We start from the raw sequence: 72089 nt of genomic DNA on the forward strand, positions 1-72089 counted from the left end.
GAAACTAATACAATATTGTGTGACTCTACTTCAATTTCAAAAACCCACAATACCATTCATAGTCTCACTCTAAAAATGCAATACTTACTATACATATAACAAAATATGTACAATACCTATAGGAGAAAAACTCCAAAATACTGATGAAATACATAAAAAATATATAGAGAAATATTCCATATAAATGGACAGAAAGACTTAATAGTGTCTTGATTTCAGTACTTCCCAGCCTGATGTATAGATTCAATGCAACACAAAATTCCAGCCAATTATTTTATGGCTATTGATAAGCTAACTATAAAGCTTATATGGAACAGCAAGAGATCCATAATAGCCAATATTAAAAAAGAACAAATTTGTGGGACTAAAACTATCCAATTCAAGACTTACTTTAATGCTACTATAGTAATCAAGACAGTGTGGTATTGGCAAAAGAATACACAAATAGATCAATGCAACAGAAGAGAAAGCCAAGAAATAGTCCCACATGAACGTAATTAACTGATCTTTGACCAAGGGGCAAAGGAAATACAATTTAAAAAAGTACTCTCTTCAGCAAATGGTGCTGGAACAACTGGACATCCACATGCAAAAGAAAATCAATCTAGACACAGACCTTATATCCTTACAAAAATAATTCAAAGTGGATCGAAGATATAAATTTACAAATGTAAAGCTATAAAATTCTTAGAAGGTAGCATAGGAGAAATCCCAGATGACAATTATTGACTTTTTAGATATAACACCAAAGGCAAGATCCAAGACAGAATTGATGAACTAGATTCCATTAAAGTTAAACATCTCCATGATGAGAAAGCACTGTCAAGAGAATGAAAATAAAAACCACAGGCTAGAAAAATGTGTTTACAAAAGACACATCTGATAAAGGACTATTGTCCAAAAGACATGAAAAATAAGAACACAAATAACGCAATTAAAAAAATGGGCCAAAGCTGTCATCATCAAGACAGCATGGTACTGGCACAAAAACAGACATATAGATCAATGGAACAGAATAGAGAGCCCAGAAATAGACCCTCAAATCTATGGTCATCTAATCTTCGACAAAGCAGGAAAGAATGTCCAATGGAAAAAAGACAGCCTTTTCAATAAATGGTGCTGGGAAAATTGGACAGCCACATGCAGAAAAATGAAATTGGACCATTTCCTTACACCACACACAAAAATAGACTCAAAATGGATGAAGGACCTCAATGTACGAAAGGAATCCATCAAAATCCTTGAGGAGAACACGGGCAGCAACCTCTTCGACCTCTGCCGCAGCAACATATTCCTAGGAACAACGCAAAAGGCAAGGGAAGCAAGGGAAAAAATGAACTACTGGGATTTCATCAAGATCAAAAGCTTTTGCACAGCAAAGGAAACAGTTAACAAAATCAAAAGACAACTGACAGACTGGGAGAAGATATTTGCAAACGACATATCAGATAAAGGACTAGTGTCCAGAATCTATAAAGAACTTAGCAAACTCAACACCCAAAGAACAAATAATCCAATCAAGAAATGGGCAGAAGACATGAACAGACATTTCTGCAAAGAAGACATCCAGATGGCCAACAGACACATGAAAAAGTGCTCCATATCACTCGGCATCAGGGAAATACAAATCAAAACCACAATGAGATATCACCTCACACCAGTCAGAATGGCTAAAATCAACAAGTCAGGAAATGACAGATGCTGGCGAGGATGCGGAGAAAGGGGAACCCTCCTACACTGTTGGTGGGAATGCAAGCTGGTGCAGCCACTCTGGAAAACAGCATGGAGGTTCCTCAAAATGTTGAAAATAGAACTGCCCTATGACCCAGCAATTGCACTATTGGGTATTTACCCTCAAGATACAAATGTAGTGATCCAAAGGGACACATGCACCCGAATGTTTATAGCAGCAATGTCCACAATAGCCAAACTATGGAAAGAACCTAGATGTCCATCAACAGATGAATGGATAAAGAAGAAGTGGTATATATACACAATGGAATACTATGCAGCCATCAAAAGAAATGAAATCTTGCCATTTGCAACAACATGGATGGAACTAGAGCGTATCATGCTTAGCGAAATAAGTCAAGCAGAGAAAGACAACTATCATATGATCTCCCTGATATGAGGAAGTGGTGATGCAACATGGAGGCTTAAGTGGGTAGAAGAAGAATAAATGAAACAAGATGGGATTGGGAGGGAGACAAACCATAAGTGACTCTTAATCTCACAAAACAAACTGAGGGTTGCCGGGGGGAGGGGGTTTGGGAGAAGGGGGTGGGATTATGGACATTGGGGAGGGTATGTGATTTGGTGTGTGCTGTGAAGTGTGTAAACCTGGTGATTCACAGACCTGTACCCCTGGGGATAAAAATATATGTTTATAAAAAATAAAAATTAAAAAAAAAAAAAAGGAAAAAAAAATGGGCCAAATACTTGAATGGACAATTAGCTAAATAAGATAACAAGTGACAAAAAAGCAAATAAAAAGATGTTTTATATCTTATATTATCAGGGAAATACAAATTAAAACAAGATATCACTACATGCCTATTAGATTGGCCAAAATCCAAAACATGAACAATACCAAATACTGATGAGGATGTGGAACAACAGGAATTCTCACTCATTGCTAGTGGGCATGAGAAATGTATAACCACTTTGAAAGACAGTTTGGCAGATTCTAACAAAAGTCAATATATATTATCCATATGATCTAGCAATCATCCTTATTCACATTTATATTTACCCAAAAGAGTTGGAAACTTATGTCCATATAAAAACCTGTGCATGGTTATTTATAGAAACTTTCTCCATAATTGCCAGTACTTGCTAACCACCAAGATTTCTTTCTTTAGATGAATGAATAAATAAAGGGGTATACTCAGATAATGGACTATAATTCAGTCCTAAGAAGAAATTAGCTATCAAGTTATGAAAAACAATGGAGGAAATTTAAATGCATATTACTACATGAAACGACCAATCTGAAAAAGCTGAAAAAGCTGCATACCACATATATGATACTAACTCCATAACATTCTGACAAATGCAAAACTATCAAGACACTAAAGACATCAGTGTTTGTCAGAGGCTAGGTGGGAGGGAGAGATGAATAAGTGGAACACAGAATATTTTTAGAATGGTGAAAACATGCTGAATGATACCATAAAGGTTGAGACATATCATTATATATTTGTCCAACCCTTCTGAACATACAACACACAGAGTGAACCCTAAGGTAAACTATGGATGTCGGGTGATTATCATGTCTCAAAGTGGGTTTATCCTTGACAAAAAGAAAGTACCATTCCAGTTTGTGATGTTGTAAGGAAGCAGGATGTGTATGTGTGGGGGTGGTGGCCATATTGAAAATCGCTGTACTTTAATCTCAATTTATAGTAAGCCTCTAATTGTATTAAAAAATAGTCTTTCTTAAAAAAGATCAGTGGTTGCCAGAGGTGAGCAGAGAGAGAGACATGAAAAAGCAGAGGACAGAATTTTTAGGGAAGTGAAATTACTCTGGATGGTGAATACATGCCATTATATATTTTAAAAGACATATAATGTGCAATATCATATATGTACCCTAATGTAAAATATGAACTTTGGATGGAAATACCATGTCGTTAATGGTTCATGAGTTCTGACAAATGTATCACTCTGGTGTCGGATGTTGAGAATTAGGAGGTTTTGCATATGTGGGTTGAGAGGACATGAAAAATCCACATGCCTTCCATCCAGTTTTGTTGTGAACTTGAAGCTGCTTTTAAAAAATAGTCTATTTTGAAATTTAATAGTAAAAATAATGCCCTGTGTGTGTGTGTGTGTGTGTGTGTTTGTGTGTGTTTTGTGAGTTTTTCTAGTGCATTATCAAACTTGCACAGGTAGTGGGAATTCTGATTCTATGGTCTGATGGTCATATGTGAGAGAGCTTGAGAACATCCAAACTTTAAGCTGCTGTCTGAAATAGTCTGTCTTATGAGGGGGTATACCCCCTAACATGTGAAGTTTGGCCTAACTCCAAGTAGTTGATTTCAAATGTAATCACAGATTGAAATACATAAAATAGAAGGCAATGAAAATTGAGCATGATCCTCAAATCACTTCTGAAAGTTTGTCTTTATTTTAGATACTCCTAAAATTTTATCTTACTGACCTTCTCTTTCAAAGGGTCATTTGGATTCTCCAGAGTGACATGATGAGGGTCTTACCCTTCAATTTTTAAGACTCTCAATGAATAATTTGCCTTCATTGTCTACATTCATTCACCCTACATTCATTCATTTATCTGCAGACCAGCCTCCACATTCCAGCAACCGTGAATTTTACAAAACAGAAAAACTCTTTACATTATTCCATGGGGGGAAAAGGCCTTTAATAGCTTCTCAATGCTCTAGAGATAAATATCCTGACTTAAGACGGTTTCTTGTTCTCTTATCATAGAGTTCTTGGATTTTTCCTTCAACCTCCTTCCTACCAAGTCACAAATATCTCCCTACACACAAGCCACTGCAGCCTTCTTTCAGATGCACAAATATGACATGAACTTGCTCCTCATGACTATCTTCCTAAATTCCGTATATCTTTGGAGTCAGCCATCAGGAGGAGAGAGCCACACTGCCAACATGATGAGGCCAATATGAAATATGGGAAAGAAGAGATGACAGGTACTTTAGAAGTAAAAGAGACAGTCCCTAGTGACAGACTGTTTCTGAGGGGCAATTCACCTCAAACAATGATAAAAATGGAGCCAACGGCTATGAAATGAGAGAGTTTGAGTTCAGCTTTCCCATAATTAATGTACTGGGTAAATGCCTAATTCTCTCACATTTTTCTTTATTCAGTTTAGTGAGAAAAAATGATTGAATATTAGAACAACAACAAAAAATTCCTTCCTTGGTATAAAGGCATTATTCACCTAACATTTTCCCTGACACCTTCTCCAGTAATCTGAATATATTAATTAGGCTTCACTATAGACTAGAAAAATAAAGACATATTTGAGTTATTATAATCACATGACATTATTTTAAGAATTATAATTATTTAAAAAATACCAACAAAAACCTATAGATTATGCCTGAATAGCTGTTTGAGAAATACCACCTTGTAGTGATTTCTTATTTTTGATCCAAGTCTGGTTGCTGAATGAAAGATTTGTCATTTCACATATGAAGTCAACTAGAAATTTTTCCTAATATTTTTTCTACTAAACACTTAACTATAAACAAAGTAGCAAACATGGATGTTACAAAGCTTAAAAAATGCAGTGGAAATAATCTGTTTTCTAGTGTTAGAATCTTCGAGAATGGAAAATTAGGACCTTGTCAGTCTTCTGCTGTTATTATTTTAAAAAACAAGGCTTCCATATGTCTTCTGCTCTTCAGTCCTTTCCCTTCAAAGGGAAGGGCAAGGGGTCTCATTTCCCCAAAGTCCCTCCTGCCTAACCTAAAGATGTTGCTACAAAAATTAGGCTAAATAAGTAGACTTAAAAATTAATTACGTCAGGGCACCTGGGTGGCTCAGTGAGTTAAAGCCTCTGCCTTCGGCTCAGGTCATGATCCCAGGGTCGTGGGATAGAGCACCGCATTGGGTTCTCTGCTCAGCAGGGAGCCTGCCTCCCCCTCTCTCTGTGCCTGCCTCTCTGCCTACTTGTGATTTCTGTCTGTCAAATAAATAAATTAAATCTTAAAAAAAATAATTATGTATTGGGGTACCTGAGTGGTGTTGGTTGAGTGTCCTGCTTTTGGATTTGGCTCAGGTCATGACCTCCAGGTCATGAGATTGAGCAATGTAGACTCTGCTCAGTTCTGTCTGTTTGAGGTTGTCTTTCCTCCTGCCTCTGCCCTTCCTGCTCATGCTTCCTCTCTCTTTCTCTCTCTCTCTCTCAAATAAATAAATAAACCTTTAAAAATTACATATTAAGGTAAAATATAAAGGAAATCAAATTACATAAATTATTTATTTCCAGAGAATAATATATTTTTTCTCATATGGTCTCTTGACTCTGGATTATACAATAAAATGGGTGAAAAGAGTTCTTTCAATTCTTTAAATGCTGTCTTAAGCCATAGTTTATTTTTTAATTAATTTAATGTAAAGATGATTATATATAGGAAATGAAATTGCATCTACATTTTTTTCATAGATGGTTTATACATGTATCTTTTTTTTAAACTCTGGATTATGAAATTATATCAGTGAAAAAGTGATTCAATTTTTTAAAACTCTTTGAGCCTTACATATATGCATATATTTTTAATTCCTTGTTCTGAGGAATCAAAGATACAACCCCCAAACTCTATGAAAGGCAACGTATTTTAAGAAGATCTTTTAGCTATTTATACTACTCAATGAAAAACAAAAACAAAGCTTAATCAAATTATACACTCTAACAGAGTACACATGTAGTGAAGGTCATAAGAACATCTATTTGAAGGGCAGGCTAAACCTAATGTATCCTTGAAGTGTATTTGCCTCTTTTGAGGGTAAAAATTTTGAAAGATCTCAGATACATTAGAGAAAAAAGGTTTTATCTTTTATTAAAAATCAATATTACTTATTTCACAAATATATGTAGGCTGGGGCCATTTAGATACCTGCCAGTATCCTCCAAACTCATAATACAAAAGTTTAAATCTCTCTAGAGGGCGGGGCAGGGAGTAGGAGATAAACATTACCTGCTGAATCCCCTTCAATTCTCAGACAATATACTGACTGTGTACCTGGCAGTGTACCCAATAATGGTGTATGAAGCAATAAATACCATGGGTTCATGAACTGAAATTAGCTGAAGAGTTTTGAAAAGTTAATGTGATTTACTCATACTATGATTTAGAAGGGAAGTCGGTCCAAAATGTGTTAAGTATTGACTGCAAAAGCAATTCCACATTGTGGGAGCTGTGCCAGATTGTAGAAGAGGATAAAAGTCTGGCCTCCACTGCATTCTCCAACCTGTAATTTCTAAAGTTACAAGAAAAAAAATTGACTTTGAAAGTATTTCAGAAAGCCCATATGGAGAAAAGTACACTATGGAAAAGGCTGACTTATCAGTGAGATTTCGTATGTGATATGTTTGATGCTAAATATAGAAATAGCATCTTTGCTGTAATTAAGGACTTGGGAAACATCTAGCAGATTTCTGTATAGTTTAATAATATAATAAATAAAGGTTTAGATATTCTTTGTGCTGCTCAAAATTTCTTCAGGAGAAATATATTAGGGTTTGGATCTTTGCAATGCAATGATGATTATGAAGAATACCTGTGCCCAAGACAAATGCCTGACAGGGATTTTATTTTCCATTTTGTATTTTACTATTAATGTTAGGATAAACCGGGCATTTCCTCATTAAGCAGAAATTATTCTGCCCAAATGCTGAAGGGTGCTATAACTAGGCTCTTCATGCCACAAAAGCTTTAAGAAATAAATAGCTATTAAGTGTCACTTATTCCTCTTTTCAGGTATTGCTTGGTAACAGTAAAAATCAAGTTCCTTTCACTTAGTCCCTTCATAATCCAATTATAGCTTCAAAGTTTATGCTATGTGTACTAACAAGAAAATTCACAGAAGAGACAGGTAATTTTCAAGTTAATAACTTAATATAGAAATAAATTATTTGAAACTTGACTTTTATTTCCTACAAAATTATTGGCATTTTGATACATTAAAGACATACAAAATACAAAATTGTTTTTGGTGGCAGCCATTTTATATCACTTGATAACTTGTTCTGAAGATCCTGCCATGTCTTGAAGAAGTAAACACTTTCTGCTTTTACAAGAGGTAAATTGAAATTTTGGATGCAGTCTAAAACCAGATCATGGTTCAATTGAATCACCATGTGGCCCTGAACAGTCATTCAGACTTCCCTATTTCCCAAAATTTTATTGTGGTGATGTATGATGATTAATTAAAGGAGGTTATTTCTCAAAATAAATCCTGACACTTCCTCCTGCTGATCCCAATGCTTTTGGAAACCCTAGCCTTATAACTAAATTAGAGTGTCAAAATGTGCTGATGACCTTTGCATTGAAGAGAACTATATGGAAATTAATGGGAATGGGGTATTTATACTGTAACTATCTTATTAACCCAAGCATGTACTATAGCCAACAATAATGTATTGCAAGCATTTTATTATCACAAGGAGTAGAAGATTTGCTTAGTTAAGCAGCTAATGCACAAATATTTGCCTATGCTTATCTTTAATATAGTCTAAAAGAATTAAAAAATAAAATAAATCAAGATAATAGAAATATACCATTTCTGTGGATTCAAAGTGCAGAAGGAGCATGGCCAATTTTAACACACTATACACACACCTATGCATTAATACACACACGCACACACACACACCCACACACATACACACTGGATGTAAATTATTGTCTCTTATATCCCTTCCCCTTTTCCTCAGTTTCACTTTTTTGATTGGACTCTACCAATTCCATAGTTTAAAAAAAAAAAAAACTGCAAGCATTTAGTGTTGAAAATTAATGCTATTAATAAAATGGTTGATACAACTAGATTTTAATTTCAATTAGAGTATCTAATTTTATACTATAAAACAGCTAATTGTTTTTAAAGTATGCATAAAGACTCTAAGGAAAGGAAGGTTTGGAAGATGTGGAAAGGAAAGAATTAAAAAGTGACAGAGCAAATAAAAAAGGGAAAGAGAAACTTTAAGAGGAAGGACCTGTGCGGGCAGTAAATGTGCTTTGGCAGAGGAAGGAGGCACAACTGGCACATGTGCAAGCAGAAGACACACACTTAGAGGAATTCCAAGTAGAAAAGTTGTGTATATATAAAGAGACAGCTGTCTCCTGGAAAAATGTATGTCTCCTTGGTAACCCCCAATTGCTCCAGTTGCTCCATTCCTCAAAACCTGAAAATCATCTGCTTGATATCTAATTCCATCTAATTAAGCACAATGTGGATTTGTTCCCTACCACACTGCCTGATAGAGTAGGGGGCATATTTGGTTTTCTCTGGTTGGTCCTAAAACGGAAGGGTGAAAAATTAAGCAAACCAATAATTATGCCCTAAGTCCTCTAGTGCATAATTCCAAAAACCAGTTGCTGCAGATTGAGGGTCAAAGTTTAATTTGTATATATGCTTTGGTTATTGTCAGTTTGGTCCTTTGGTCTCTCGATAGCTGCTCAGATTACTGCTTCTTTCTTCAAACAATCTCCCTTTGAACAAGATGCTGAGATATAACTGACCTGTGAATAAATAACTATGCAGTAACTGTCCATATCTAAATTGTATCAAGTAAGATATAAGTGGCTTGGGGACAACAATGACCATGTTCATAAATTGCTTATCTAGATTTATAGTTAAACATCAAAGTTGTAAACAAAACCTTTTTCTTTAGAATGCAAATGCTCAAGAATGCAGGTTACTTTTTTTTTTTTTCCCCAGTGAACCTCGGTTTCCATATCTCTAAGAAAAAGTACTTGAAAGCCCCTGTCCAGCTCTCACACACTATGCTTATGTGAAGTGTCAAACTTTCAGACACTTTGGAATTTTAAGGATGCCAGTTAATGTAGACTTCCAGTAGGTATTCCTTTGGCATTCAGGTTTCTGTTTGCCTTGTGAGTAATAGACTCCATTTGAATGAGCTTGCCCCGTTCAACAATATCCAATGACTGCAATTCTTTAAAAAGAATTACTTAATTGTTTCTAATTAATCTCTGTTCTAGCTCCTCTCTCCCCATACACAAAAGTGCCTAAAATATTTATTTTTTCTTAAGTTGGTCCTAAATTTAAATATGACATGAGGAAAGGTAATTAATCATAAAAAATAAAACCTTTAAAAAGCTATTAAGGTGAAAGAAGAAAGCTAACTTCAGTTAACAGATAATCAGTTCTCCTTATTAAATATTCAAAAGTTCCATTCTGTATGGATGGTACTGAAACCTCAATTTAAAAATACTGAATCCTGGGACCTCTCTTAAAGTCCATCAGGGAAATCCAAACACTGTCTCCATCAAGAAAAACCACAATTAGTGAATTATTAACTATCAATGAAAGTATTCAATATGAAAAATAGCATTATGCCTACTTATCTCTTAAATACATACATAAGGAAAAATTATGAGAATAGGCCGATGCAGAAAAATAGCTCTAAAGAAAAACATTAAGGTAGTAGAAATAATAAAGATGGGGGAGGATTAAAATCTTGCCTTTTTGGATTTCATATTGTCAGAAAATAATGATCTTAGTTTCAAAGTATATCAAAGTACATCCTTAAGGGTGAAACTCCTATAAGGAAACAACATTTGATACTTTGAAATATAAAAGATTCACTTATAAAATGTATAAGTATAAAGATTTTAGATCTTCACATAAGATGTAATTATTTTAACAAATTTCTAATATCTAGAAAACTAAGAGTAATATGACTTGTGATTTTAATATATAGAAGCTATCAGAATTTATATTTTTCAATTTTTCCTTTTGGTCTGTTCCCTTCAGTGCATGTTCATAGTATGCAGTGTTCTTGTTTTAATGGATTTTATAAAATAGTATTGCTTGCTTGTATAATATCTTATCCTGAATTTTTTAGTTGAAGCTATATTTTTGGCATTTAGCCTTGTCAATTTTTCAGCATCATTATTTTTAATAATTGAATAATGGTCTATTTTAAACTTTAAGTTTCCAATTTTATGCTCATAAAAAAGAAGTCAATGCATTTCCTTATATGGATAATTCATTAAATCAATCATGCTTATTTCTACATTTTATATTTTACAAAATTATTAGAGTGTATGAATTTTATCGAGGCTTTTGGGTCATTTTTTCATGTTAAGATTCACAAAATTTGGATCAATCAGGTTTACTTAAAAAAAGTTACAAAATAATAGTAAACATGGCATATGATCATTTATAAAAATAATTGACAATTTGATAGGTGACAATATCCCATTTATTTTTTAAAGGGATAACTGCCAAAAAAAAAAAAAAACACAAAAATAAATAAACTAAAAAAAAAGGGTAACTGCTAAAACACATTTCACTAGTCACTAATATGTTCTTGAAGATTTTACTTCTAAAATGCTATAGTGGCTATACATTATTGCTCTGACTATTGAGATAAATAAAAACAATTGTGTAGTACTGTTCCAAGTTTGCAGTAGCATTAATTGCTTATATTCCAGCAATAATATTATTTCAAACCAGGTATATAATAATACTCAATTGTACCATTCTGAAAATGGTTGGGGTTTCTCAAGAAGAATTTAATGGCTTCAAATTTAGAAGCTTTGAATTCTGTCTCCATTTTTAGATGCTTTCTCTGAGTTCATTCACAGAGTAACTTTGATTAGTTTTTATATTTACTGGTATTTTTATATTTACTGGGATTTTACAATATACAGCATGAACTTGGCAAGATCTATCTCACTTGAGTTCCGCTTCCACAGTTAGATGAGGTAGAATAATTATTACAATTCTCTCATAAAATTTCTTTATAGCAAATTGACAGAATTTGGAGCCCATTACAACATTAATGTCCTTTGATGCTGAATGGCTAATATTTTACCTACTACTTTCTTTTGTGTAAAATTAATGATATTGAAGGCTGTAATGTTAAAATGAAACAGAAAGATGAATGGGACCTAGAACCCATTCATCTAGATCTGAATCATGCTTCCAATTTTGTCACTTACTCCATGACACCTCAATATGATAGAATTTTAGAGGTCTTTCCTCAATGTGAGTAATGTATCTTTCTTAATTCAAATTATAATAGTATCAAAAAGAATAACATACTTAGTAATTAATTTAACCAGGATGGTGAACATTTGTAAAATGAAAACTACAAAATGATGCTGAAAGAAATTAATAAATGAAAAGTCTTCCCATGTTCATTAGTTGGAAAACTCAGTATTGTTGTCAATACTATTCTAAGCAATCTACAGATTCATTGAAATTCCTATCAATATCCCAAGGATGTTTTTTGCAGAAATAGAAATATCCATTCTAAGATTTATTTGGAATCTCAAGAAACCCCATGTAGCCAAAACAATCTCGAAAAAGAGAACAATGGCTCTGGGGAAAACTGAAAATTCGCATACAAAAGAATAAAGTCGGACTCTTATCTGACACCATATACAAAAATGAGTTTAAAATATCACAGACCTAAACTTAAGAGTTAAACCTATAAAATTCTTAGAAGAAAACAGTGGAAAAGCTTTATGACATTGATCTCTACAATGATTTCTTGGATATAATGCCAAAAGCATAGGCAACAAAGAATAGACACATTGGATTTTATCAAAATTAAAAACTCTTATGCATCAAAGGATGCTATCAACAGAATAAAAAGACAACTAACAGAATAGGAGAAATATTTGCAAGTTGCCTATCTGATTAGGGATGATATCCAAATATACTAAAAACAAACTCCACAACGACCAAAAACCCAATTAAAAAATAACCAGAGATGAATAAACAGTTTTCCAAAGACACACAAATAGCAGCACATGAAAATGTGCTCAACATCACTGTCAGGGGAATGCAAATCCAAACCACAGTGAGACACTACTTCATAGTCATTAGGACAAACAATATTTTAAAAGGTAATAGTAAGTGTTAGTAATGATATAGAGATATTGCAACCCTTGTGCACTGGCAGTGGGAATATAAAACACTGTAGTAGTTACTATAGAAAAAGTAACACAGTTCCTCAAAAAATTAAAAATAGAATTACCATATGATCCAGCAATCTCACTTCTGGGTTTATACCTAAAATAACTGAAACCAGGGACATGAACAGATATCTTTACATCCATGTTTATAGCAGCATTATTCAGAATTGACAAAAGGTAGAAGCAACCCAAGCATGCACTGACATTTGTATGTGTAAACAAAATATGGTACACTCATAAAATGGAGGGTTATTCAACTTTGAAAAGGAATGCAATTCTGATACATGCTGCCATATGAATGATCTTCAAAGACATTATGCTAAGTGAAATTATCCTAAGACATTATGCCAGTCAAAAAAGACAAACACTGTATGATTCCATTCATATGAGGTAACTAGGACAGTCAAATTTATAAAGAAAACAGAATGGTGCATACCATGGGCTGGATGAATTAGAGAATAGGGATTTGCTTAATGGGTCCAGAGTTTGTTTTACAGATGAAAAAAGTTCTAAAGATAGATGGTAGTGATGAACACACACCAAGATGAATATATTTTATGTAAGTGTAAATGTACACTTAAAAATGATGAAAACTGTAAATTTTGTGTTATGTATATATTACCAATTTTTAAAAAAAAATCAAACAAAAATCATATGCTGCAAAAGAAGCATTTCAAATGGGACAGAGTTCAAGCTAGTGTAATACCGATGAGTGAATGTTTTGAAGCCCCTCAAGTACTTAGGCCATTAAAATAAAATTAAGGAAGGGGAAGAAAGAGCATTCCTTTCAAATAATCTCTCTGTTGGCTTTTTAGGAAAACAAGTAACTGCTAAATGGCTGAGTCATCAAAGTGATTACACATATTTACAACTTTGAAGCTTGCTTATAAAGTTTTCATTTGAAACCTTTACCTGACATTGTCAGCAGTGAGAACAATTATGGTTTCCAATAAAAAAAATCTCATGTTTTTTTGTATTTTGAAAATATACTAACAAAGTGGAGGAACTCAAGACTTGTAAATACAGACAATTCAAATTGTCACATTGGCATTTTGTTATTTTCTTAATAAATATAACTAAAGGAGTTACCTGCAAACTCATTTTTAAAATGCATTTTGGAAAACTAAAACAACCACAAAACTAAATGTGTTGAAAAAAAATTTTTTTTAATTTACAATGCATGTGTGTGAGTTTAGCCCCCTTGAGGTAAGGATATATAGGAGAGGGTATATAGATTTTTTTTTCCTTCTTAACAAATAAAGTTTTTTATCTTATTTTTTGGAAACAGTTGCTATGTAGAATAGTGTTGGATTCTTAGTTTCAAGTATTGGAAACATACTCTAACTTCAGTGGGAAAGGAAATTATTAAAAAAAGTGTGACTTAAGTCTTCAGAAAAATCAAAGAATCAAGTTTGGGAGTTACATAACTAAGAGAAATGCTACAATAATGCCAAATAACCCTTTAATTCTATCCTGACAGCTTGTACTCCTAGACACTGGGCTAATATTTCCACTACTATATTCACCTGCAATTGGATGTGTCTCCTGCTGCCATGCTCTCTGAGATGGGTTATATTAATTTCCAGTTGTTCACCTAATTTGTAATGTCTATCACGGGATGGGCATAACTGACTTGAGCCCTCAGAATAAACTAAGTCTTATAAACATGGAAGGCCAGGAGAGTAAAGAACTGGTATTATCAACTTTTATCATGAGAGATGTAGAAATGGAGGTCACATGTTAGACTGTGGAACAAAATGAAAAATATCAAGAGGGTTGAGCACTCAAAAATAAAAATGAGAGAGAGAGAGAGAGAGAGAAAAAGAAAGAAAGATTCAGGGGGATATTCAAAATTAAGGTTCTATTATTAGTTTGCTGTATGATATTTAACATCTGACCAAGATGGCCTTAATGTTCTCCTCAGCTTGACTAAACTTGAGACAGGTTTCCTCCTTATTTAAGTCCCTTAGAACATTAACTCTAGAAAACTTGAAAGTGTAAATTATTTCCCTCTCTGTTTGGATGTAAATCTTTTTCTGCCTCTTTCCGTTTCATATCTGAAGATTGTCATTCTCAAGGACATGGGAGCCATTCCTTTGAAATACAATCATCTAGAATATTAGGGCCTTTATCTCCTGCTCTTTGTAGAGGAAGCCTAACTTCAGTAAGTACCAATTAGCAAACACAGATGGGCTTAAACATATGACAACTTCCCCACTAATGTCCATTCTACTGTTTTCCATTAGCTCACCCAAGCTCTGCATCTTTTATGTTGATGGATTCCAACCTCTCTCCCTATTGCAGTAGTGTTGATCCTTATTGCATTATCTTTATTTTTTTAAGATTTTATTTGTCAGAGAGAGAGAGAGAGCACAAGCATGGAGAGCAGCAGGCAAAGGGAGAAGCGGGTTTCCTGCTGAGTCAGGAGCCCCATTTGGGACTTGATCTCAGGGTCCTGCGATCACAACCTGAGCCAAAGGCAGACGCCCAAACCAACTGAGCCACCGAGGCATCCCATTACTGCAGTAATCTTGAATAAAGTCTCCCATACCCATTTAATTCCATGTAGTGTAATGTTTCTCTGATGCAAATGATTAAAATATGTATAATCATATCAAAAAGGAGATACAGATATGATATATATGATAATTGTATAATACACACATACATATATTACATGGCATATCTCTTTATCTATGTCCTACTAAAATGTAATTTTCATAAGAGGATAAAATCATCACTCACATGCAGATATAAAAATGAATTCTGTGGAGGGCGCCTGGGTGGCTCGGTGGTTAAGCCGCTGCCTTCGGCTCAGGTCATGATCTCAGGGTCCTGGGATCAAGTCCTGCATCGGGCTCTCTGCTCAGCAGGGAGCCTGCTTCCTCCTCTCTCTCTGCCTGCCTCTCTGCCTACTTGTGATTTCTCTCTGTCAAATAAATAAATAAAAAATCTTTAAAAAAAAAAAAAGAATTCTGTGGAAAAACACATAAATAACATTTATTCTTGTTTTTTAAATAATGCTAAAAAGCTGAAGTAAAATGTAAGTAGCTATAAATAAACAAATCTATTATTTCCTTTTGTGTACAGAACAAGCCTCTTTTTCTGTTTGGCACCTCTGTCATTGCGCGTTCTAAATATTTTACATAGCTTTCTCCAAGATTGTGTTTTGATCAACCTCCTGGCAGGACTGGGACTTGCTCATTTCTGCTTCTAGTATATATGTTGCTCAGATTTTGTTGTTTTGTTTCATGGAATTCAATACAATGGAAGACTGGCATATTCCTCTAGGGAAATGAGCTCCTGAGTTGACCCACAAAATAGCATAATGTTCTTTGAGTTTTGCTTTCTTAGCCTTGCAGTGGAACAATCTGAAAGGGTATTTCAAAGTCCATGAAAAAATGTACAAAATAGTAAGAGAAATTATATTGTCAACAAAGCTATGGAGAATGTTTTACTTAGAGTGTGTGAATGGTATAGTTCTCAATGGAGGACTGTGATATTCATGTCCAACTTTGACCCAAGAGAATGTATGCAGTGCATTTCTAATTAGATTCTCTTGCATGGAAGTGATGAATCATAATTTTAATCCTTGATATATGGCATTTTATTATTCTGACCTTTCAGTAAAGGTACATGCTTGATTAGAAAACATTTGAAACACCCTTGCCATTGGAAGACAGAGTTGTAAATGGTAAAAGCAATGAAATAAGCCCCCAACTCAATATAGACTCTCCAAAGGTCAAGATGAAGCAGCCCGTCTATTTAACTGCACAAATATATGAGTCATTCATTGAAGTACAAGGCAGTTTCATGACAAAGATCATAAAACAAAAGCAATGGCCTTACATTGAGTTTATAGTCTGTATTAATAAAATAAAATTCCATGTATTTTAATATACGTATATGTAATATTCTAGAAACTATAATTCTGTAGGTGACATGACAGCAATTTTTATTCTATAAAGTTTGACAGATATTCCATTAGTTTAAGAAGGCTGCCAATGAATTAAAGAAGTTTCATCAGCAACAAAGGCATTCCTAATAACGTCTTAAAAACAAAACAAAAAAACTTTCCTTATTCAATTTTGTCACTGTTTTGCTTTTCTATGAGAATTAATGGAGTGTTTTCTGTTCTCTTGAATTATTAAGCTTCCTGATATACTTTTTTTAAGCCACTGTCTGTAAAGGCTACCTTCAGAACTGTTGCCTCAGCACAAATAAATGAGTTTGAAAAATCAAAACAAAACAAAAAACTATTGACTTAAACAGATATATTTGAAGGGGGAAAAGGAAATAATGTTATCATTAGGCTTTTTGTGTTTATTGTGTATACTTTTAAATCATATATTGTGACCTGACTAAAGTAATTCTAGTTACCTGAAGGGAACTTTTTAACTTTTTGAATTTTTTTTTTATTCATCCAATTTATAAAATGGGAAAAGCTAATAGCGTTTTTTAAAAGTATTAAGTATTTCAATAAAACAGTGGAGATACAAGTTCTTCAGTCCTAGAAATTGTTGTTTAATCTATTTAAGTAAGGCTTTGTTGAGTTTTAAAAATATAATTTTCCTTATATTAATTTGATATATACAAATAGACCAATTGCTTCAATTCTTATTCCCCATTTAATCATACTACTGAACAAAAGTTCTAAAAAGCCTTTTGCCATCATTCAAAAATATTTTTTTTTAATTTTTTATTTTTTATAAACATATATTTTTATCCCCAGGGGTACAGGTCTGTGAATCACCAGGTTTACACACTTCACAGCACTCACCAAAGCACAAATATTTTATATTTGAAGATCTATTACATCAATATTCCTCTACATATCCTATTTACTTCTTATGTAGAGCTAACTTCTCTCAATATTTAATTGTCCTCTTCTGGCTTTCATGGAATAAATTAACCTGACCTCATTATTTATACCTTTGACCTACATGTAGGGCAATGGGATTTATGTGTGATGTTCACTGGTACTGTTAAACAGGATGCTCATTTTCTAACATGAATGAGACATTCAGAACATTTTTTTTTCAAGTCTCATTGCTTTGCCATTCATGAGAATGAAGTATATTAATGTGATATAGGAATAAAGGGAAAATTAGCAGTATTTTTAATTATAATACAATACGATATCTTCTGGGGGAAAAACGTGAATTATGTACATTCCTCAAAGATAAAATAAAAGCACCAATATTATAGGATCTTTACAGGCTTCAAAACACTATAATAATATTGTTTCATAAAATTAAACAAGATTGCTGGGGTAATATAGTAAGACTATTGTGCCCATGTTAAACAACGACAACACAGAGAAAAATGAAGAAAAAGAAAAAAAGGAATAAATGACTAACATGTGTCTGAAAAGCAATTTAGTAACTGAAGCAATCATTTCACAATGGCACTAGCTGCAAAAGGTTCAGACTGTTTCTAATCTATACAAGTTAACATAAAGGAGACTGGAAGGAGAACCTGGAGTAGTAAGTGTTTAGGGTGGGGAAAGTGGTCTGTGTTGGAAGTAGATGACTCAAGATTGCTCCCACTCAGAGGAAGAAGAAACACTGTGATTCAGTTTGTAGCTATTAAAACAGCTAAGTTCATTTTAGTTTGTCTCCATATGTGAAAATCTTAACCCCTTCTTTGACACTTTACCCATTTCCAGCATATCATTTAGGAATCAAGTTTGCTTTTTTAATGAACCTGACCTTCTCATAAAACAAGTCAACAATTAGCAGAGGGAGTTTAGGCATCTTTGGCAAAGAAGGTTGAATTAATAACCACTTCATTGAAAACAAGACTAAAAAGACAAAATTTCTGACAGTATTTTAGAACAGGGAAGGGCTAGGGAGCAAGTGGAGGGACAGCCTGGTGTGAGGGCAAGATCCCAGCTATAGAAGGCTGACTAAGCACTGGGTACTTGGAAATATGGAATGAATAAATGGAATTAAATTTTTGATTCTCGGTACAATGGTTAAAGAATGTCTTTAAGTCTCTTGTGTATCCTGTAGAGGACAGCGAAAGTCTATTTATTCTTAAGAGATTTTCTTTTATTTAGGCATGTTAAAATTTATTAGTTGTCTTTTTTAAGGTAAGGTTTTCAGTTAATTCTTTTATATATTACTATGTTTGGCCGAACGTGTTTTACTGGTTGTCCCCAGAGCACAAAAGTAATCCCTATTCCACCCATAATTAATATGGATGTCCAAGCACATGATACCACACACATGCTAATGAGATACAAAAAGATCTCCTACTCATATATTGAGGTTTTCTGAGGAGCCGAGGGTAGCCACCCAAGCTGGTCTGAAATGGCTTGAGCCAGGAGTATGCTTCTGATTGCAGATGGGCAGGGGAGTAGGAGGAGGGGAGGATGTTTTTGTGGGCTCAGATTTCCATGGATTGAACTCTCTCATCAATGATAAGGGAGGCACCAAGCATGCAGTATCGTTTGTTCATCCAAATGTGGGCCAAGAAGGAAGTGAGGACAAGTAGTTAGCATTCAAAAACCAAAACTTGATCTGACTGCCCTTGTTACATGGGTGAATAAAAAAATACAATTTTATTTAGAGACAGCAACATCAGGAGTAAAGTAAAAGTCAAGCTATCCTCTACAATTTTCTGTTTTAGTTATGAGCCCTAATAAAAACTTTCTTCTATAAAATGATCCCTTTTCATGACCTATTTGAATTACACCTACTTATCCTTAATAATCACTGCTAATGACAAAAGTTTTCTATTCCAAAAACACCTATCTATTTTTTTTTCATTTATTTATTTTCAGCATAACAGTATCATTATTTTTTCACCACACCCAGTGCTCCATGCAATCCGTGCCCTCTATAATACCCACCACCTGGTACCCCGACCTCCCACCCCCTGCCACTTCAAACCCTCAGATTGTTTTTCAGAGTCCATAGTCTCTCATGATTCACCTCCCCTTCCAATTTACCCCAACCCCCTTCTCTCTAACGCCCCATGTCCTCCATGCTTTTTGTTATGCTCCACATATAATTGAAACCATATGATAATTGACTCTCTTTGCTTGACATATACACTAACAATGAAAATACAGAAAAGGAAATTAGAGAATCGATTCTATTTACTATGGCACCAAGAACCATAAGATACCTGGGAATAAACCTAACCAAAGAGGTAAAGGATCTGTACTCAAGGAACTACAGAACACTTTAAATTATTTAAAGAAATTGAAGAAGACACAAAAAGATGGAAGACCATTCCATGCTCTTGGATTGGAAGAATAAACATTGTCAAAAACCCCTATCTTGAGTTTCCAAGTGGACTTTAATTCTCCCCTCCGGGTTTCCTGAGTGACTCATTTATATATTTACTGTAACATCTCCCATTTTGTGTGAGCATTTGTTACATGTTGTTGAATTATATTTTTCTTACTCTCCAGAATTTAAGATGGAAGTCTGAAGCTTAGACCAAAAAAAAAAGTTATTAAGGACCTTGAGCTATCATTCATTTGATCATTAAGATCCACTCTCCAACTTTCTCCGTCTTTCTCCATTCTTCTCTCTACCCCACATAAAACACATTAGATTTTCTTGCCCTCTGGCTTTTATTTGCTTTTAGCCAACGGGGAACATTGGAAGATACAGAAAGGATAATCTAAGGAGGTATGTGATTAACCTTGGAGTAACTGCAACCTCTCTACTCAATTTCTTCTTTAGTTTCTGATAAATGTTTCTTCCTCTTGTTTTTTTTTTAATGTTGTCAGAGCCTGAGGGTGCTGCCCACCCTTTATGATTCTCTTCTCTTTGTCCATCACTTTGTCAGATGTACTATTATTAAACTCTGCTGAAAAATATTGAAGATGTCATTTATTTTCTGTCAGGAGACTGCTTTATACATATTCCAAGATTATTGACAAATGCTGCAAAAATCTGTGCAGGAATTACTAAGGGATACAACAGAACACTCAGCTTTATCACTCATGAAAGTTTTTAAGAGGAGACCAGAGATTCAGAAAGAGATTCATTGATAATTTTATGATTGCTTTGATTATTCTCCTCTACTCTCCAAAACTCTAGATGCATGGATTGTTTGCAAGAAGGAAAGCCAGGCACTTCAGTCTTAAGTTACAGAATTGCTGGTTGCAGAAATTATTGAACCATCTTCTTATAGATTCTTGAATGCAGTATGGTGTATTTGTTTTCTGTTGTAGCTGTAACAAACTGCCACACTTAGTGGTTTAAAGCAATGCACATTATTATTTAATAGTCCTGAAGGTCAGAAATCTGAAATGGGTCTTTATAGGACTAAAATTAAAGCTGTTTAGAGCTCTATTCCTTCTATAGCTCTCTGTTCCTTGCTCTTTTTCAGCTTGCAGAAGCTCCTTGCATTCCTTTTCCACATCATTCAAACCCTGCTCCCATTGTTACCTCTTCTCTTTCTATGTTATATGGATCTGGTGATTACACTGGGCCTACCTAGATAATTTTGGATAATCAACTCCCATTTCAAGTTTCTTAAGATAAGCACATACACAAAACCCTTTGTTCCATATAAGGTAACACATTCACAAGGTCTGAGTATTGGAATATAGATATCTTTGAGGGGGGTCATTATTCAACCTACCACACATGGCGACTTTGGGGGATATGTAGTAATTGGGGCATGTGTGAGCATAGACTCGAGTTCTTGCTTACCAAGTTAAAAAAAAAATGAAGATTAATTGCAAGCTGTACTTGTTGCCATTTGGATAAATTGCACTTTTACCTTTTGGAAGAACTAGGATATGTGGCATTCTATGGCATAATGAGCTCATTGGGAATAGATGGCGTCAGTCATTACCGAGAAATCAAACTATAGGCGCCTTATCAGTGAGGATGAACTTCAGCAGTAAGAAGTTTTGTGTGGCATACCTGCTCCAGAACACAATATAATGTGGAGGGAGGTGAATGGTGCAGTGTCAGAGAATGTCAGAGAATGGTGCAGTGTGTCAACATAGAGAGAAAAGGTAAATACAAGTGCAGTGAAGATACTATGTGATACTATTTGCAATGCCAGTGGCACAATGGCTAGCAAATCTCATCTAGAAAAATAGTTAAAACAGCACCAGGCAAACAAGGGGGCTGTAGCACCTTTTTTCCCCATCCTCTCTTAGCCATGTCCCTAGAATATCAGGGAGGGAAGAGGAAATAAAAAGCAAGCATTCTGGTGTGGACACTTTGACACTGGTGATTCCTGAATTGCAGGAAAGCACTTGTGTTAAGGAAAAGGGCATTATTGGCATTTTATGTGAGATTTGGTATTTTTTTTTTTTACAATTAAATGGGATTGGATGTTTTAATAAGTAAACACAATATATTTCACAATTATAGAAATTGCTCTGGTATATGTTTGAGAGTGTGAACAAAAAATCCAAGAGAGCACATTTAAACATAATAAAATATAGCCATAGTTTATTTTTAGCTTATCAAGTACATCTCATTCAAAAAGGAAAAAAAAATAACTATGCAGATTAACATCATTAATGTTAAATTCCTTTTTATCTACTTTCTGATTCTGAGTACAAACTGTACTAATCATTTGAGTGTGATAGGGTTATGCCCCTGTATATCCCTTCTTTTGTTTATTTAATTATATTCTGGAGGAAAGGGGAGCTTTTTAAATTAATAATGCATCAATGCATGCTCTGATAAATGCTAAATATTACAAAAAGAAAAGTTATTTGCTTGTATATTTTTGTTTTCTGGTATATGTGAAACACTTAAAAAATGTACAAAAGACTGCATGCAGATACTTTCTTGGACATTCTAAATTGGGTTCAGAAAATTAGTTTTTACATTGCAGCACACCCAGGTGGAATAAAGTTAGCAAGAATAACAATAAAAACAATAACATAAACACATGCACCAATAAAACTAACAAAAAGCATGCAAATTAAAAAAAAAAGACTTTGGGGCTGGTAAGAAGGTAGAGGAATAAAACTAAGGGAAAGAAGGAAAATCAGGAATAACCTTTATAAGTTAACACAACCAACTTTGGAGTAGAAAACAAAGTATACATTTTATACCATTTACCAGAAATACAGTGTATTCATCATCATCAAATAAGGCATAATAAGTAATGAACAGAAGCTTTCAGAAAATATGAAAGTTTCTCATAAAAGTGGTATTTCATGGATTTCTTTGTTTCGTATTTCATGGGTATCCACCACTTAACATTCTAAAGCTGAGGGGTTTACCAGCATGTTTACCATGAAAAAACATTTAAAAAAAAAACTTAGGTTTAATTAAAGCAAGGTACAACATCATCATATCAAAATTCCAAGTGCTGTAAAAGAAAAAAAATTGATCTGTGTAAATAGCATATATAAACTTATAATTACAGAATAATTTATATCATATTTAATTAGAATAGTATTTTTGCCTTTCATTGCAATTTCTCATGTTAGTCTGACTTTTTTCATATACAGTCCTCTACATCAACATAACAATAGGGTATAGACATTTATCTCAAATCAACAGCCATACATTCTCCATATTTATTATCAAAAACAACAATGACAACAACAACAAAATAAAGTAGAAAGAAACTAAAAAGGAATAGGATAGAACAGTTAAATAGCACTCATTTATTATTATGTCTGCTTTCTGGTTTTTATTACATTGGAGTGATACATTTTTTTATGAAAAATAATGTCTATTATAGCCCACATACTCTGTGATACAAGAATCATATAGGGTCCATGGGGAGTTACCCAAACATTTTAGGTATTTTTGGAAGCTGATTGTATCAAATAATTGTTTGAAGTATAGACAATTTCAACATTTATGTTTTACCATTAGTGTAGAAATTACAGGAAATGAAATGGGCTATCTGTTTATAACCATCAATTCATAAATTTAGTCCACTTCTTGAAGTCTTGATATGGTTGTCTTTAGAAAAGTTCCTGGAAATTAAGTTTTCATTAAGTGACAGCAATTATTGTATTGTTGCTTTAGGTGTTCTAAGTATTGGATTTGGAAAATTGACAAAAGTTCTGTAAAATTTCACAATAAAGATAAGAACTCTTGTTAGTGGTAAAATCATTTCTTTTCGAGATTTTACAGATCATGTTATTGTTCAGTCTGGACTTACATTCTTTGCTAGGATTTATAGATGGATTAATATGTGAATATCAAAGATATTTGTCATTAAAACCATTTGACATATACATAATTGTTTTTTTCTTGCCCTAACAAATACCTCTATCTATAAATTTATATGTTGAAAATTAAAAATAGGAAAAGTCCACAAGAGATTCCTTGGGATATTCTAACAATATTTTAAAAAATCAAAATCCCATCTGTAATCTTAGATATCAATGGGGAAATAAGGAAATGAATTAAACAAAATTTACTTGAAGTGATCAGATGTAGAGATAAATTACCTAATTTAGACAAGGCATTTAATTCTGTGGAAGAATAACTTACCTTGCAAAGGGTCTTTATTTCCAAAGGGAAGAACACTTTATTCTCTCTGTAAAATGATGCTCACATCTGACAACAATTAAGAGAAATGGTACCATTTAGCCTCTTGAACTGCAACAATCACAAGAGAGCAAAGAATTGGAAAAAGAAATGCTAAATGATTGAGTGCAAATGAACCACTGCATGAAGCAATTCAGATAAATTATTTCAGGTCCAAAAATAATGTTTTCAGGGAACAGTACTTTGACTACTTATTATGTAACTCATAACTTAACAGAGGCAATGACCCTGACTTCTGAGATTTTGTGAGTGATTTTAATTTAGAGGTATATAGCTGGAAATCCACACAGTTTTCAGCAAGTCAATTAGAAACAAACAGGAAGTTCCCCTAATAGACTCACAAATTATAGTGTCTCTTCCCAGTACTTTTAACTTAAGTAACATCTATTATGGGTTAAGCAAGCAATATCATTGTTCAAATTTTTCTCAGTCCATTTTTTTTCTTAACTCTAGAGAACTCATGCTGCCAAAGATGTCTCAGAACATGTGTCTATAATTCCCTTACATGACTCCTGGGTCACTGAGAAACTGTTAACATTTAGTGAACTTTACACAATTAGCTCTGTCCTTTGGGTGTTCAAACACATTTCCTTTATCCTTACACTGTGTTTCGGAAAGGAAAATTTACAGTGGAGATGTAGTAATGCAGTCTTCTTCATTACAGTCTCCCAGGGCACTTTACAATCATTAAAAGTTATAATTAGCACTGAAGTACATTCAACTCCTAAAAGGATCATTTTTTAAACTAATAACTTTTCTAACATCTGTATTTTAAAATCTCAAAACAGTTTAAGAACTCCCAACCTCAAAAGATAATGACTTCCTAAACATAGAAAAAAGAACCCAAAATGTTTTTAAATGCTCTGAAACATATTTCCTGATCCCCTCTAGATTCTGCTCATTGAAAACAGTAAACAATTTATGCCATTTAAATAAGGTGTTTTTTTTTTTAAGAAGTGTCAGGTAAGGAGATGAATAAAACTATAGTACTTTGGCAAAGGAGATCATGGTAAGAGTTATGAATTTGATTGTTGTAAGCATATTACTAGTTAAAATTAGGCCTTTACATTAATTTCTTCTGCATGTTTTTTAAGGAGTTTAGCTTCATAAGTTATATGTTGTTGGTTGGAAACTCAAGCTGGATATAGTCTTTTCTCCCTAGTCATCATCCAGGTGGAGATATATATGTGACACAAATCTAGCCAATGTCATTTTCAGGAACTCCAAAAGATCTTACGCTATTTGTAAGCTAACAAATTTTCCCATCACAGTTTCACAGATGATGGTAGAAGATGCAACTCTCCTGGATCAGAGGACAGTCCTGGATCAAGGACAGTTCACAACAGCAGTAACTAAGCATCATCATTTTATTTTTTAACTTGATTTTTTTCAATTCCTGAGAATTCCTGAGAAATTTATTTCAATTCCTGATAATTTTATAAAAATTATTTTATAATTTTAAAAACATTATTATTGTTTTTATTTAAATTCAGTTTGCCAGCATATAGCACATCATTAATTTCAGAAGTAGTGATCAATAATTCATCAGTTGCATATAACTCCCGTGCTCATCATGTCACATGCCCTCTTTAATCTCCATCACCCAGTTGCCCCATCCTTCCCCACCTCCTCTTTTGCAACCCATAGTTTGTTTCCCTGAGTCAAGAGTCTCTCACGGTTTGCCCTCTCTGATTTCCACCCATTCAGTATTCCTTCCCTTCTAATTTCTTATTAAGGCAAAGCTGAAAAATTTGGCCAGTAAATGGCAAGACCCTTAAAGATTGAATCTATTACATAGATAACAAAAAGCAAGAAAGGCAAAGGTGACTTATGTGCCATTTGTCCCTAAATATAACATTGAAACAAAAGGGAACAGATGCCATGACAATACAGCCTGACTGTTGGGAAACCCCATGCTAAAGGAGCTGATGTGCATCAGCTAAGCAATTTTAGAACCTGCAGGTGGCCCCCAAGAAAGCAAGGCAGATAGCCTCACAGCTCATCATGAACTGGAAGTCTATGAAAAAATGTCTTATGACAGCTTCCCAGGGGATGTGCCAGGCAAGTGGAAAGTGGCCTGGTAACAACTCTTCATAAACTTCTCATGATCTCATGAGATAGAAGATAATAGGATATTTAGGGAAGACCGAAATCTCTTGCAATCAAATCTTGCCTACATAGTCTATGTAGAAATGTGTAAGTCCGTAAGGGTACCACCACTCATGCCCACAGATCACTTCCTGTAGGCAATACAGTAAGAGCCAGATGTACCATGCACTCACAGTGGGTCACATTACAGGAGATGGACTTTCTGTTTATGAAACCCCAAACTTTTATAATGGTTGCAAGCTAATATGTTTATCCTTTATCCCAGAAGGTGACACTATCTTGACTTTACAGGACAGCACACAAACTTGTCCTCTACACTGGAGGGAGAATCTATTTCCAAGTCTGCTCACCATATAAAAATTGAAATATTACAGAAAATGAAACACTGTCAGTACTTTGCATACATGCAAAAGCATAAGAGACTCACAGAGAATTGTCTCCAAATAGTCATGCATTAAGAAGTAGCAGGTGGCATTTCTCAGGAAAGCTTCTCAGAAAGATTTTGCTTTCCAGACTAAAACAACCAACAACAAAAAAAAAAATAGCTTCAGCAGTTCCAACTTTGAATTCATAAACTTTGCACCTACCTACTCCCTCCCTCCAATAGAAATATAATGTCTAATGTATGGTAGGGACCTAGGGGCAGAGGACAAGGAGATTATACACAATACAGATGGTACAAGGGAAAAATAGAAGCCTATTTTGACAAAATATTGTTAAAGAGTTTTTATTGCTTTGGACTGCCCTTCTTCCTTTTTTATATGAATTGTGTGAGTGTGTGTGTGTGTATGCACATGTGAACATGAGGAGAAGAAAAGGAAGATGCTATTTGCTTAAGCAACTGAGAGGTAAATACTCTGTTGTTTGTATTTGAAAACATTCCTAATCAAAATAGCTTGCATTCAGAGGAAAATATATGTCATGATCCCTTGATATTGAATACAATCTCAAATCTCCATTATTGAATGGAGCCAAACTCTCAAGTGATGCTATTATTTCTAAATTGACATTACTGCCCTATACTTAGATGTGTGACTTTAGGAAATATACTTAATCCACAGTGGACTATTTCCTCTTTTGACACATTTGGGATAACAGTATCTAGTTGTGGTAGGAAGATTAAGTTATAATCATTATAAATATATCTCCTGAGGCCCATATTGGCTTAATAAATATTGGTTTCCTTAGAGCAATTGCCCCTACTAATCTCCTGTGAAGATAATGATGATTGAGATTTCTTTTATTCACATTCTGCTTCAAAAACCTTTTTACTAATTTCTAAGCATATCCTTTAAATCAAAAGTTTAATAGGGTTTTTCACATATATTTTATCCTGACATCATGTTTGGTAATAATTTATGTTCATAAATTATTTTTAACTGTTTTATCATGGAACCAAACATATCAGCAGTAATTTGGTTGACCTTTATTCTACTGTAAAATGGGTTTACTTAATTTCCTTTAACAAGTCTTGGGGGAAAAAAACAAGTATTTTAATTCACCTATAAACAAAGCAATATTTATTTTTTGTTTTGTCATCTTTGCTGTTTTGCTAAGCCCATAACATTTTAGGTAGATATTTAGGTAGGTATATTAGGTAAACATGTTTATCTATAGAGGGAAAAATAAGAATGCTTTTAAAACAAGTGGTAATTTGGAGTTTGAGTGGAGTAATAGATTTTTGAAACACTTGTCCATTTTGGATTCAACTTGCAAATATTTTGTTGAAAATTTTTGAATCAATATTCATAAGGGATATTGGTCTGAAGTTTTCCTCCACAGTAATGTGTATCTGATTTTGTTTAGGGTAATGATGGCCTTATAGAATAAATTATGAAGCATTTACTCCACTCCTAATATCTAGAAGAAATTATGGAGAAATAATATCACTTTTATAAATGATTGGTAGAGATAATCTCAACTAATATTAACTATAAGAATATGTGAATGTGCTCATGATCAGTGTACAGAAGTTGAGAAAAAAAAAAAAAAAAACTATAGTATAGCCCCAAACAGTTGAGCTATAAAAAATGTTAACAGTGACTATAAAATCACAATAACTAATTACTATAACATTAATTATAGTAGTTATTTAAAAAGAATGATATTATTCTATTACACTAATCAAATTGAACTGAGACATAAATTTTTCAGAGATGACTGACTGGACATAAGAGTGAAAGTGTGAAGGACTGAGTTCAATGTTTTCAGCATTTGGGCTGAATTCAAGACCTAGCCAAACGTCAACATGGTGCACTAAATGAATTTGTACCCAGTGATTGAATATTATTTGTCAAGGGCATTGCTAATTATGACAGTAATCTCATTAAATAGTGCTACTCCAGGTCTCCATATTTCACAAAGGATAATGCTTGAAGAAAAATCTAACAATTTTGAATTTCTTTCACTCCAGCAACCTGCTACTCCCACAAGACACCATGCCGATTCCCTGGATCAAAAGATAGAACTCTCTGTAAAGGCATCAGATGATAGGATTTAGGAACCTTCTGCTAATTTATGATAATCTTATCCTAGTCATTTAGCATTAATACTACACTTATGCTAATATTAGTGATTAGAAGCCTGGACGAATGGAAAGATAGACGGGTGGAGTCATATTAGAAACAAGAAGTTTTCAAGATCCTCAGAAGAAGTTTGGATATATTTTTCATTTCCTGTCACTCTTGAGCAAGAAATCCCATTCTCCATGATCCTCAAGATCTCAAATTAAAGTCCTAGGGAGAAGGCAATAGAATTAAAGCCGAAGGGTAAGTCTCTAAGATGTTATAAACCTGAGGAGGTACAGCATTGGGTCTCCTCATATAAATGAGTTTGGAACTTAGGTTGGGTAGAGGTACTTTTTTTTTTTTACTTCATCAAAATTAGTAGACCTTAGCAGTACTGGCATGAGGACTCTGTAAATTCATGATTCTGGTTCTAGGAATTTTGGCAAAGTCAATCATCTTCAGTTATGCAGTACATTAATGGGGGACAATTCAGATGGATGTTAATGGCAAAATAACCATTAACAGTAGTAGTGCAGCCCTGAAAGCTGACTTCATAAAGTGTTGTAAAATGTATATACTGCCTTTAAAATACATGAAGAATTTATTTTCTGCAACTTATTTGAGATTCTGTAAGAGCTCCTGTCCCATTCATTGGTAGCAGGTGTAAGGAAAAATGGTGAAGACACCAAAATGGCCAAAAATGATTACTCCCCCACTGAGTGTCCCTTCCAGGTTATCTTTGCTTTTCATTGATTTAGCCATTTAAAAAATTTGAAAGTTGTATAAATAATTTAAACATTAAATATTTTTGTCCATAAAAATACAAATTGTGTCTGTTGAAGACACATAAAAATTGTCCTGTGGATATTGACCGTTTTACAATTTAATTTTAGCCTTCCTAATAGCCATTTACATGAGTATTTTAAAATTGTCCTTTGAACTATGTGTGACACCTACTGGTTACATCATTAATTAATGAATTGATAAAAATCTTTGAGACAAGAAAAATGTGTTTTTTTTTTTCTGCAAGTAAAATAATTTATTTAGACCTTGTACTTTTTTGATGATATATTAATTAATTACTTGATTTCTTTTGTAGATCCATCCAGATTATCTATTTCTCTTTGCATGAATTTTGGTAGTTTGCATCTTTTGAGAAGTTTATCTACTTAATACAATTATCAAATTTAAGAGAATAGATTTGTTCATAGTATTGCTTTGTTGTCTTTTAATGTCCACAAATCAGTACTGATGACCCATTCTTTTTATTTCTTATATTGGTATTTGTAGTTTCTGTCTTTTCTTAATTATCCTAGATAGATACCTATCAATTTTACTGATCTTGTCAAAGAACTTTCTTTTTTACTTTTCTCTATTGTTTTCCTGTTTTCAATTTGATTGATTTCTGCTCTTTTTTCTCCTTCTGCTAACTGTGAGTTTTTAATTGCTCTTTTTTTACTACCCTGCTAGAATGGAAAATTTGGTACCTGAATTTCTATTTTCTTACACATATATATCCAATGTTATGTTTCTCCTCTAAATACAATTGATATTATGGTTATTATGTTAAATTACCTAAAATAATTTTTCATTTCTTTTGAGGCTTTCTTTGACCCAAGGTAGTTAGAAGTGTGATTTCATTGCCACCTGTTTACCACTATTTTACTCTCCCTCCCTTTAAAACAAAAATCCTTGAAAAAGTCATCTCTATTTTTATCTCCCAAGTGCTCAATTTCTATTATTTCAAAAGTCAGTCAAATTGACCAATGTTTGTTGCATTATGGTCCTGATTGTCCCTATTTACAGATGACATAATTCTTATATAGAAAGTCTTGAAGACCACATGCATGGTTAGAATTCAGGACAGTGGCAGGATACCAAGTCATCAATAAACAAAAATTAGCTATGTTTTTATAAACTAATATTAAACTATCCAAAAAGAAAGTTAGGAAAGCAATTTCATTCACAGTAACATTCAAAATAATAAAATACTTAGGAACAAACTTAACCAAGGAGATGGGAGACTTGTATACTGAAAACTACAAAGCCCTGATTAAAGACATTTTTAAAATACAAACAATGAAAAACCATCATTTGTTTATGGATTGAAAGACTTAAAATTTTAAAGTGTCCACACTACCCAAAGTGATAAAAAGTTGAATGAAAAGAAATAACTATCAAAATTCCGACGTCATTTTTTTACAGAAATAAAAGGATAAAACAATTCTAAAATTCATACGAATCAGATCCCTGATAGTCAAATCAATCTTAAGAGAGAAAAAAGCTGGAGGAATTAGATATCCTGATTTCAAAATATATCACAAAGCTACAGTACTTAATACAGTGCAGTACTCTCATAAAGATAGATATATAGAACAATGAAATAGAATTGAGACCAAAAATAAATACTCATCTATAAAATCAACTGCATCTATAACGTCAACCGATCATTTTCAAGTGTGCCAAGAATGTACAATGGGCAGAGTCTCTCCCATTAAATTATTTTGGGGAAATTGGATATGAACAAGCAAAATAAAATTGGACTCATTTTAAACCATCAACAAACAAGCAAACAAAACAATTCAAAAATGAACTAAAGACTTACATGCAAGACCTGAAATCATATAATTTCTGGAAGAAAACAAAGGGGAAAAGTTCATCAACATTGGTCTTGGCACTGGTTTGGTAGATATGAAACAATAAGCACGGTCAACAACAACAAAAACATAAAAGTATATCAACATTGAACAACAAAACATTTTGGGCAGCCCATAGTCAAAGAAGTGAAAGGCAGAATGGGAGAAAATATTTGCAAATCAGATATCTGATAAAGAGTTAATTTTTAAAATTTATAAGGAAGTGCTACAACTCAATAGAAACAAACAAAAAAACTAATTAAAAAATGGTCTATAAGCTTGAATAGACATATCTCTAAAGAAGACATAAGAATAGGCATCAGGAACATGAAAAGATGCCTGGGGTACCTCGTGGCTCAGTTGGTTATGTGTCCAACTCTTGATTTTGGCTCAGGTCTTGATCTTGGGATCATGAGATCAAACCCAGTTAGCTAGGTAACCCTCAGTTAGCTAGGTGTCTGTTTCTCTCTCTTTCTTTCTCCCTCTTCCTCTTCCTGCCCTCCTCATGCATGTGCACTCTCTCTCTAAAACAAATAACTCTCAAAAAATTAAAAAAAAAAAAAAGGTGTTCAATACCACAATCATCAGGAAAATGTAAACCTATTCCACAATGAGAAGACATCTCACTTCTGTTAAAATGACAATTATTTAAAAAAAATAGAAGTATGGGCAAGCATGTGGAGAAATTGGAACTCTTATTTATGTGGTGGGCATCTGATATAGAAAATAGTATGAAAATTCCTTAAAAACTAAAAATAGAACTACCATATTGGGTAATAAGAACTACCCACATTTGAGTAATATTCAAAATAAGTGAAATCAGAATATTGAAGTAATATTAACATCCTTGTGTTTTTTCCAGCACTAGTCATAATACCCAAGTTCTAATCACAATAGCCAAAAACCTTAAATGTCTACTAATGGATGAATAGAAAAGAAAATGTAAAGAAAATACCTACAACAGAATATTATTCAGCTTTAAAAAAGAAGAAACTCCTGTAGTATACAACATGGATGAAAAGATATAAGAAAACTACAGACAATATCTCTCATTAATAAAGATGCAAAAAATCCCCCCAAAACATTAGCAAACTAAATCCAACAATGGATGAGAAGAATGATACACCGTGACTAACTGGAATTTTTTCCAGGTATTCAAGGCTGATTTAACAATTGAAAATTAATTAATGTAATCCATCATATCAATAGGCTGAAGAACCAAAAAACATGATCAATAAATGCAGAATAAACATTTGACAAAAAATCCATCTGCTATTCATAATACACATTCTCAGTAAACTACAACAGAGGGAAGTTTTCTGTATTTGATAAAAAGTATTTGCAAAAATCCTACTACTAACATCATAATGAATGGTAAGCTCAAATCTTTCCTAGATTAAGAAAAAGACCAAAACCAGTTCCTCTCACCATGCTTTTCAGCATCATACTGGAAGTTCTAGCCATAAGAGAAGAGGAAACAAAAGTTATAGAGATGGATATAAGAAAAAACATTCTGGTTTGCAAATGACATGATGGTCATTTATGTAGAATATCTGAAGGAGTCAATAAAGAAACTCCTGGAACTGACAAGTAATTGTAGCATATGAATTTAAAAGATAACAATTAATATAAATGTAAGTGTATTTGGAGTATGCAAATAGTTAAAAGAAAGGAAATAGTTAAAAGTTGGATTTTTTAATGTAGAAATAAAATATGCAGTAGATATTTAAACCAGAATTTAAACTGGATTCAGTTGAGGAGAGAATTTTAGTAAATTACATATAAGACTAATTCCTTGGATTTCTGGAGGCTCTTAAATCCAAGATCGATATTCTATACCATTTTGTTTCTCCTGAGAGTTCTCTCCTTGGCTTGCAAATGGCTGCCTTTTAGGTGTGTCCTCACGCAGCAAAGAGAGAGCAATTTGCATTGTTTCTCTTTTTAGAGGAACACTATCCTATTGGACTGGAGCCCCACCCTTATAGCCTCAATCTAATCTTTATTACCTCCTGAAGGCCCAGTTTTAAAAGCAGTCACATTGTGAACTAAGGCTTCAACGTATAACAACGTATGGATGTATGTCCAACATATGGACAAACTCAGTCCATATCACGGATGCATCTTACAAGCATGATCCTGGGTAACAGAAGTCAAAGACAAAATAGTATATACTGTATGATTGTACTGATATAAAATGCAAAATATGGAAAACATGCTGTTAGAAGTTAGGGTAGTGGTTGTTTGCCCTTGAAGAAGGGTCTGGCATTGACTAGAGGAAGCATGAGCTAGGTTTCTGCAGCTGGTCATATCTGGTGTCTTAATTTGGGTATGGTGGCATGGGTGTGTTTGATTAGTGAAAATTCATCAATGTATAGTTATAGTATACGCATAAAATACGCAATAAAATGTTTATAAAACATTTCAGCTTTTGCTGACATACATCTATATGTCTTCGCTCTTTTTAAACAAGGTACAGAGAAGACTGCTACAAAATAAATACCTGTAAAATATAAAAGAATGTAGAAAGTTTGAGAATAGAGGCAAATAGGTAGATAAATATAAAAATAAGGCTAATGTAGCAATTTTATTATCAGAATAGAATAAATATAAACATGAAGTTAGGCATAAAAAGTGATAAAGCACAATATACTTAACAAAAACAAAAACTGGCACTTGTTTGTTGTCAATGATAGAGTCCTTAAATATAGAAAGCAAGACATAGCTAACTTAAAAAGAGAAGCTCGCAAATTTATGGCCATAGTGGGATATGTTAACATGTCTGTATCAGAATATGAAAGATCCTGCTGGCAAAACAACAACAACAACAAAACTCTATATGAAAGATCACAGAAAGAAAATTAATTAGCTCTTCAAATTTAAGACAGTGGCTACAAAGAACTCTGCAAGCAAGATATGGAGAGCATGATTTTCAAATGAAAGTAAAATATTTGCAAAACCTGTCACCTAGTATTTCACTAAAAAATACAAATATAAAATACTGTATAAACTATATTCTGTGGGAGACAGCAAAAAGGAGAAAATGGTTTAAAAAGAAGCCTAAGTAATGAAGTAGAAAACAAATTAGAGTGTTAAAAAAAAATCTAGTCCTATGGAAAGAGTAATAAATTATACACTTTGCTTTAAAGTGGTTATTAAAAAAGTAAGAAAGACAGAAAGGAAAAAAAATCAGGAACAATTTTATTAGTGTCAGTACTATCATTTACGACAAAGCAACTAATTACATTGCTTTAAGTCAAGTATTTGTGAAAAATGCATAGTTAAAATTTTAAAAAGAAAGAAATGATTCCTCAGGTACATAGTTAAAATTAATTGTTAGTTTGAGGCCATAATTATTTTATTATGTCTTTTCCAGCTCTCACACAGAAGTGACCTGCAATTAAGATGTACCCTTTACCCTTATTACAAAAAATTTGCTTACCTGGGAAGAATAGATCTCATATATGGGGTAAGGAAGTAGGAAATGCTCACAAAGCATCTTTTGAGAAAACATAGAGTCTAAATCACAGGCCTCCCACTGCCCAAATTGTGATTCTTTGATTAACAAATAGAAATACTTCTGGGCACCTGGGTGGCTCAGTGGGTTAAAGTCTGCCTTCAGCTCAGGTCATGATCCCAGGGTTCTGGGATTGAGCCTCACATCAGGTTCTCTGCTCAGCGGGGAGCCTGCTTCCTCCTCTCTCCCTGCCTGCCTCTCTGACTACTTGTAATCTCTATCAAACAAATAAATAAAATCTTTAAAAAAAAAAAAGAAAAGAAAAAAATACTCCTTAATTAAAACAGCCTGAAACAGCCTCCTCATAATACTTAATAATATTAATTATACTTAAGTATAGTTTGCTTTAAATCACAAGAAATACATTCAGTATTACTAATTTCAAACGATTACTCACATAGTAATCTATTATTATTACATTATGTTTAATAGATGCTTTCAAAATAAATACCATATTACCCAAATATTTATATCCAAATCACTATTACAAAAAGAAGGGAAATTTTTACTACAACACAGTGGCCATTTATACATTAGGTACTACTGAGATAATTACACAGTTTTTAAAGTATATTTTTTCATTACATGTTCAAGTGACTTTTTCATTAAATCCAAAAAAATATGTCAAAATCTGCAGTCTGGTCTAGAAGTCTATATCAAGATTCAATCAGAACTAGATCATTTTAGATGTCAAGTGTAAAGAACAGAAAAATTTATTCCATTGTGTGATAATTAGTCCCCGCTATAAACTCACTGACCTTCATGATATGTTCCACTCATTCGCAGTAATTTGCCAACTACATCATAGGTCTGATTTAGGCTTTGTTCGACCAGAAATTCAGGACAGGTTTACATTCTTTATTTTGCAAGGCTTTTATAATCACCTCTCCTTATCTAAAGGAAAATCCTTATTTTTTCCCCTCACATTAGAGAACATACAGGACATAAAATGTTCATTATTACATCATCTCTTCTTCATAACATATGTCACTTAATAAATAATAGTTTGTACAATTTTCCATTTATGTCAATGAACAATGGTTTTGATAATATAGAGTGGGATAATGCCCAAATAAGAGCTTTTCTTTACTTCCTACACATATAATGATTGGACAGTTAGGGAGAACTGTTAACTTTCATAATCTCATTAAGGAACTAACAAAATTATCTTAATAAAACAGCCAAACACGCTGTAGATTAGTAAGAATACAACCAAATTATTTGGGCTCAATTTATTAAATTACAAATTGCACCTATAATTCTTGGCTTGCTGAAGATAGAAAAATAATAATACAAGTAATCTTCATAACACTATAATGAAATACTAAAAGTTGATTTAATAATACAGAGGCAAATGTGGAAAAACTTATACCAAACACATTTTTAGAAGTGGGGAGAAAAATTACATTCAATTAAAAAATAAGGGGATAAAGGTTTTCTTTCAAAAAACTTTTAAAAGTAAATGCTAAAGATAAATTTTATAAAGTCTAACTCTGGATAATTGTCTTTAGAAGACAAATCTACTACAAATATATTTAGCTCTTGGTTATAAAGAGTAAAACTTTTGGTTTTTATTGTTCCAAAATCACTTAAAATAATCTTTAGATAATATCCTAAGTCATAAAGAGAGAAATGCAAAAATTGATAGTGTTTAAAATTGTGACACTTGATAGAAATGATTTATTAATACATTTATGAGGCTTTAGTCAAAAATATATTCTATCAAATTTGTGTAATAAAATTTATATCTGTGTTGACTAAATATGGGTATTTGAAATGTTAAAATTATTAAGTTAGCAGTACAATATTAAAAAGCTAGAGAGTATGCCAAGTTTCCTAGTGTTAATAAATTTCATCTACCATACCCACAAAAACTTCACAAATATACTTACATAGATAATTTTTCCAAATGATATTTCAAATTACTTAAACTCACAATTACTTTTCAAGGTTGAATTTAGCATTTTATCTCAAAATATGTAATTATAATTTCTACCAAGTAAACATACATGCTCACATATCCTTTTACATGTGCCCAGAACTATGCCGCTTGGCTCAGCCCTTCATATGACGGTTTCATTCTGATTATTTTAATAATCAAATTAATAATAAGATTGTATTGCAGGCCATGTGTATATATGCTGAGGTATAGTTAGAGAAGACAGCTCTATTCTTATCTTTAAGCAGAGTGAAATGCCTACGTAATGCCTAAATCTAAACTATAAATCAGTAAAATTATAATATTATCTAGATTTAGGGGAATAATACCAAAAGTGGTAGCCAAAAGTCTACCTCTGGGAAATAGAGAGGAAGGACACAAGAATAGGGGGAAGACTTATGAAATAATTTATGTCATTTGGGTACATAGGAAAGTTAAACTGAAGGAACACGAAGGTACATAAATTTATATCAATTATTAAATGAATCCTTTTGTGATAGTAAAAACATTACTGTATTTTCCTCAAATTAGCCATTATAAACAAAGAACTTTAATTTGTGAAGAGCTCTTCTATTATGTTAGTTTCCCTTCACACATACTATAAGTTGTTTGAATTCTTCTGTAAGTTTCATTTTTTCCCTATGTTGCCTTCTTTTTTTTCTTCTTTCTCTTATTTCTTTCTTTTTATATCAGCAGTTTGTTTCTGTCTATACCTTGATGCTGGTCAGATCATGGGAGTCTAGCTCTTGCTAGCTAAGCAAGAAATATGATGACATTTGATGAACTAGATATTTGGTAGAAGTTAGTCCAGACAGTAGACAAAACCATTACAAAACATACATAATCTGCCCCATATATGGGATCTATGCTTCCCAAGTTAGCAAAATCTGTTCACTGAAGCTATAGATTCTGCAGAAAGTCTGATTCCTTTACCTCCTTAGATGTTATGTAGACAAATCAGGTCACCTTTTTTTTGCATCAAGGGATGATAAACATTCCTTCAGAATGCACATTCTTTCCATATTTGTACAGTATATTTATTCAGGTTATATTTAACCTGGGCTAATTTAAATGTCTCCCCTTTCCCATAACATGGCTTTGCCTTTAACAGTCAGAAAGCAAAGACTGCAAACATTTTAAAAATATGAATAGTTCCTCACTGAGGTTTATGGGACCATCAGTATGTTTAATCATGTCTTTTTCACAGCTGACTATCAATATTGATTCAACTTCCACCATTTTAACACAAACTTCATCTCATGTTTCACTAGATAGGATTTTTTTTTTTTTTAAAGTGTATAATGCCAGGCTTAATTTCAGTGGCTTTACTCTGTGTGAATTTAATCCTGGCTATGCATTTTCTTGCTTTTTATGTGAATGTTGCTGAATGACATTTTAAATGATTACAAGCAAAACCCAATATTGCAAACCCAGACCCCTTGGTCTCAGTGAAAACTAAGCTCATTAGTTCTGGGGTGGGGAGGAGATCACAGAAGAGTTACATCATACTTCTGATGTGACACCTGTTCTTGTTTAGTTAAATTTACTTGAATATGCATAATATATTCATTGCCTACCTCTTTCTCACATTTTTGTTCTTTTCTGCAGCACAAAATCTTAGAATACATGTGGGTTTCACAAGACTGAACATGGTCTAGTTTTAAAATTTTCTCAAGTTATTTTAGGTTGTTAAAGTTTATTTTGTTAAAGTTTATTTTGTTCCATACCATGAGTAGATCAAATTCCATCCACATAAATGAATGGTCTAGATTCACTACAGAAATACCACCTACATGTTCTAGAAAGTTGATTTGTTCCTTGATCCTGGGTTTCTTGGGAGTTAAATTTGAAATTAAAAATCCCTTGCTAATGCCCACATATAATTAAAAGTATTGATAACTCTAGGGGCACCAGGGTGCCTCAGTGGGTTAAGCCTTTGCCTTGGCTGGGGTCATGATCTCGGGGTCCTGGGATGGAGCCACACATCGGGCTCTCTGCTCAGCAGAGAGCCTGCTTACCCCTCTATATGCCTTATCTACCTGCTTTTTTGCTTACTTGTGATCTCTGTCAAATAAATAAATAAAATATTTTTTTAAAAAAGCAGTGACACTGAATAGTGTGTGCTAACACAAATATTCTGGAGATAGTGTGTGCTTATACAAATATTCTGATACACAGGTGTATATAACTAAAGTTTCAATAAAAATACCAAGAAATCTGTGAGCACAGAGAAGAAAAAGGAAAACCTGATAGCTTAAGCATAATTTTTTTAATTAATTAATAAAAATTATTCTATGTCATAATGTCAACTTTACCTTGAAAAAATAAACATAAATTCTGTGATCTATATCCCCATTATATTTAAATGAAATCTATGATAACACTTGCAACACATATACATTTAACATTTTCTTTTCAGACAAAAACAAATTTGACAAGTCATTTTCTTGTTTTCTTTCATAGAGTCCTCCCAACTATAAATGTCAGGTGTTTTAAGAAATCACCTCTGAACCCCCTCAAAATCTTTGCTAATAAAGCACATATAATTAAAGAAGAAATAATTACCAACTTTATTAATCCATGTAGAAAACAGGTAACCTCACATTAAAAAGGCATTGCTAAAAGCTCAGTTGGATGAAGCAAATTATACTTTTACCTTGCCTAAATCCTCATCATAAATCTTGCCTTGGAATTATCAAGAGCCCCTTAGACAGAAGATAGATCAAACTTTCCACCTTATGCCTCTGGAATGTTGTGATTAATATGGGCAGAAGATTGTGTCTAGACCAGGAAGAAACAGGCAGATAGAGAGAATACTGTATTTGAATTAAGGAGGATTTTAAAAAGATGTTCTGGATCTTTCTTTGAAACAAATTAGTAAAAGGTGATCACAATGTATTAAAGATCACATTCCAATCAATCATCATAAGCACGTTTCTCCTTTGGGGAGATGAGTTAACAAGATAGAATACTTACCAGGAATTCCCTCTCTTGTTCCAGACGCTAGAATCTGGAGAGAAACCATCAACAGTCCTTCCAACCCTAGCATCTTTTTCCAGTATTTCTGTAATATTAGATTATTTGCATAACTATCTTGCAAAAGATAGCATTTATTCAACATTTATATTCAATATTCATTATTATGAACATTATTCAACCTTTGTCTCAATGGTTCAGTTTTCCTCTACTGTTACTTTAGCATCTTCATTGGTCTTTAAGAACACTGGTCGTGTTCACACACACACACACACAGGAAATCAGATTGAACATTTCAGTAATGGGTGAGAGAAATGAAGTATCAGGGCAACTGTGCAGGGCTCATCAAGAGAAGAAAAGAGTGTGTAAAGAACACTTATTTCTCTATAGCACAAAACACCAAAGGCTATAAGAGCCCTTGTATATACAGAATAGGGCAATGATGCTTCACTCCCAAACAGGTTTCTGAGTGGTGTAAAAAGATAGAAAGGGGCACAGAGAGGGGAGTGAAGAGTGTGCTCCCTGCAAAAAATAAAGGGTAGAGGGGGAGAGGGATCTTCTCTCAGCTCTAGAGGCAGGAGCTGGAGACACACGCAGGGGACAGGTAGAAAAGTCCCTACAGGTGCTGGATGTGCATGGGGGATCAGGCAGATGCAGAAAGCTGATAGTATTCACCTGCCCCAGCCTCTTGGCTCCCTGCTCTTTGGACTTCAGCTTGGAGTGGGTTTCTGAATGGGGACAGGCCAGGTGGACTAACTGGCCAGACAGATGTGAAATTTAGATCTCCACGAAGATTGGCAGTGTTGGGGCAACGGGGTGGCTCGTTAAGCATCTGCCTTCAGTTGAGGCCCTGATCTTAGTATCCTGGGACTGAGCCCTAGGATAGAGCCAAAAGTTTTTAGCCTTTATAAACAAGAATTTATAAATACTTTGGGGAGGAGTTCCCTACTCAGCAGGGATTCTGCTTCTACCTCTCCCTGTATTCTTTCCCTCAAACAAATAAATAAAGTCTTAAAAAAAAAAGGGCAATGTTTACATTTGTACCAAATTTGTATTTTCTTATGTGTGGGCATGTGTAAGAGATTCTTATTTTAACATACGAACATTACCCAGAAATGAAAAACTCTGAGCTTTTGGTACTATGTTCTATCTGAAACATAAAAGGAAATAAAATGTTAGGACCACTATCTTCCTTTTATTTCAAATCATTTCCCACTTCTCACTATACGTGGATCTCTAGCATATTAGAATGTTGAATAAGGAAAAAATGAAAGTCTTGAGTCTTGGTCCTCTTGGGCCCTCATTGCTACTTGTATACATATTTCCATAAAACTTAGTAGTTTAAGAAGTTTGTGAACCCAGACTGTAAGAGTCTGGGAAGTTGCCAAGCTGTGCTAACAAGTAGGAAACTAAACAAACAGAAGATCAGCAATTCTTCTTAGATCCTTAGAAGAAGTGAGTACATAAAGTATGACCTAAAAAACAAGAGATACAGGTAAATACAGAGAATCACAAATTATCAGAGAAGGAAACATCCACCTAAACAATTCCAGGTAAGGAAACCAGAAATATCATGGACAAGGGCACCAGGGTTTCTCAGTCAGTTAAGCATCTGACTCTTGATCTTGGCTCAGATCAAGATATTCGGGTTGCGAGACTGAGCCCTGCTTTGGCTCTAAGGTGGGTGGGAGGCTACTTAAGATTCCTCTCTGTCCCTCCCCATCTCTAAAGAAAACAAAACAAAACAAAACAAACAACAACAACAACAACAACAAAACCCACAACTATTACTGACAAATTGCTGGAGGCTCAGAGTGCATTACTATGAGTTAAAAACAAAAACAAAAAACAAATAAACAGACAACAACAACAACAACAAAAAACCTGAGGGAGACCCAGTAATTGGAGTTCTACTTAGACCCTGCTTCCACCACAGGGAGAGCACAAGGGACTATTTTGAAATATATGACATTTTATACTTCTTTAAGAGATTATCCTTCAGGAGAAACTAATTACCTTGATCTTAACCAGCTGGAGTACTATCAGAGCTTAACTGATCCAGGGTAACAGAAATAGCCAACTCTAGATGGCTAGCCTTCCTGGTCAAGGAGAGAAAATTACCATTTCCTGCCCACTCTTTGCCCAGCCCACTTCTTGTCCTACAAGGAAGGGGACCGCTGAAGAGCACATGTGGAACTCACAGTATAGAGGCACAGACTCACTGAAAAACCTAATCACAGGATTAGAGAATGCTTCCCTTCCCCCAACACCACACCACCACATTACTAAGGCCTATTTACAGCCATTCTTCCACTGCTACATCATGGAGATGTATGAAGAAAAAAATATAAGGCAAACCAAAAGGGCAACAAACAAACAAACAACAACAACAACAACAACAAAATGCAAAATGCGGGAACAGGGCAAGCATTAGAACCAGACATAGTAGAGATGTTAGAATTATCAGGACTGGAATTTAAAACAATTATGATGGATTGGCTAAAATCTCTAATGGATAGAGTAGAGAGGATGCAGGCAGAGAGATGAAAATCCTAAGAAAGAATCAAAAAGAAATGTTGGAGATCAAAAACACTGGGATGCTAGAGAAGAAATGAAGTGCCTTTTCTAGGCTTATTAGTAGAGTGGTCACAGCTAAGGAAAGCATTCCTTGCCTTCAGCACTTCTCAATAGAAGCCTCCAAAATTGCAAAGTAGAGAAAAAGTATAATAAAAAAAAAACCACACACACACAAAAACAAACAAACAGAATATCCAAGAACACTAAGATAGTTACAATAGGTAAAAATATATGCAAAATGGGAATACTGGGAAAAGAAAGAGAAAAAGGAAAAGAAAGAAATATTTGAAACAATAATGACTGAGAATTTCCCCCAAAGGACACCCGGATCCAGGAAAGTTAGAGAAACCAAGCAGAATAAATACCAAAAACAATATACTTGGGCATATCATTTTCAAACTATTGAAAAACAAAGGTAAAGAAAAAAATATTGAAAGAAGACAGAGATGGGTGGGGCTTACTTATAGAGAAACAAAGAATTGAATCTCACATAGAAAAAAAAATACAAACAAGAAGAGATTAGAGAGAAATAAAGTGTTGGAAAGAAAAGAAAGAATCCTTCAGTGTAAATTTCTGTCTCCTGTAAAATTATCCTTCAAAAATGAAGGGGAAAAAAAAAACACTTTTTAAACAAACAAAAATTGACGGAATTTGTCACAAGTAGTTTTGCCTTGTAGGAAATATTAAAAAAAAAACAAATAGAACAATGGAAATGGTATAGGTCAGACATAGATATACACAAAAAGAAGCACAGGAGAATGAATAAATGAAAGTGAAAGAGAAACTTTTATTCTTGATCTCACAGATAAGAGTTTGTTCAAAATAATAACCACAATGTATTAAATTATATATGTACATATATATTTATATATTTTATATATGTTTATACATAAATGAAATTGAATGACATCAATGATGCAAGGAACCAGAAGGAAAAATTAGAATTAGTTTGTTATCAAAAGGTATTTGTATTACCAGTGAAGTAAAGTGAAAATGAACTTGGATTAGTTGTAAAAATGTATCACATACTCCAGGGCAACAATTTGAAAAAGTAGAAAATGTGCAACATATATGCTGAGAAAGGAGTAAATATGGAACCATATCAAATCCCAACTGAAACCATAAAGGACAGGAAGAGATAAGAAGACAGTAGAGGAAAAAAGCAAGAACGACAAATAGAAAGCTAACAAATATTGTAGATATGAGTCCAACTATCTTAACAATTTCTTTGAACATAAACAATGCGAATGCACCAATTAAAAGATAGATTATAAAAATGGACCAAAACAGACCCAACTATATGTTGTTTATAAGAAAACCACTTTAAATATAAAGACAAATAGTTTAAAAGGAAATGGATGGAGAAAGATGTACCATGCTAACACTAATCAAAAGAAAGCAGGAGTAGCTATACTAATTTCAAATAGAGCAAACTTGATTTACTTTTAAAGATTTTATTTATTTATTTGAGAGAAACACAGATAATGGTAGAGATAGTGAGAGAGCACACATGTGGGGAGGAGTGGAAGAAACATGCTCCGTGGGAACTGAGCAGGACCCTGGGGTCTTCCCAGCAGACACTTCCCTCAGTCCCAGGACCTTGGGTTCATGACTTGAACCAAAGGCATATGCTTGACTGACCCAACAAGATGCCCTTCAAATAGGGCAAACTTTAAAGAAAGAAATATTATCACAAAAAATGAAAAATTTTATGTAATAAAAAAGGAGTCAAAGTTCCAAAAACACTTAATAACTTCTTAAGTATCTGTGCTGAACAACAATATTGAAATATATGAAGAAAAATTTAACACATAAAACTGCAAGGAGGAAGCAATGAATCTATTATTACAGTGGAGACTTTAACTCTCCTCTAGCAAAAACAGATGGACCCCAGCATGCAGAATATCAGTAAAGATATAGTGGAACTCAACAATACCATCAATCAACTGGATATAGTGGAAATTTACAGATCACTTCATCCAGTGTCAGCAGACACTTTATTCTCAAGTTCATAAGGAACATTCATCAAGATAGATTACATTTGGGGCCATAAAATATGCCTTGACAAATTTTTCTTTTATATTTATGTTTATTTATGAATTAACACATTTGCCAAGAAAATATCATTTTGTAGAAAAGCTTGTTTATTTTTTGTGCTCTAAGAAAAATGTTTTGCATATATCTGAGTCTATCTTAATATGTCATCATTTTTATAATTTGTTTTACTTATTCTGCTATTTTGTGAACCTATCAAGGCTACTAAAAAGTCCCATAATTTTATGTAAACTCTGTGAAATGAATGGATTTCAGGAAAATAGCATAAATCTAATTAATATAAGGGATATGTAGAATCTATATTTTAAAATGATTGAAATAGTAATAAATATTTTAGGTATATTATGCATAAGGAAATTTAATTCTTAAACTAGGCAAGGTAGGCACTAATATATAATTTGACTTTTAGGATTTTGGATAAAATCTTAAAATTCAAATATATTAAGTATAAATGATGCATTATCCCAAAATACATGATTGTTATCTATCAATACATATAGTAATTTTATTTTCAGTATCATATCAAATAAAAATACATTTGAAAGTATATTTAAATTACTCTTCCAACTCTTCCAAAAAGAAATATTTTTTCTATCTCCTTTTTTAGAAAGTCCATAAATTTATTGAACTAATTTTTATGTTAAAATGCATATGGTAAATGCATGGGTTAAATCTTAAATTTATCAAAAAGTTTCAAAGGAATAACTTTTTGGAAACTTTTTGTATTAACACTTAAATCTATTATTGGGAATTACAAAAACTCCATGTGAAACTTGCTGATTTTAATACTCTGTAACTCATTTTACAAGAAAATCTTTATGAATAGGATTATACCTTAAGGTTACATTTAGAGTATTTTTTTTTCAGATTTTATTTATTTGTCAGAGTGAGCACAGGCAGACAGAATGGCAGGCAGAGACAGAGGTAGAAACAGGCTCCCTGCCGAGCAAGGAGACCGATGAGGAACTTGATCTCAGGACGCCGGGATTGTGACCTGAGCCGAAGGCAACTGCTTAACCAACTGAGCCACCCAGGCATCCTGAGTATTTTGTTTTTTAATCTACCATTTTTTTTATGTTTTAATGATGTTAATAAGCATTCTTTTCTTTCCATTCAAAGAGCACCCTTTAACATTTCTTCTTGTAAGGCAGGTCTGGTGATTATGAACTCTTCCAGCTTTTGTTTGTTTAGGAAATTCTTTATCCCACCTTTATTTCTTTTCTTTTCTTTTCTTTTCTTTTTTCTTTTCTTTTCTTTTCTTTTCTTTTCTTTTCTTTTCTTTTCTTTTCTTTTCTTTTTTCTTTCTTTCTTTCTTTCTTTCTTTCTTTCTTTCTTTCTTTCTTTTTTTCTTTCTTTCTTTTTTAATTAACATACTAATGTATTATTAGCCCCAGGGGTACAGGTCTGCGAATCACCAGGTTTACACACTTCAGAGCACTCATCATGGCACATGCCCTCCACAATGTCCATAACTCTACCACCCTCTCCCTGCCCGCCTACCCCCAGCAGCCTTCAGTTTGTTTTTTGAGATTGAGTCTTTTATGGTTTGTCTCCCTCGTGATTCCATCTTGTTTAATTTATTCTTTTCCTACCCTCCAAACACCCCATGTTGCATCTCCACTTCCTCATATCAGGGAGATCATATGATAGTTGTCATTATCCAATTGACTTATTTCCCTAAGCACAATACCCTCTAGTTCCATCCACGTTGTCACAATGGCAAGGTTTCATTTCTTTTGGTGGCTGCAAGATTTCATTTCTTTTGGTGGCTGCATTGTATATATATACGACTTCTTCTTTATCCATTCATCTGTTGATGGACATCTAGGTTCTTTCCATAGTTTGGCTATTGTGAACATTGCTGCTATAAACATTCGGGTGCACATGCCCCTTTGGATCACTACGTTTGTATCTTTAGGGTAAATACCCAGTAGTGCAATTGCTGGGTCGTGAGGTAGCTCTATTTTCAACTTTTTGAGGAAGCTCCATGCTGTTTTCCAGAGTGGCTGCACCAGCTTGCATTCCCACCAACAGTGTAGGAGGGTTCCCTTTTCTCTGCATGCTCCCCAGCATCTGTCATTTCCTGACTTGTTAATTTCAGCCATTCTACTAGTGTGAGGTGGTATCTCATTGTGGTTTGAATTGTATTTCCCTGATGCTGAGTGATGTGGAATACTTTTTCATATGTCTGTTGGCCATCTGGATGTCTTCTTTGCAGAAATGTCTGTTCATGTCCTCTGCCCATTTCTTGATTGGATTATAAGTTCTTTGGGTGTTGAGTTTGCTAAGGTTTTTATAGATTTTGGATACTAGCCCTTTATCTGATATGTCATTTGCAAATATCTTCTCCTATTCTGTCAGTGGTCTTTTGATTTTATTAACTGTTTTCTCTGCCGTGCAAAAGCTTTTGATCTTGATGAAATTCCAATAGTTCATTTTTGCCCTTGCTTCCCTTGCCTTTGGTGATGTTCCTAGAAAAAAAGGTGCTGTGCTGAGGTCAAAGAAGTTGCTGCTCATATTCTCCTCAAGGGGTGCCTGGGTGGCTCAGTCAGTTAAGAATTCAACTCCTGAGTTCAGCCCAGGTTATGATCTCAGGATCATGAAATCAAGCCCTGATTGGTCTTCATGCTCAGCATGGACCCTGCTTAAGATTCTCTCTCCATCTCCTTTTTTCTCTCCCCCTAATGTGTTCTCTCTCTCTCTCTCTCTCTCGCTCTCGCTCTCTCAAAAAAAAAAAAAAATTCTCTTACAAAAAGAAACAAAACAGTTTGCTTCCCCTCTCTGCCTTCTTCTTTGTAAGACTATTATGAGATAAGAAGGTCATGTCAGAGGAGGTCCTCCCAGACATTTGATCACTTGATCTTGAACATCCCAGTCACCAAAACTGTGAGAAATAAAAGTTTTTTGTTTGACCTATCCAGATTATGGTAATCTTATAGCAGCCTAAACTGACAAAGGCACGATCTCATCTGAAACAAATTCTATCAACTTTTATTTCCTAAATTCAATATATCCTGAACTTTTTCTCAATATAAAAGTATATACCTATTCAGGGTTTGCCAAACTCATTACTGATTGATATAGTTTCCTTTTAAAAAAGTCTTTCCCAAGGTTCTTATCCATATAATGCCTTGGATATACAGACACCATTAAAATAGTTTGATTGACAATAGCCACTAGCCATCTAAGCATCCTGAAACTGTATATAGTTATAGAAAATGGTCACTTGCATTCTAGTAGTGACAGGTAAAAAAATAAATTCTGGAATGTTGGGGAAACTGTACAAAGGATTGAAAACACATCACTCTCTATCCAGAGAAAGAGAATTATCTCTAGAATAATGTTCTTGTCAGCAATGAATCAAATAAACGATTTGCCTTACTGAAGTCAGAAGAAGAAAAAAAAAAAGAAAGAAAAGAAAAAGAAAGAGTCTTGAAAATATAAACATGAGCCTAGTATTTAGTCAGATAAATAATAAAAACACTGTTCCTTTTCCCTTAATTCTGTTTTCAGTAATGAGAATACCGGTCAATTTATGATTCTTTTGACATGATTTGTATATAAGAAGCAGAGGAATCAATGAAAGTAGAAAACAGTTTTTTCAAAACATGTTTCAATTTATAAATCAACTCAGACTGATAACCAAAAACTTGACTGAAGATGATGTTAGCAGTAGATGCTCTCCTGTGCATACATCCTCTCTCTTCTCTCTACCCCATTCTGTTTAGAACTTTGTAAGGCTGAAATTTTTATTTTTTAAATTACATTAGGAGGTTTTCATTTAGTCTCTTAATTCGAGGTCTTAGATAAAAAGGCATTTTTCAATGCTTCTCCTAAAAAAAAAAAATGTGCTTGAATGGGAACAAACAAGAATGATATATAAACATTCATTTATGAATACACTTAATATCTGGTGATTGTGTTAACTCAAACTTATATTTTATAATTTGATACATTAAGATTGATTAACAATCTATGTGGGTATAATCCCCTACTGATAAAATGTTTGAAGTATACATGTTGTTTAATAAAAAGAAAATAATTGGGATGCCTGGGTGGTTCAGTGGGTTGCGCCTCTGACTTCAGCTCAGGTCATGATCTCGGGATCCTGGGATCGAGTTCCACATCGGGCTCTCTGCTGAGTGAGGAGCCTGTTTCCCCCTCTCTCTCTGCCTGCCTCTCTGCCTAGTTGTGATATCTCTCTCTTTCTCTCTGTGTCAAATAAATACATAAACATCTTTAAAAATACAAATAAATAAAAATAAAATAATTTAAATAAGTCTTTGTACCAGGGCACCTGTGTGGTTCAATTAGTTAAGTGTCCCAATCTCGGTTTAGTCTCAGGTCATGATAAAGAAGATGTTATTACCCGAGTGATGTGGAACACTCTTTCATGTGTCTGTTGGGCATCTGGATGTCTTCTTTGCAGATATGTCTGTTTGTGTCCTAAGCCCATTTCTTGATTGGATTATAAGTTCTTTGGGTGTTGAGTTTGCTAAGCTCTTTATAGATTTTGGATACTAGCCCTTTATCTGATATGTCATTTGCAAATATCTTCTCCCATTCTGCCAGTAGTCTTTTGATTTTGTTAACTGTTTCCTTTGCTGTGCAAAAGCTTTTGATCTTGATGAAGTCCCAATAGTTCATTTTTGCCCTCGCTTCCCTTGCCTTTAGTAATGTTCCTAGAAAAAAGGTGCTGGGCTCAGGTCGAAGAGGTTGCTGCCCATATTCTCCTCAAGGATTTTGATGGATTCCTTTATCACATTGAGGTCCTTCATCTGTTTTGAGTCTATTTTCATGTGTGGTGTAAGGAAATGGTCCAATTTCATTTTTGTGCATGTGGCTGTCCAATTTTCCCAACACCATTTGTTGAAGAGGCTGTCTTTTTTCCATTGAACATTCTTTCTTCCTTTGTTGAAGATTAGTTGACCATAGAGTTGATGGTCTATTTCTGAGCTCTCTATTCTGTTACATTGATCTATGTGTCTGTTTTTGTGCCAGTACCATACTGTCTTGAAGATGACAGGTTTGTAATAGAGCTTGAAGTCCAGATTTGTGAGGCCACCAACGTTGGCTTTCTTTTTCAATATTCCTCTGGCTATTCGAGGTCTTTTCTGGTTCCATACAAATTTTAGGATTATTTGTTCCATTCTTTTGAAAAAAATGGATGGGATTTTGATAGGCATTGTATTAAGTGTGTAGATGGTTTTAGGTATCATTGACATTTTCACAATATTTGTTCTTTCAATCCATGAGCATGGAACATTTTTCCATTTCTTTGTGTCTTCCTCAATTTCTTTCATGAGTACTTTATAGTTTTCTGAGTATAGATTCTTTTTCTCTTTGGTTAGGTTTATTCCTAGGTATCTTATTGTTTTGGGTGCAGTTGTAAATGGGATTGACTCCTTAATTTCTCTTTTCTATGTCTTGTTGTTGTTGTAAAGAAATGCAACTGATTTCTGTGCATTGATTTTATATCCTGACAATTTACTGAATTCCTGTACAAGTTCTAGCAGATTTGGAGTGGAGTCTTTTGGGTTTTCCACATATAGTATCATATCATCTGCAAAGAGTGATAGTATGGCTTCTTCTTTGCCAATTTGGATGTCTTTAATTTCTTTTTGTTGTTTAATTGCTGAAGCTAGGACTTCTAGTACTATGTTGAATAGCAGTGATGATAATGGACATCCCTGCTGTGTTCCTGACCTTAGCAGAAAAGCTCTCAATTTTTCTCCATTGAGAATGATATTTGTGGTGGTTTTTTCATAGATGGCTGTGATGATATTAAAGTATGTAACCTCTATCCCTACACTTTGCAGAGTTTTGATCAGGAAGGGCTGCTGTACTTTGTCAAATGCTTTTTCAGCATCTATTGAGAGTATCATATGTCTCTTGTTCTTTCTTTTATTAATGTATTGTATCACATTGATTGATTTGCAGATATTGAGCCAAACTTGCAGCCCTGGAATAAATCCTACTTGGTCATGGTGAATAATCCTTTTAATGTACTGTTGTATCCTATTGGCTAGTATTTTGGTGAGAATTTTTGCCTCTGTGTTCATCAAGGTTATTGGTCTGTAATTCTCTTTTTTGATGGAATCCTTTTCTGGTTTTGGGATCATGGTAATGCTGGACTCATAAAATGAGTTTGGAAGTTTTCCTTCCATTTCTATTTTTTGGAACAGTTTCAGGAGAATAGGTTTTAATTCTTCATTGATGTTTGGTAGAATTCCCCTGGGAATCCATCTGGTCTTGGGCTCTTGTTTTTTGGGAGATTTTTGATTACTGCTTCAATCTCCATACTGGTTATGGGTCTCTTCAGGTTTTGTATTTCTTCCTCGTTTAGTTGTGGTAGTTTATATGTCTCTATGAATACATCCATTTCCAGACTGTCAATTTTGCTGGCATATAGTTGCTAATAATATGTTCTCATAATTGTTTGTATTTCTTTGGTGTTAGTTGTAATCTCTCCTCTTTCATTCTTGATTTTATTGATTTAGTTCCTTTCTTTTTTCTTTTTGATAAGTCTGGCCAGGAGTTTGTCAATCTTATTAATTCTTTCAAAGAACCAGCTCCTAGTTTCCTTGATTTGTTCCTTGGTGTTTTTTGTTTCTATTTCATTGATTTCTGCTCTCCTCTTTACTACTTCTCTTCTGCTGGGTTTAGGCTTTCCTTGTTGTTCTTTCTGCAACTCCTTTAAGTGTAGGGTTAGGTTGTATATTTGATACCTTTCTTTTCTCTTGAGAAAGGCTTGTACTGCTATATATTTTCCTCTCAGGACTGCCTTTGTTGTGTCCCACAGATTTGTGTTTTCATTATCATTTGTTTCCATGATTTTTTTCAATTCTTCTTCAATTTCTTGGTTAACCCATTCATTCTTTAGAAGGATGATCTTTAGTCTCCATGTATTTGGATTCTTTCCAAATTTATTCTTGTGATTGAGTTCTAGCTTTAGAGCACTGTTGTCTGAAAATATGTAGGGAATGATCCCAATCTTTTGATGCTGATTGAGATCTGATTTTTGACCCACGATGTGATCTATTCTGGAGAATGTTCCATGTGCTTTCGAGAAGAATGTGTATTCTGTTGCTTTGGGATGGAATGTTCTATATATATCTGTGATGTCTATCTGGTCCAGCGTGTCATTTAAGGCCTTTATTTCCTCGTTGATCTTTTGTTTGGATGATCTGTCCATTTCAGTGAGGGGAGTGTTAAAGTTCCCTTCTATTATTGTATTATTGTTGATGTGTTTCTTTGATATTGTTATTAATTGGTTTATGTAGTCTGCTGAATCCATGTTAGTGGCATAGATATTTTAAATTGTTAGAACTTCTTGTTGGACAGACACTTTCAGTATGATATAGTGTCCTTCTTCATCTCTTATTATAGTCTTTGGCTTAAAATCTAATAGGTCTAATATAAGGATTGCCACCTCAGCTTTCTGTTGATGCCCATTAGCATGGTAAATTGTTTTTCACCCCCTCACTTTAAATCTGGAGGTGTCTTTGGGTCTAAAATTTCTTGTAGACAGAATATTGATGTTTTTGTTTGTTTGTTTGTTTTGTTTTGTTTTGTTTTTATCCATTCTGAAACTCTGTGTCTTTTGATTGGGGCATTTAGCCCATTTACATTCAAAGTAACTATTGAGAGATATAAATTTAGTGCTATTGTATTGCCTGTAAGGTGACTGATGCTGTATATCATCCCTGTTCCTTTCTGATCTACAACTTTTAGGCTCTCTCTTTGCTTAAAGGACCCCCTTCACTATTTCCTGTAGAGCTGGTTTGGTGTTTACAAATACTTCTAGTTTTTTTGTTTAGTTTAGTTTGTTTTGTTTTGTTTTTGTCCTGGAAGCTTTTTATCTTTCCTTCTATTTTCAATAATAGCCTAGGTGGATATAGTATCCTTGGCTGCATGTTGTTCTCGTTTAGTACTCTGAATATATCGTGCCAGTTCTTTCTAGCCTGCCAGGTCCCTGTGGATAAGTCTGTTGCCAATCTAATATTTTTAACATTGTAATTTACAGACTTCTTGTCCCAAACTGCTTTCAGGATTTTCTCTTTGTCACTAAGACTTTTAAATTTTACTTTTAGATGACTGGTTGTGGACCTATTCTTATTGATTTTGAGAGAGGCTCTCTGTGCCTCCTGGATTTTGATGTTTGTTCCCTTTGCCACATGAGAGAAATTCTCTACAAAAATTCTCTCCAATACACCTTCTGCTCCCCTCTCTCTTTCTTCTTCTTCTGGAATCCCAATTATTCTAATGTTGTGTCATCTTATGGTGACACTTCTCTCTCAAATTCTCCCCTTGTGGTCCAGTGGTTGTTTTTCTCTTTTGCTCAGCTTCTTTATTCTCTATCATTTGGTTTTCCATATCACTAATTCTTTCTTCTGCCTCATTTATCCTAGGAGTAAGAGCCTCCATTTTTTATTGTACCTCATTAATAGCTTTTTTTTTTTTAACTTGGTTATATTTTAGTTCTTTTATCCTCCAGAAAGCGATTTTATTTCTCCAGACATGGTTTCTCTAATATCTTCCATGCCTTTTTCGAGCCCAATTAGCACCTTGAGAATAGTCATTCTGAACTCTAGATCTGACATATTACCAATGTCCATATTGATTAGTTCCCTGGCTTTCAGTACTGCCTCTAGTTCTTTTTTTTTTTTGGTGAGTTTTTCCATCTTTTCATTTTATCCAGATAAGAATATATGAAGGAGCTAATAAAATGACAAAGACCCCAGTAAAATGTGCTTTAACCAAATCAGAAGAGACCCCAAATCGTGGAGGGGAAGACAGGGGGTAAAAAGTTCAGAAAAAATAAATTAATAAAGAAATAATATAAAAAAGAAATATATATATATATATATATATATATATTAGACTGGTGACTATAATAGGGTTATCCACTTAATTTGGGGAGTATTTTGGCTTCTTAGAAGAGACAACCTCCCAAACTTAAAGAATGAAAAACACATATTAGAGTAAACATGATGAAAGGATGAAATATGACTCTAAAGATGAAAATTTTAAAAAAATTTCTAATAAAGGAGTTGATAATATAACTTGGTTGAGAGAATAAAGAAAAAGAAAGTGGAGAGAATTTGCTAAGGCTGGAGACTAGAACAAAGCCCTATGCTAGATTTAGGATATACTTTGATCTATTAGAAGAAGATGTATCCCAAATTTTTTTTAGAAGAAAAAACCCTATGTGCGTACAAAAAAAAAAAAAATACAATGAGGGATAAAATATGACTATAATAATGAAGGTTCAAAAAAGTTTTTTTTTTTTTTTTTTAGGTATTGTTAAGATAAACTATTTAAAAAATGTTAAAAGAGGAAAGGGTAAAAGTTAAAAAAATAGAAGAAAAAAATAATATTAAAAAAAATTAATTAACTTTGCAAGACTAAAGAATCATGGGGAGAAAGCCATGAATTCCATGCTTTTCTTTCTCCTCCTCTAGAATTCTGCTGTTCTCCTTGTTAAGTGAACTTGGTTGTGAACTGGATTTCTTGATGATCTTCTTGGGGAGGAGCCTGTTGCAGTGATTCTCAAGTGTCTTTGCCCAAGGCAGAATTACATGGCCCTTACCAGGAGCCAGGCTAAGTAATCTGCTTGGGTTTGTTATCGGGAGCTTTTGTTCCCTGAACACTTTCCATAGAGTTCCAGAGGACAGGAATGAAAATGGCAGCCTCCCAATCTCCAGCCTGGAGGAACCTAGATCTCAGGGCCCCACTCCTCAGTGCACCCTCAGAGAAATGGGTCACTCCCATCTCCCTGGCCTCTGGCTGTTCTCCAAGCTCACCCAGTCTGTGACCAAGCATCTCTGTCTCTGGCACACAGTTCCACCTGGAGTCTCCAAACCCTGCAGATGCCTGCACTATGCCAGGGGTGTCTCCCTGGATCTTGTGGGGTGCCCACTCACAGAGCAGTTGCCTTTGCCACAGATCAAAATTTAAGGTAACCTCAAGTTGAGAGCTCAGTCCTAAGCTCTTTCTCTGTAGCCAGCTTCCCTGCTTCTGTGACTCCATGGGACCTGAGACCACACTGTCCCCGTGTGGGCTTCACCCTGGTTTAGTCTTTGAAGTGATGTCCCTCAGTAGAGCAGACTTTTAAAAGTTCTGATTTTGTGCTCCATTGCTCCACTGCTTGTCGGGAACTGGCCCCAACACCCGTGGTCTATCTTCCCGTAACTTTGGATTCACTTCTCCGCAGATCCTACCTTTCAGAAAGTGGTCAATTTTCTGTTTCTAGAATTTCTGCTCTTCTTCTCTTCAATCTCCTTTTGAATTTGTAGGTATTTGGTATGGTTTGATAAGCTATCTAGCTGATCTCCTGCTACCTAATGTCATCTCAGCCTGCTACTTCTCTGCCATCTTGACTCCCCCCACCAATCTACCATTTTTTGGGCAACTATTTAGAGGCCTACCTTCTTTTTTCTTACATTACCAAGTTCACATTTAATGTGTTGTATAACAATACTGTCCATTGTTATGCTTTTCTAGTTTGCCTTTACATTTTGTTTTTATGAATTTTCTTTTTCTTTTTTTTTTAAGATTCTATTTATTTATTTGACAGAGAGAGATCACAAGTAGGCAGAGAGGCAGGCAGAGAGAGAGAGAGAGGAGGAAGCAGGCTCCCTGCTGAGCAGAGAGCCCGATGCGGGACTCGATCCCAGGAACGTGAGATCATGACCTGAGCCGAAGGCAGCGGCTTAACCCACTGAGCCACCCAGGCGCCCTGTTTTTATGAATTTTCATTCAGAAGTTTGGGGTTTTATGTTTGTTTGTATTTTTTGTTGTTGTTTTTTTCCCTTTTTCCCTTTTCACATTTACCCTTTTGTCCCACACTTCTGCCTTTGGTAACCATCAATCTGTTCTCTACATCTATGAACTTGTCTTTTATTAGTTCATTTGTCTATTTTGTTTGAATATTGAACATATAAGAGAGATCACATTGTATTTGTTTTCTCTGATTTATTTCACTTAGCCTAATGCCCTCAATATCTACTTTTTTTTTTTTTTTTTTTGCCATGACAAAATTTCATTCTTTTTTATGGCTGAATGATATTCTATTGTATGTGTATGCCACACTTTCTTTATCCATTCATTAATCCATGGACAGTTTAGTTGTTTTCACATTTTGATTACTGTAAATAATGTTGCAATGAACATGGGGGTGCATAATATCTTTTTGAGTTAAATATATGGATAAATTCTCAAAAGTGGAATTGCTGGATCAGATAGGTACCCAGAAGTGAAATTGGTAGTTCTTTTATTTTTTTTTAAAGATTTTATTTATTTACTTGACAGAGAGAAATCACAAGTAGATGGAGAGGCAGGCAGAGAGAGAGAGAGGGAAGCAGGCTCCCTGCTGAGCAGAGAGCCCGATGCGGGCCTCGATCCCAGGACCCTGAGATCATGACCTGAGCTGAAGGCAGCGGCCCAACCCACTGAGCCACCCAGGCGCCCTAAAATGGTAGTTCTATTGCTAATTTTTTGAGGAGCATCCATAGTGGCTACACAAATTTACATTCCCATCAAGAGCTCACAAGTGTTCCCTTTTCTCCACATCCTCATCTCTATCTATCTATCTATATACATATATATATATATATACACATATAATATATAATTTATAATTTATATAAAATAATAATTATATATAGTATGTAGTATTATATTATTATTCATCTTTTGATAATAGCCATTCTAACATGTGCAAAGTTATAGCTCATTTGGTTTTTATTTATATTTCCCTGATGAGTAATGATGTTGAACGTCTGTTCATATACCAGTTGAACATCTGCAAGTCTTCTTGCAAATATTTTCTCCCATTCAGTAGGTTGCCTGTTCATTTTGCTGATGGTTTCCTTTGCTGTGCAGAGCTTTTTAGTTTGAGGTAGATTCATTTGATTATTTTTTGTTTTTGTTGCTTTTGTATTTGGTGTCAGGTTGAAAAAAATCATCACCTAGACTTATGTTAAGTATCTTATCACTTATGTTCTCATCTAGGAGTTTTATGTGGCTTCAGGTTTGACATTCAAGTCTTTAACTCATTTTGAATTGATTTTTAGGTGTGTTGTAAGAGAGTGATCGAGTTTCTTTTGCATGTGACTATCCAGTTTCCCCAACGTCATTTATTGAAGACAATGCTGGGTTGTTGTTGGTTTTTTTTCTATTATATATTCTTGGCTTTTTTGTCATATGTTAATTAACTATATACACGTGGTTTATTTCTGATATCTCTCCTATTCTATTGATCTGTGTGTCTGTTCTTTATGCCAATACCACACTGCTTTCATGACTATGGCTTTGTAATATAGTTTGAAAAAAGGGAGCATGATGCCTCCAGTGTTGTTCCTTCTCAAGATTGCTTTGGATATTTGGCATCTTTGGGGTTCCAAACAAATTTTGGGATTATTTGTTCAACTTCTATGGGTGGTTAATATTATTGTAGTTTTGATAAAGAGCACATTGAATTTGTAGATTGCTTTGGGTTGGATGGATGTTTTAACACTCGAAAGCAATGAAGATGTTTGTCAGTAGGTAAATGGATATATATACTGTGATACACCTAGAGAATGCAATATTGTTCAGTGCGTGCTAATAAGAAATGAGCTACCAAGTCATGAAAAGAAGTGAAGTAAACTTGAATGCATATTACTAAGAAGCCAATCTGAAAAAACAAAATCCTATATAATTCCAACTAAGTGACATCTGGGAAACTCAAAACTATGGAGACAGTAAAATGATCAGTGTTTTCCAGGGCTTAGAGTAGAGGGATAAAACACAAAATAATTTTAGAACAGTGAAAATACTCTGCACTCTATTATAATGATGGAGACATGCCATTATACATTGGTCTAAGCTTTTTGAATGGAATGTACAATACCAAGAATGAACCCAAAAGGAAACTGTGTACTTGGGGTGATAATGATGTGTCATTGTAGGTTCAGCAATTTCAACATAGGTATCACACTGGTAGGGGATGTTAACAATGAGGAGGCTATCCATGTGCAGAGGCAGGAGGTAAATGGCAAATATACCTAATGTTCAGTATTTTGGTAAACCTAAAGCAGCTCTAAAAAAGAATAGTGTTGGGGCGCCTGGGTGGCTCAGTGGGTTAAGCCACTGCCTTCGGCTCAGGTCATGATCTCAGGGTGCTGGGATTGAGTCCCGCATCAGGCACTCTGCTCAGCAGGGAACCTTCTTCCTCCTCTCTCTGCCTGCCTCTCTGCCTACTTGTGATCTCTCTCTGTCAAATAAATAAATAAAATCTTTAAAAAATAATAAATAAAAAAATTAAAAAGAATAGTGTTAAACCTCAATAAATTACATGAAGAAATATAAAAATAGCAGACACAAGTCAAAATAACTATGTTTATTATTTTCAATAATAAAAAAGAGCATACCAAGAGTTTAAGATTAAAAAAAAAATGGGTAAAGAAAATTATAAAGTGGGTAGAAGAAATTATATGTCTTACAATGTACTGGAATTACAAAACTAATTTTAAAAAATCTTTCTGTCACAGAATCAAAAAGTCTACAAATCTGAAACAGGATTAACACAAATAAAGTGTACCCAGAAATGTCATATGACAATTGCTGAAAATAAAACATCATATAAGGAGGGGGAGTGGAGACTCTGGAGTAAATTTTTTAAATTTACATTTAAAGGAACATTAATAAAGTAACAGCTGATATCTCAAAAGAAAGAATGGAAACCAGAGCCCTATAGAACTATATTCCTTATGCTTCAAGAAAATAACTTTCAAGATAAAATGAAGCCTAAATAAAGACACTTTCAGCCAAACAAAATAGAAAAATTCACCAGCAGCAGACCTGCTCCAAATAGAAGGGAAAAGAGCAGTCTTCACTCAGAAGGAAACATAACCTAAAAGGGAGTTTGAAGGGAAAGAACAAATATGAGAAACAGAAAATTTTTATATAGCAATAAATTTAATAAAATATTAACCAGTAAAACAGTAATGAAAATATTTGTGGAGTTTAAAACATGGAGATAAATAAAATGCATAACAACAATCACATGTAATTTAAAAAGAGAATGCATAATGTTAAAGTATTTCTAAGGTTCTTCATTATCCAGGAATTTTTTTTTTATTATTTTATATTCAGGGCGCCTGGTTCAGTGGGTTAAACTTATTCCTTAAGCTCAGGTCATGATCCCAGGGTCCTGGGGTTGAGCCCCACATCAGGCTCTCTGCTCAGCAGGGAGCCTGCTTCCCTCTCTCTCTCTGCCTGCCTCTTTGCCTAGTTGTGATCTCTCTCTGTCAAATAAATAAATAAAATCTTTAAAAAATAAAATAATAGGGGCACCTGGGTGGCTCAGTGGGTTAAAGCCTCTGCCTTCGGTTCAGGTCATGATCCCAGGGTTCTGGGATCAAGTCCCATATTGGGCTCTCTGCTCTGCCGGGAGCCTGCTTCCTCCTCTCTCTCTGCCTGCCTCTCTGCCTACTTGTGATCTTTGTCTGTCAAATAAATAAACAAAATCTTTAAAAATTTTAATAAAATAAAATAATAAATAAATAAAATTATTTTATATTCAAATTAATAAATATTGCATGATGCAATTCCTAGAGGATCCATTAAATGCAAAGTAAAAGCTTACATGAGTAAAAGCAGATAAAGAGAAACACTTAATAGTCAAAATACTTAAAAAGAAGATAATTTTAAAAAGATAAAGATCTTGTATAGAAAATAAATAGTAAAATTATATACTCAATCTTAAATTATATTGATAATAATATTAAAAGTGAAACAACTAAACAAATCAGAACATGCTCTTTCCAAGAGCTATTCCTTCTAAAGAAAAAGTTTCATTTAATCCAAAGATGAATGAGGAAACATAAAAAATATATATATTTAAAAACACTGGTTATATAAAACTTTAAGGCCAAGCCAAAATTGAGAAGAGTGTCAAAGAATTACAGAGACTTTGGCAGTGTTGTTATTGTGTACATGTGTGCACACAAACACATACACATAAATACTATATGAAAAAATAGAGTAAACTCATTGGCATCCACATGGGAGATAGGGAAACACTGAATACCAAAGAAGAAAAGCCACAAATCAAAAAGTGAGAGTCTGTGCAAGGAAAAGTAGGCTTAAGCATCAGATAATATTATTATTTTATTTTTTTTAAGATTTTATTTATTTATTTGACAGACAGAGATTACAAGTAGGCAGAGAGGCAGTCAGAGAGAGGAGGAAGCAGGCTCCCTGCTGAGCAGATAGCCCGATGTGGGGCTCGATTTCAGGACCCTGGGATCATGACCTGAGCTGAAGGCAGAGGCTTTAACCCACTGAGCCACCTGTCGGGGTCACACCCCCAAGATGGCGCTGGTCGCGCCCCTAAGATGGCGCCGGAGCAGTACAGACAGCCTAAAAAAATCCACCCTGGCCACATGTGACCTCGTGCTCGTCACATGAGCACCGTATGCCACCACTGCCTACGAGCCCCAGATACCTCCTGTTCACGTGAACACCACTGTGATTGGCTGTTATGCCCTATATAAGGCAAGGGAACTTCCCCGCAGGGGAAGGGGAAAGAAGGGGAGGAGAAAGATCGACCAGGGAATAAGCAAGAGCTTGTGCATAGACCTGTGTGTGTGATGTGTCATCTCTGAGGGCAGGGAGAGCGCGATATTTTGTGCTGAAACCCGGGAACTGTGAGTATATTTAAACATAGCAATGATACAGTGAAGGTAGAAATTCTGATACTGGTTGAGATATGTTCTGATTTACTGATAATATTGAGGTATATTTAACTTTTTAATTTTATGTGCATTGATCTCACATTGAACAGTTTTGTCAGAGTGAAATACAATGTTTCCATTTTGTTTACTTGATTTTTAGAAGTGGTAGTTCTAACAGGAAGATTTCATGGAATAGAAGTTGTGCAGCTTTTTAAACTTAGCATTTTAGAGATAAGGCAATACATGAGTACTTTTTCCCCCTCGTCATATTGCACGTTTGTCACTAGGATGACCACAAAGGAAAGGTTAGAAGTTTGCTGAAGAGCAACCACAAAGGGACAGCAGCTATATGTTCGCAGATCGTGACTGTAAAGGTGTTAGAAGTTTGCTGAAGAGCAACCACAAAGGGACAGCAGCTGTATGTTCGCAGATCGCGACTGTAAAGGTAAAGATAATGGGGTCGGAAATTTCTAGACTCCGAATGGAGAGCCCCTTGTGGGCACTTTTGAAAACTAACAGAAACCCTCTTGAGAGTTATTTAAGAAGTTGTTTTTCAGGAGGTGGGAATTTGAATAGTAAACCTGTATCATCTCTGTGAAACCTTAAGATGATGAAATAGAACCTTTCTTTGTTCCTATTTCTTTAGTTATCACTGTCTTATCTAACACTTTGAACCAGTTAACTCAGTTGGAGCATGGTGCTAATGTGGCTAAGGAGGGGAGTTCAATCCTTTTATAGGTCCCTTAACCTTACACACTTACATAGAACTCTTCATAGCTACAGATTGCCACTTCTTGTAGGTATATATCTCACAATTCAGCTCTTAGTCAGAGGGAAAGTGAGGAATATAGCTTAGCATAAGCCTATAAGCCTTTCATCTCAAATGGAAAGACAGCTTAAATAATTAGTATATGTGATACTATAGACTTGTAATCTAATATTTAAATGAAAAATAATAATGTAATATCTAAAATATGTGTCACTATAATTTTCTCTGGGTAAGACCATTTTCTAAATAGTATCTTTTAAAAATTAAATTTCAATAAATTACGTTTCAGTAAAAATTAGGTATAAATACAAATAAAACATAATAAGAAAAGTTGAAATCCTGTTAACACTGAGTTCTTGTGCCTACGTTTGGGTTTATCAAAGGAAAGTATACTTGGTGCTATACAAGGCAGCAGAGTCTTCAGTTCACATATACTATTCAGTATCACACAACTCCTAATTTCTGTTCTTGGCCTTTGCAGTTTACGTTAGTACCAGTTCATGTTAGTACTTTTCTCAGTTATGAGTTATGATTAGTATTATTTTTAGTACAATTTTTTGGTAAAAGATGTTAGATAAGTAAATATTGTTAAACACTTCACTTGCTCTTAAGATCCTCACATGCTGTTTAATCAGAAGAGTGTTGATTTGATCTCCAGAAAGAACCAAAGAAAGAGTTTACAAAGTATTTTGGCTGTTGTACTGACCTAGATTAAGATAGTTGCTGTCTGTCATTGCTCATTTGATATTGCGCTGCTAAGCAGTATCCAGAACTGAGGGACTACCCAACATCTCTATGCCTTTTTACCTCTTCTACCGTTTTAGGTATTCTGTACTTGACTTTGCTAACTTTGCAGGTCTAGGGATGAGAAGTTTATTGAGGTAATGGAGGGTTATAATCAAGTAATTTGCTTCTGCTAGAGATAAAGTGAATGGATTTTGTAATGAGTGGTCATGATGAAAATAAAGGTTAAAAGGAAGCAAGCATTATCAGATGGTTTTTAAAACTAATGTTTTGGCAGTAATTTCAAAAGTAATTGACACAGATTATTTAATCCCAGCACCCTCCTTTGGAGTAAACGATGGACCCCCTATGCCTACTGTGGATACTTATCCTACCCTTCAGTGTTTTGACTCAACCATGGCGGAATAGAGAAGTACAATTATGGGCCATGGTGCAAGCCTGGACCGCTCCTCTGCCGCTCTCTAACGACTCGACAGTTTTTCCTTTGTTTTTCTCTACCAATGCAAGTACTGGCTTTCCATCTCTACCATACGAAAACACCGAAGCAGCTTACAACATCACTTCCTTACTCCTTCCCGGGAGCCTTTGCTTCTTTGTTTGTTTTAACTATTCTTCTTCCTTTCAACCCCCTTGTATATCACTCGTAATGATCCTCAATCAAAGGGTAGATCTCCTCCAGGAACAAATGAACCTAATGTCGCAAATTCTCTCCACCAGTTGTATCCAGCCCTTATCGGGCATATGCATCACATCTAACTTGTATTCTAATCTCTCCTGAGCAGCGAACCTCTCCCAAGAATTATCTCAGATGCTCAACGGCACCTGGTCAGCCAAATTCCACAATCTGACAGCCTCCCTCCGGATGGAGATTCTGCAGATCAATGCCACGAGAGTCAACCCTTTCACGGCCTCCCAATTCCTACAAACTATGCAGGCAGTGGTGGCTTTGGGGAAATCCTGGTTTGGGACCATTGCACTCGGCTGTATTGTGCTCCTCGTCCTCCTCCTGGCGCTGCGTTGGATAAGGGCCCTCCAACGCACATTAGCCAGAGACTGGCAGGCTGTACATCAAGCCTTGGTAACCACAGAGCATGGTAGCTCACCCCAAGTATGGCTTAGCATGCTGGACCAGTAGTCAATGACGGGTAATGAGGACAAAAATGGCATACCAACCTAAGACAGAAGCTGCAGTATTTGATGATGGGTAAGGGCGCAAGTTGATCGTCCCAACCTAAGACAGCCACAGTCCCTTATCCATACAAATAAATAAAGAAGGGGGAGCTGTCGGGGTCATGCCCCCAAGATGGCGCCGGTCGCGCCCCTAAGATGCCGCCGGAGCAGTACAGACAGCCTAAAAACATCCACCCTGGCCACACGTGACCTCGTGCTCATCACATGAGCACCGTATGCCATCACTGCCTACCAGCCCCTCCTGTTCACGTGAACACCTCTGTGATTGGCTGTTATGCCCTATATAAGACAAGGGAACTTCCCTGCAGGGGAAGGGGAAAGAAGGGGAGGAGAAAGATCGACCAGGGAATAAGCAAGAGCTTGTGCATCGACCTGTGTGTGTGATGCATCATCTCTGTGGGCAGGGAGAGCACAACAGCCACCCAGGCGCCCCAGATAATATTATTATTTTAAAAGTAACCATTATAACATAAGTAGAAATATTTTAAATACCAAAATACCTTTAGCAAGCAGTGAAAGCATTTAGGCTTTATAGTAAAAGTATGCATGCTAAATATACAGTATTTTTAACATACAACTGAATAAGAGATCTAATAGCAAACATAAATTCCATCAATAAATGTAAATTGGCTTAACTCATTATTCAGAAAAAGAAAATATTTCAGAATAACTCACAAAGCAAAACACAACTCTACATTTACACTAAAAGCAAGGTATTATGAATAGATTAAAAATCAAAGAATGAGAAAAATATACCAGACAATGTAAACAAAACTTAATATAAATTTTAAATCTGACAAGGTGAGCTAACTTTTAAAAAAGTAGAATATTTTATAATTACCACAATTCTCAACAAAGATAAAAATTATTGGTAGTTGTACTAAAAAATTCATGGCCATCCTCAGAAAGCAGAGGCTAGAGGACATACAAGTAGAAAGATACAGAAACTACCCAGAAACTCCTGCAGGATTGAGAGACCTTTCCCTAAACTGCTTGGAGTACGGCCAATTGCCAAATCCCAGTTCTTAGCTCTCTCTAAAAATCGTCTTGGCCAGAGGGAGCTGGGTCTTTCAAGAACAAGCCCCCTTTCTGGTGTCAGTCTACATCCAAAAATCAATCAATGTGAAAGTATAAGTGCTTGCCCCCATCAGTGTAACAAGGAATAATTCTGAAGGGCCTTTCAGCTTACTGTCTAGGTTTCCTGGCTGATTTTACAAATCTGATGAAAGAGAAATGCTATCATGACATCGCAACTACTTCCTCTGGCCCAATCTGGCTTTTTCCATTTCTATCTATAAGTATTGATGTGAAGGCCACTTCTTAGTAAGCCTCCAGCACACTATTTTGTCTCAGATCAAATGGAACCAATATTGAGTAAAGGTGAAAATCATCTAAATAGCAATCAATAGGAGGCTCACATTGATCTATCCAATAATGCATACTGATTCTATAAAGTACAGCTACTTTTTATGTGCCTGTGGAACATTATTCTATTTAAAATTCAAAAGAAATAAAATAAATGTATAAATATTGTAATCAAAAATTAAAACTAATAAAAACTGAATTGTAGAAAAGGCAACAGCCAAGGAAGAACTTGAACAAAATATTATCTGTTGATATTACAGACAAAACCTTAACATGACTACTATATAAAATACTCTGAAAAATGGAAACAAAAGAGCAAGTTGGCCAAAAAAATTATAAGTAAAGTTGAATGGGGGAAAAATAGGAAAATATCCCCTATGAACATGAAATTACATTTAACATAATAATAACAACACGTAAAACTTCATAGTGATAGCATTTCTCTTTCATCAGATTTATAAAATCAGAAAGCCTGACAACATACTCTGTTGGCTAGGTTGTAGAAAATAGAAAATTTTATATATTGTGGAGGATTTCAAAATGTTATAACTTCTACTGAGTAGAGTTTGATTCACTTCTACAAATATAAAACAGCATCATGCACAGGAGTATTGTTATACTGTTATTTATTATAGCAAAGTTTTGAAACAATCTATAACTTTAACAACACAACAGGTAACTAGTTGAATAAACTATGATATGGGCATACAGGGGAGGATGAATTAGTAGATAATTATTATTAAAAGAAATAAAATGTTCATTTTGGGTTTATTTCTAGGATATATTGTTAGTTAAAACTGAAGGTTACAGATATATACTTTTAGTTTACTAAAATTGTGTAAAATACAAGCAGCAATAAGTGAAATATGTATTCACACAATAAAGGATAAAGGGACAAAATATTGAAAATGATTTGTTATGGGGAGGCAGGAAGAATGAGTAGAAGAGATATAATTGAAAGCAATATTTCTCTGAATATGCCATATTTTAAAAGTTCATTACTGAATCATGTCAGTGTTTTGCATAGTAAAAAAAAAGATTCAATTTTCAAGAAAAACTCAAGCCTAAACTTAAAATAACAGAAAAAATTAACAGAACTATGTATCAATTAGTTAACAAAGCTCCAAAGAGACGGTAAGTGTTTTGTAATAAATTTGAATACAGTAGTTTGACCACACAAGTTTTATGATACATATTCCAAGGGCAAAAGTTTTTGACAAGAACTTGAGCTACAATATTATAGTATTATAACTTTAAAATTTTTTGAGTATATAATAGGATAACATAAATAAATGTATTAATATTGCTAGTAAAAGAAATGTTCCATATTAGAGAAATGATAAATATAAAATCAATAAAGATATGAAAAATATTACAATATTGTATTTAATTTAATAAATTTTAAATGTTTAATTTAATAAATATCACAATATTGTATTTAATTGAAAATATTAATTAAAGTGTAGCTTTTAAAAATACAAATCCATGATTTCTGGCTTAAGTGTTAACACATAAAGAACTTGGAAGTTTTACATTCCTTCTTACAATAAGAAACAGCTGAACAAACTGGAAATCGATGCCCTATTGTGGACACATCAAAGAACTGAGTTTGCAAGGGAATTGCCACTTGGAAAGCCAGAGAGACAGACAAATCCATGGAGTCACAGCTGGGAGTTAGCTTCTAACCTGGAGAAGAAATGGCTAGAGCCATAAACTGGTAGGGAGAGTTTATAAGAAGTAATTTTGATGAAGTGCCAGAGGAGAATATAGACTATGAAGGTAAGTGTGAGAAACTCCTGGGGCTAGAGTCTTGGAAGAACACAAACTTCTGTGAGTTTCACCTCCAGAAAACCAACCAGTCTTCTGAAGAGTTGCCAAGAAAACTCCCCTCATGAATCTGTCAGAGGAGGGAAAAGTAACCATTATAAAACAGGTTTAGAGCTTTCTACATAACACAGGGAAAGGACCTATCAAAGCCTTATTGGATATGGGGAAAGGTTATTTCCCCAACTTTGTGCCCTATTGGCCATTCTGTCTCACCTGAGGTGGAGAGGGAAGCTGAGAAATGTTTACAAAAGCCACAACTTGGACACATTTCCACTAAAATGCTGAGATTTAATCATAATATTATAGGATCCTTCTCCTTCCCCATGCCTAGCCACCACACCAACAGAAACCCAGTATGGTAATGGAGATTATAGTTAAGACCTCTTCTAAAGAGTAGTTCTTAGGAACTCCCAAAGAGAACACAGAGACCAATGCAAGGACACTGGAGAAATTTGAACCTTCTGGTGCCTACAGTCATAGCAAATGTTACAAACACCCCTAAATTCTAGAGAAACATAAATGCTCACAGTAAAGCTGAATTAGCTCAATTTCCATTTTCTGATACATCATGCCTGACATTCGACAAAAAATTTTAAGACTTAAAACGCATATTAAAAGGCAAAAAAACAAAAAAACAAAACAAACAAACAAAAAACAAAGTCTGATGGCACAGCATAAGACACAAACAGATCAGATGTTGGAATTATCAGACATGGAATTTAAAATAATTATGATTAATATGATGAAATTCTAATACAAAAACACTTTGGAAGTGTTTGGAAGTTTCTTTCAATGCTAAACATACTGTTATCATGTGCTCCATTAGTTGTATTTGATAATAATATTAAGAGTATCATTTAATATTAAGAGTATTTCAGTGTTCAGAGAGGAAGAATGAATTAATCATAAAAAGCACTTAGAAATGTGCCTAGTACTTAATATACAATAATATAATTATTACTTAGTGGTAATCCCAAAGTCAAAATGGTTTGAAAGATTATCTTCATGTAGTATTTTTTTCATTACTACCTATTCTCTAGCTTAGTTGTTTTAAAATCATTTTTCCATAAGCAATTCTGTGTATATCTATAGCATATGTTGTAGAATATTTAAAAGGTATACAGATATATTTTTTTATCTTAATAATTCAAAACCTTTATCTTAGTAATTCAAAACCTCATTCTTAGTAATTCAAAACCTTAGTTTTGAACCTCGCATTCAAGAATATGTGATTCTACAGAATATAGTATTTTTAAGAACATTTCACTATTTTCATTTCATCACACAATATTGCACAGGTATTATTGTTTATACATTAGGCTTGTTTTAGCAAGTCAGAATTTAGAAAATGTTATTTACTTTTCCCTACAATATAACATTACTGGGTACATAGAATTGCATGTTCAATGAAACACTTTCAGTCTCATTTTTATAAAAATATGTGTTCAGTGTTCTTTTTTCAAGTCATCTAGAACAAAGCCACTGTAAACAAAATTATTAGTGTTTATATAAATCATATACAAGTGAACATCACCAATTGAATATTGAATCTCTAAGATGTAAACAGTGATTATTTGTGTTTTAATAAAACTTTCAGATGAACAGCAAAGATATTCACTAAAATGAAAAATATATATATATGTGCAACATAATATATATTGTTATATCATATCATATCAATAACAATTTTGTTCTACACATTTTTATTAGTTGCAATTTGTGTTGTCATTAATGAAACTGTTGTTCACAAATTGAACCCACCACAGGGAGGGGATGGAAGGACAGAAGAATGAGTCCGTTCCAGGCTGCTAGGTGGCAGGTGTATCAAGCAAGGGAATTTAGCAGGCTGTCTTGGGCAGCTACAAGACAAATCGATTGCTGCACCCTCCCACCAGGATCTGAAAGTTTATGCAGAGGCCTTAACTGGGCTGAGTCACATATACCATCCAGATGATATCAACATACCACCATCTCAAGTCTGTGTGCTTGGGCAGCTTCTAGCAAGCAAAAGGCAAGTGGAGTGCAGATTCCAAGGACAGGGGAGACAGTGAGTAGCCTCTGATTGCCAGGGCCCAGCTCCCAAGTAAACTGGAGGTCATGTCATCTCAGTAAACTCCAACAAAAATCTTTTGGAATACAATTTTTCATTACTTTTTACTATTCACCATGGTGATCACTATGAATAGAATGTAGGTGTCAGATGTTTGACTTCTTATACTTACATACTTCCAAGTATGGCCTTGAAATTCCCAATACTGCACACAGAAAGAAGAAAAAATCCTTTCATGGATTTCTGCTAATTTCCAAGAAATACTTAATCTAGGTCAGTGGTTATCCACCCTGGAAGCCCAACAAAATTACTTTGCAGCAATTTTAAATAGCCACTTCAAATTAATGGAACACAGCCATTTAGGGTGGGTCCTATGTATAGGTCCTTAGTTAAATTTCTATAAGTAATGCTGGTCTGTAAGGATGGTTGAGAGTCACTCCAGTGTTTTGACTTGATTCTGTTGTCTTTATGTGGTACCATATTGATTTCAACATGAAACTTGGGCAATTTTTCAGATTCTGTAATGTGTATTTAGTACATATTACTGAAACTATTATATCTTATCAAACATCATCTATTAATGATTTAATTATACATTTAAAGATGAGATAACTTTTCAAAGAAAATTTGGAACTGACAGTGTTACATTGTCTATTTTCTGTGTTCCTTTAGCACTTTGCATATGGTTCTTAAAGAATGTACCACCTTCCATTGTAATGATTTGTATAATTTCCATATATTGGGAGAATTATGCAAGCAGAGATCTTTGTACATCAAGTTTCACTGTGTTTCCAAATAGGTTTAGTTCCAGGCCTAAAACTATGCTTCATATATGCTGGATGAATAAATATGTGAATGAATTTACACAATTCTGGATGGATTTATATTTTCCCCCAAATGATTTCCTTGATAGCCAAAATACAAACACAACTGAGAATCTTGCACAGTAGTTGGGTATCTATTTGTATGTGACAAAACCCCAATTTAAATAAACATGCAAGAATTGAAAATCTGTTCTTTATTCTAAACAAAAGACTTGAGCTTCTATCAAGGATAGATTAAACCAAGGACATGAATATATGTACACTGTTTTCCTCCTCCTTCTCTCTCCTTTTCCCTTTCTTTCTCTCTTTCCCTTTGTCTTTGTTTTTCTCTCTTCCTCTCTCTCTCCCCACTAATTATCACCTCATCTTTCTGGATGTGGTTTTTATTTTGCTGGATAGACTTTCTTCAAGAAGATTACCCATTGCAAAGAGAGAGGCAAACCCTAAAATAGACTTTTAACTATAGGGTACAAAATGAGGGTTGCTGGAGGAGAGGTGGGCAGGGGATGGGTTAAATTGGTAATGGGTATTTAGGAGTGCACTTGTGATGAGCACTGGGTTTTGTATGTAAGACATGAGTCACTAAATTCTACACCTGAAACTAATATTGCACTGTATGTTAACTATCTGGAGTTTAAATAAAAACTTGAAACCACACTCACACACACAATAGGGGATTACCTGTCACTACCTTTCTAAAAGCAGTTCTGGATTACAGGTTTTCTTCAAAGCAAAAAGAGAGCCTTCCTTGCCATCTCTAGAAAGACACAATAAGTAATTAATCAGATTGGTCCAGTTTAGCAAATGAACTCAACCTGTCATCAAGAGTTAGTCTGAGAGTAATGACTGGCTCAAATTTTCAGCTTTATTCAAAGAGGCAAATCTGTCACTGGAAGGACAGCGAAAGCACAGGCATAGTTATGAGAAAGTGGAAAGGTTGGTAGTAATTTCAAGTTTTCTCTATTGCATCTGATAAAACTTACATTCAAAGGCTACAAGACCACTGATAAACTAAAGAGAAAATATAAAATAAAGAAAACCATGGTATTTTCATGTTGTAAAAGTAAAATATATCTGCTAATAATATAAAATTCTAGTTTTACAAGGAGGTGCTTTAAACTTATATGGCTATCACCATTCTATTTAATGTGATACTCTAACAAATATTTGGCAGAACAAGTAATTGTTTTCAATATTATACCAATGCTTCTTAATTTCATGGCTTGGATAAAAACTAAATATTATTTTGCCTAGCTTCAATATCTAGGAGATTTAAAAAAAAATCAGTCAATCATAACACTTCTATACCTCTAAATCAATTTTTAAGGAGATGTGACACCCACAAACTGTCACCACTATTAAGCAAATGAACAAATAAAACACCTTTGTAACACATACAGAAGGGAATAAACTAGGATTTGTTAAACCTTTTCTTGTTTTTGTAAAAACTTTCACAAAAACTGAAAAGGAATAGTATATGAATCTTCATGACATCATTATCTAGTTTCAGCTAAACATTATGTCTTTTTTATTTCATTGTACCCCATCTTATTTCTGAAGTATTTAAAATATATTGTAAAAATTTAAATCACATATATTTTATATACTATGAATATACACTATATATAGTGTATGTGTGTATAATATATATACATATATTATATATAGACTAATACATAAGGAGTTTTTTAAAAATATTGTCAAAATGATTAACACAAACAAGCAAATTATAGGTAATCCCTTATTGTCAGTTAATAAACAATCTCCATTAATTTATTGCTAATAATTTTATAAATATATTTAATTTAATTTCATTTTTGTTTAGAATTTAGATCCAAATAAAATCTGTACATTGTATTTGGCTTCTTATCTCTTTAGTCTGTTTCATTTTCCCCTGTGGTATTACTTTATTTAAGAAAACATATCATATGTTACAAAGAAAATTTTCCATATATGGGCGGTTCATCTGATTGTATCTTTACAATGTTGTTTGTTTGTTTCTCATGTTTTTTCGAAACTTATGTGGTTACTAGTGTGATTCATATTCAATGTTTGGAAAGAATGTCATAGGTAGTGTTGTTTAACTCATATTGTATCATATAAAAAAATACATCATGCTTGTTTGCCTATTGTTTAATCATTTTAACACTGATGAGAGATTTGAGCAATTAGTCTGATGCCCCTATCATTACAATCTACATCAATGGGTAACAGCTGTTGACGAGTTACCAGTGTTTATTAGCTGTGATTGCTCCAGAAAGTTGATCTTTCCCTTGACATCTAGTTATCTTCAAAAACTCTCCATACATGAAAGGCAGGATAAGTATTTTATTTTATTCATAAATGATATTATATGTTATTAGATCATACATTATATACATATAATATTATGATTCTATATATGACAGGTACAAGAGCAGGGCAGTTGGATATGGAGTTCAAAAAAAGTCATGGAGAGAGTATTTATTAGTTTGTCATGTTTTTTTGTGAGAACTGCAGCCATGGGAATAGAATATATTGACCAAACACAGAAAAATGAGAACAAAATAAATAGAAGGCCAACAAAAATATCTATAGGAATACTACATTTTTAGTGCAGAATGCAGCAGAAATTGAGGAGGCGAGGAAACAAAAACCATTTGTCTTGAGAGTCAATGAGAAAAGTAGTGAATATTCACTACCTGAAAAGTAAAAGAAAAAAATATTTATATCAGAACAAGATTAATGGTTTAGTTTAAAATTTAGTCCAGGTAGGACTAAATTTAACATTAAATAAACATTAATATTTGAAAAATAATATCAGTAAAATAGAAAAGGTCTACAGTTAGATTTATATTAGTCAGATTAGAAATGTACAGTTAGGATTAAAAATGTTGGATGTGAAGCTGGAGGTATTGAATATTGATTATTAATTTTTAGAGTTTTAAAATAAAAGCAATAGGAAGTGCCTAGTGGTATAGTTGGTTAAGTCTCCAACTCTTGATTTTGTTCAGGTCATGACTTCAGAGTGGTGAGATTGAGGCCCACATCAGACCCTGTGCTGGGAGCAGAGTCTGCTTGAGTTCTCTTTTTCACTCCCTCTCCTCTCTCTTTCAAATAAATAGATAAGACTTTTAAA

Source organism: Mustela putorius, unplaced genomic scaffold, assembly GCF_011764305.1.
Source record: "Mustela putorius furo isolate JIRA1106 unplaced genomic scaffold, ASM1176430v1.1 tig00000421_pilon_pilon_pilon, whole genome shotgun sequence".
NCBI lineage: Eukaryota > Metazoa > Chordata > Mammalia > Carnivora > Mustelidae > Mustela > Mustela putorius.